This window comes from Melozone crissalis, unplaced genomic scaffold, assembly GCF_028551555.1.
Source record: "Melozone crissalis strain CALT ecotype California unplaced genomic scaffold, PUWL_Pcris_2 ptg000063l_1, whole genome shotgun sequence".
Classification (NCBI taxonomy): Eukaryota; Metazoa; Chordata; class Aves; order Passeriformes; family Passerellidae; genus Melozone; species Melozone crissalis.
This window is the reverse complement of record NW_026535841.1, coordinates 1,656,181-1,725,075: the sequence shown is the minus strand read 5'-3', so window position 1 is coordinate 1,725,075 and position 68,895 is coordinate 1,656,181. Positions and strand designations below refer to the sequence as shown.

Below are 68,895 nucleotides of genomic sequence, written 5' to 3'. Positions count from 1 at the left end.
GACTCTGCCTGGCACCTTGGGAGGAAGCCAGTCTCCAGCTCTCAGAAACAGAATTATCCCCCACATGCAACGCCTGGCACTGCACCTTCTCCTGCAGCACCTGGCAATGTCCCCTTCATCCTGGAGGGGAGGGCATCCAGCAGGACCATGCTCTGAGGGCTGTGGTGACCAGCATCTAACACACTGACCCTTCATGCACAGCCCCTACAGAGTGATGGGGCAGGCGGTTCTGAGTGCCATGGGCACACCCAGCCTGCTGCTGGGGCCAGGCTGACACTGGATATTGGGTCACAGGCTCCATCCAGCTAGAGGTTTGTGCCAGCCTGGCAACTATTTACAGGCACAAATGGAACGGGACAATCCGAATCAGTGTCGTCTGCTCTACTGCTTAGAAAACTTTTCGCTGTATTAGCAATGTTCACAAGTCTGCTGTCTGAGTTCTGCCTTTTTACCACTTTCTCAAAACCCTCTAATTTTTATGAATCCCAACAGTTTGGAGAGCACAGACTTGAAGCAAATGATGACAAAGCCACAAGGGATGAGCCCCTGGCAGATCCTTCTGCATTGCTTCTCACAGCCAAGCCCAGGAGCTGCAGCAGAACAGAGTGTTATGGGTTGGAAGGGGCCTTTGAAGGCCTAGTCTGACCCCCAGCCTTTGCCAGGGACACCTTCCACTATCCCAGGCTGCCCCAAGCCCCGTCCAACCTGGCCTGGGACACCTCCAGGAATGGGGCAGCCACAGCTGCTCTGCACTGCTTGTTCCAAGGCCTCTCCACCCTCACAGCAAACCTACAGCAGGAGGCCCCTGCAGCAGGACCACAGCTCTCACCTTCCAGGAGCATCCCGAGCTCACAGGGGCACCTTCTGCCCTCTGATGGGAGATGTCCATCCCCACAACAGGATTGCTCCTGGCCTGAGAAGGTTCCTAATGCTCCTCACTGCTCCCTCCATCAGTCAGAAAACACTGCTGAGATACAAAAGTGCTTTTAGATATCAGAGCTCTGCCTGCAACTGTCACTTATTAATTAGTCACCACTTGGCTGCCTTCCTCACATGCCTGCAGAGGACATTGTCACCCAGTCCCTCCCAGAGCCACAGCCTGGCAGTGTGGGCGGTGTGAGGGGCAGTCCCAGTCTCCTCACAGCCATCCACGGGCTCTGGGGCTCTGAGGTTTGCTCCAGGCTGGCCAGGAGGAGCAGGAGGAGCAGGTCAGCAGCACCTCCCAAGCTCTGCATCTCCATCACTGCAGTGATTGATCCCAGACTGTGACAAACAAATCAATAAATTCAAATTAAATGACAAAGCCATGACAAACAGCAGGGTCAGGCAGGGCCAGAGACTCCTCCCAGAGGCACGGGGCAGGTTAATGGAGGCTCCCATTCCTGAGCCCTGGGGCAAGGAACTGCCTCCAACTGGCACTCAGGAAAAGAGGGAGAAGCCAGATCCAGTGCACAGGAGCTGGAGGACAGACATGGCATTTGTGGGAGGGGACTGCTCAAAGGACAGGGCTGGGGAGTGATCACCCTCTTTCCCATTCCATCTCATCCACAGGAACCATGCAGATTCTTTAAAAACTTCTTAAATGAGAAAATAACACTTTATTGCTTCACCTGGACTATCTTTAGCTTAAGGATTTGATTTTCTCGTCACTTCTGTCCAAAAATGTTTGTTCTCAGAGCTGACTGAGCACTAAGCCCCCAGCAGCACTGGCCAGACAGATACTGGTGATGTCTAACTTCCCAATCTGCTCTGTGCCCAAGGTTATATCTGCTCCTGCTGATCTCCACTTTGAGGAAATCCCGAGCCTTTCAAGACCACTGGGAGCAGCTGACCTTGTCTGCACAGCTCCACCTCAAGGACAGGTTTTTGCCAGGCAGGACCATGATGATCCAGAAGCCTCTTGCCCTGTGGGTGACCCCTGTGTGGGATAGTCTGGACAATTGTTGTGCCCAATCCCATGAAAGAAAAAGTGACTCTTTGAACAGTCTGCTGCCTGTGGCTATGGGTCCCAGGGCCAGCTTTACTCAACAGGTCAAAAACCTTGGCCCCTCCACCTCCCCTGCACATTCCCCCCAATCCTTCCTTGCCTCCAGCCCAGCTTCACCTCAACACCAGCATCCTTGTCAGTCCCAATGTGTCCCAATGTGTCAGTCCCCATGTGTTCTCCTGCACTGACCCCCTTTCTCACTCCTGCTCCTGGGCTCTCGTGTAGTTTTGGAGCTGCCTTCAGACAATTCCATGCCCACAATTATCCTGGCCAGTCAGGTCACAGATGCAGCACCAGCAGTGCAGGACCTGCTGACACCATGGCACACCCACCTGCTGCACAGCCTGCTCTCCAGGGTGGCTGCTCAGCCACTCCTGGGCTGGGAGCAGGGTTTGTTCCCACTTCAGGAGGACCTAAAGCACATTATCCATTCTCCCACAGGTGTAACCTGCCTGCTGACTGCAGTCATTTGTGCACACACATACAGGCACCTCACAGCCTGAACTTGCCTTTGCCGGCCCAGTATTTCATTTGTTTCTCCCCTTTTCAAGAGAAAGGACAGTAATTTGCTTCCAGACCTGGGGGCAGTTCAGGCTACACCCCACCCGAAGCTGCAGAGCCCAAGCTCTGGATGCATCACCCTGTGCCCCACAGGCCTCCTGCACCCCCTCGGCACTCTGTGAATAATTCATCACATGCCCCAGCCCTCTTCTCTTTCTGTTCTCAAATTAGCCATGAGCAGATTGCGGCTTTCTCAAAAGAATTTGTTACTTGAAGTCGTTCCTGTGAACGTTTCCAAGGCTGTGGCTCATTTGCAAGCGGTAAATAGCTGCAGTGTGTGTGTCCTTCCCCGGCCCCACCGGGCGCCAGCTCCTGGAGGAACTTTTTGCCTTCCCACCCACAGGATGCTGTCACAGGCAGGTGCCCCTGCTCCTGCCCTTGGCTCAGGGCTGTGGGGCACTCACCAACACTGGGCTTTCAACTAAGGATCCCAGGCAGCACAAAACACCTGACGATCCTCTGAGCACCACACCAGCTCCACGAGCCTCCTCAGCCCACTCTGGGCAGGAAAGAGAATTTATAGGCAAGTACCGAGGTGCAGTGCATCCTTGAGGGGGCAGAGCTGGGGGAGGCAGTGTCCAGAGCTGCTGCTGGTGGAGCCTTGCCTGGCGTGTGCCTGAACCCAGCAGGTGTTTGCAGAGATCTCGAGTAGGCTCACGGCTGGTGATGTGGGCTTTGCTTTGCCTTCTCTGTATCAGCTGCACCCTTTGCAGGAGTCTGGGGGAAGGGAATATCCACTCGTTGATGTTGCTCGTGTGTCCAGGGCAGGGAACGGAGCTGGGAAGGGGCTGGAGCCCCAGGAGAGGCTGAGGGAGCTGGGAAGGGGCTCAGCCTGGAGCAAAGGAGGCTCAGGGGGCCCTTGTGGCTCTGCACAGCTCCTGACAGGAGGGGACAGCCGGGGGGGTCGGGCTGTGCTCCAGGGAACAGGGACAGGAGCAGAGGGAACGGCCTCAGGCTGGGCCAGGGATCAGATTGTGTTAGACTGGATATTGGGAAAATTTCTGCTCTACAAGGGTGGTCAGGCATTGCCACAGCTGCCCAGGGCATGGTGGAGGGCCCACCCCAGGAGGGATTTACAAGACATAGAGATGTATCACTTGGGGACATGGGTCAGTGGTGCTAGGTTAGTGGTTGGACTCAGTGGTTGATCTTAGAGAGCTTTTCCAGCTTGTAGGATTGTAAAATTCCATGATTCCACATCTCTTCTCAGGCAGGCTCTGCTGCCCACCGTGGGGCCCTGCAGTGCTGCCCCCCAGGGCTGCAGGGGGGCTCTGGGAGGCTCCCAGCTGGGCCAGGACACCCTGAGTGGCTGCAGCCCCTCTGCCCCACCACTGGGAGATTAAATTCATCTTCTCTTAATGCAACATGTTTTCATGACAACTCACTAAAGGGGCAAAAACTACTGTCATAATAATCCATTAACCTCTACATTTATTTCTGATATCTGACCTATCAGGGAACTGCTGAATTACTTCTCTAATTAGTTTTCCCATTTTTAAGGGATGTGACCTTTCCCTCCAGAGAGAAAAGTATAAGTGAGAAGTCATTTCCTGAAGATAACACCATGAAAGAAGCAGTCATATCAAGGATAAACAAGAATACAAAAATGTGCTATTATAGCACATTTTCCTTCCTGACTTAACAAATCTTCTCCATTTCCAAAATGGGGGAAAAAATAAAAAGAACCATGAATATAGTCTGCTCTTACTCCCAGTCTGGGCCAAGTATCAGTTTCAAGAGGGAGTATCTGACTCCAATTTCCTTCATGAATGTGCTCATTAACTCCAGAGAAATTCCCAAACCAAAGCCCTGCTCCTGCTTTCCTTTGGGCTCAGGAGTGTCACAGAGCCCTGCTGGCAGCAGTGTTTGTTCCCAGCCCTCCAGCTGCTCCTGTGCCACCTGTGCTGCTGCTGTGAGGGACTGCCAGGGATGGCCAGGAAAACCTCCCCAGCCGAGACTCACTGAGGGTGCTCAGCAGTGAGCGTTTTCCCTTTGGGGCCTGCTGAGCATCCCCGCCTCATGTCACCAGGGCTCCCATACAGCAAACAGGCTGAAGCACCTCTTGTGCATGAGGGACACCTGGATGGGATTATTCCTCGGGCCCTGCCCTGGCAGTGGTCACTGCCATTAATCAGAGGTCACTGCAGGTGACATGGGAGCAGTTCTGTCCCTGCTTCCCTTGAGCCATCCTCCTAGGAGGCATCGTTCTGTGCAGGATGGCAAAGCACTGTGATGGGGATGGCCATCCAGGGGCATGGAGACAAGGACACCACTCCTGCACCCTGAGAATGCTCAAGTGTTTGCTGCCTTTGGCACAGCTTTGTCAAGGAGATGCTGAACAGGCTCCATCCCATTCCTTACCCCAGCTGTTCTGTGGCACACAGCACATTGACCCTGGGGCCAGGAAGAATTGCCCAGCTGCTCTCTGGGTCCTGCTCCCACACAGCCCCAGGACTGGATGGTTGCAGATATGCAGGAAGCCTCTGCTCCCACCTGAGCACAGGGGGAGGGCTGAACTGGCACCAGCACAGGCTGCTGGCAGTGAGGAGTGTCCACTCCCTTCTCCACACCGAGGAAATTACTCCTTTTCTGGGAAGAGAGGAGAAAATCTCTCTGGACAGATTGTCCCCTCACTGCTCTCTGCATCACCCAGGGCCATCAGCAGCCAAAGGCAGCCACTGCCAGCCCGAGGCTCAGGCAGCACCAGGGTGGGAGTGGATTTATGTTCCATGGGGAGTTGGACACCACAGAAAAACTGTCTCCAGAGAAGAGGCAGGAAAGTACTCTTGCCAAGCAAGGGGGGGCACAGGGGGGTCAGTCAGTGACTGGGGGCTTTATTCTCCTGCCCCAGACTGAGGGCTTCATCCTTGAATGGCACAGGGAATTCTCAGTGTTGTGCCTCTTCCAGGAAAGTCTCCATGGCACCACAGTGGGTGCTCACACCCTGGTCTGTCCATTTGGCTTTGAACCATTTCTGCCAGCCAGGGAATTTCCTAGGAAGTGAACAGTGTCTTGCTTGACCTTGCAAAGAGCCAAAAAGCAAGTTTTCCCTGATGCTTCTCTGGGTGCAGCTGGAACCAGCAGCTGTGACAGTACAGCCAGCCCCTCTCTGTACTGTCACCTGTGTCCCAGCTGTCCCATCAGCTCCTAGCTGACACCCTCTGACTGCTCCAGCAGATGAGAGTCATCAGCAAAACCACATGGCTTCTGCACAGCCCCAGAGCTGAATGGGCTGAAAGGGCATGGCCACCTGCCTTTGGCTCTCTTGGGTCTGCCCAGTCCCAGCCCATGTGGCATTTTGCTCACAGGGTTTAGATTCCCCTTTCCAAGGGCCTGCAGGGATGAGAAGGGACACTTGGTGGGAGGACATTCCCCAGAGAGAGCTCTATGCTCGGTGTAGCTGCAGAAACTCTGCTCTCATGTCCTGTTCACCTACACACTCACAAGTCTGGTTCATGTCATGCCATGCTCGTGTCTCCCATGCCAGGAGCAAAGGCACTGAGGCACCTGTCCCTGGGGCAGGCTGCAGGTGCATCAGGAGATAAGGGCCGTCTCCCACCTGGGAGCCATCAGAGCAAGGATCCCTCACAGGGCCCCTCACACCTTCTCAGGCTCTCCTGTTCCCCTGGCAGCCCAGGACCACCCAGCTGAGCCCCTTTCTTCACCCCTTCCCAGGGAACCCTGAGCCAGGACAGAGCCCCACACACGAGACCAAGACCCTGAGAGCTGCGGTGTCCCTACTGCTCTCCTGCCCAGAAACCTGAGCACCCCCAGGGCAGGCCAGGAGCAGGAGAATGGAGGGGTTCTCCACCCAGCTCTCCAGAGACCAAAACACTGGGTGTGGGCTGAGTGCAGAGGGCATAGCCCAGGAGCCTGAAGCTGAGCTGGGAGCAGCAGGATGAGCAGATTGGCAGCAGCAGCAGCAAGGTGGGGGTGGCTGGGCAGCAGCAGAGCAGAGGTGCAGAGGAGATGGTCCAGCCCAGCTTGCCCAGATCATGCAGCTCTCATCACTCCTGGAGAGCTTTTTATTAAGATGTAAATAAAACCATCCCTGCAGCCTGGAGACGCAGCCATTTGGATGCCACCTTTGGACCTTTCTCAGTGACATGGCCTGGCAGCCCCTGTTCCTATTGGGAAGGCACCCTGTAGACTGGAACATGTTCCAAGCACTGTAATTGCCCAATAAAACCGTGTTTCTTCACCATCCACTTGAATTAGTGCCTGCAATATGTTTGAAAGCTTTATAGCCCAGTTAATTGTGAGGCAGTAACAGGAAGGGGCATTATGGCTTTAGCAACACAAGTTGCATCTGTATTTAATGATACTAAACCATAAGAAGCCTCCATTCGAATAAAGCAATGGCTGCTGTAGTGCCTATAAAAGTGATGATGGCCGTGTACAGCAGAGATGCTGAGCTTGGTGCAGCAGGAGCAGGGACACAGTGCCTGGGACAAGGACATTGCCCACCTCCCGTGGTCATTCCTGGGCAAGGACACTGCCCACCTCCCGTGGTCATTCCTGGGCAAGGACATTGCCCACCTCCTGTGGTCATTCCTGGGCAAGGACATTGCCCAGCTCTTCTGGCCATTCCGATCCATAGGGCCAAGAGCAACCACCCCTGCACCTCAGGACCTCTCCATGTGCCCACTCTGCACATGGGCTGTTATCCCACAGTCCCCAGCCAACAGTGTCCCATGTTCATTGGAAGGAAAGGCCACCACCCCATTCTAGCCACTAGACAGCTCCCACCTTCCCTGTAGGCTCCACCACCACCCCACCCATCCAGCAAACTGGGACTGGGAACCTGCCCATGCCTCTTCTCATACCTGGTGTGGATGAAGAAGCTTCTGTGGGAGTGTGAACCAGAGCATGAGTGTTCCTAAGTGAGCCATATTCTGTTTTTGTTAGGAGGACATGGATTTGGGCCTGGGGGGGTCCAGGGCAGCAGAGCACCAACAACAGTCCATGGTGATGCTCATGGACTCAGCAATTCCTTGCTGGGTACCTGCAAATGGTTCTTTTTGAGAACGTCTCCTTTCCCCAGTCACAGGAGCTTCTGGAGTAGCCCCTGGATGGATTCAGGATGAAGAAGGTGATGGTGATTGTTCTTCAGTTCATCTTCTGGATCCAGCATCAGGGCACATGAGAGTATTGAGGGGCAGGGACTGCACAGCACCTCCCACACCTCAAAGACCTTTTGGAGAACCATCTTGTGCTGGCAGGAGGGAATTTCAGCTGTGTCACAGATCTTCCCATATCATGGATCTTATCCCAGAGAGTCCAGTTCACCAGGCAGGGCCACACCATCACAGCTCGTGGTGACAAGGACATCCCTAGTCAGGAGCAGGTGGCATAGAAGGACCAAGGGAGGGAGCAGTGGCTGTGGCTGATGGCAGAGGAGCTGTGGTCACTTCACTGGGTCTTCACAGTCCATGCCACCCTTCTGTGCACCCACCTGTACAGGCAGTGTGCACCCCAGTGCTTGGACACCTGGGCAGCCGGGCCTGAAAGGGTTCAAGGCTGGTAGTAGCCATGGACAGAGAGTAACAGCCCCATGGTAAAGCACAGAAGAGAAACCCAGGGACACAAAGAAGGTCCTGGCCAGCAGCACTTCTTGCTTCCTTTGGGGGCTCAGCCATCCCTGGAGCAATCATGGGGCAGTGTACACCATCTCTGAGACACCCACACCTGCTGAGGGAGACTATTTGTGGCCAGCCTGGCATGTCTGGCATGACTCATGAGCCTCCAACAGGATCTCAACAAGCAAAGGACCAAGAGCCAAGAGCCAAGGTCAGGCCAAGAGCCCTGACTGGATGGAAGCCCCCAAGAGCATCCTCCCCTGCAGAGCAAAAGCCTCAGCCCTGCTCTTTGGTTGCAAAGGGTGAGCATTCAGCACCTGCAGGAGTGGGTGACAGGCAGGTGACAAACCTGTGACTCCTTCCATGTTGTGTTTGCAGCTATATCAACAGTTGAGATGAATTCAACATGCAGCCGGGAAGTGAGTTGCCAGTGAGTTCATTTAGAATTAGATATGCAATCAATGGAAAATTAATACAATTAAGTTTCAAATTGTCATTTAATAAAACACCTTTTTGCAAGTGGAATATTAAGTGGGACATAAACGCTGCAGCACCGCTAAAATGTGCTGCTCTCAGCAAGGGAGGAGTTTGTGCCAGGAACTGTGCACACACACCCCCCTCCACCACTATAACTCGTTAGACAGACTCTAATTATATATTTATAGTTTACAGAAGTTTCAGCTAATTGCATGATGCCTCTCAGAAGCTGCTGCAAGGCCCTGCTGCTGTTGTGGGGCGTTGGTTATTACTGACATACCCGTAGCCAAGAGTGCTCTGCAGATCTGCTGGAGGAGCACAAGCCTCAAATCTCCCTGCCTGACACATTAACTGCATGCAGAGACATTTCCATTGATACTTCAGCCAGCAGAGGAAGAGAAAACAGCCCAGCTGTTGGTTTCTCTCATGGATTTGGAGAGAAATTGCCCCAGTTTTCCAAAGTGATGTGCACAGGCCAAGCCAGGAGCCCATCTGTGAGAGGACAGTGATGGGACACCACCGGCTGTTCCCAAAACTTCCACAAGACCATTCCCAGAGAGTTTTCTTGGGCCATGGTGTGAGCACTGGTTTTTGGGGTGAGCAGGCACCACGAAGGATGTGCAGAAGGAACTGGAGGTGCACAGGGACACAAGGCTTCAAGGGGATGAGGACAGGGCAGAGCCAAGGAAAGGAGATGTGGAGGAAGGATCACAGCCCCAGCAGCCCTGACACACCTCAAACCTGCAGGATTCAGCTCCCACCATCTCTCAGCCCCCATCTCCACTGATCTCAAAGCACAGTGGGGCAGAGGTCCAAGGCTCCCTGGCAGCTCCCTGGGAGGAGATCATCAGTGACATGAATAGATCCTTAATTAAGCTGTTCATGCACGTCTTTTATTTCTGGTCTGACTCACGCTAGTGACTGTTTGTACCACGGGCTCTTCTCTGTGTGCTGCTCTCACCCAAATTCCTGTCTCTCACCGATGCAGCTCTCCCAAAGCAAGGGCTCCTGCTCTGCAGGCAGCTCACTGGGGCCCTGCCCCTCACTGCCCAGCCAAGGCAGCTTTCCAGCCACTCTGCCTTCCTGCAGCTCTCTTGTGTTCATCTCCCACTTCACCAACACCCCTGACAAAGTGGAGATGCTGTCCTCAGCCAGAGGGTCCAGTCTCTCACTCAGAGCTGGGAATGGCACGGCAGGGACTTGGCCCAAAATGGACAGCTGCAGTGAGGAGGGGAAGGGAATTAACAACAATTGCTTGCTTGAGAGATGCACTATTGAATCTCACTTGCAGAGCCTGTGCAGGACCGTGAGTTAGCAGGGAACACCTCAGAGGGTGTGAGTGGGAGAATAAACCCACGCAGGTCCTGCTGGACAGAGATGGGCACCATAATGCATCCAGCATTTCTGGGAGCAGGAACTCAGAGTCCTCTCAGAGCCTGTCTGTGATCACACAGCCCAGCCTGGTGAGTGCACAGCAGCAGGACCCCACCCTCAGCATCCTCCAGAACAGCAAGAAAAGTACAGACTGAGACTCAGAGAAGCTTCACCACTGCTGCAGGCTTATTACACAAATCCCAGAAAGACTTGCAGCTAAACATGTTATTAGGCTAAATAAAAATAAAATGCATTCTAGAAACTGTTTTTAAATTTATCATGTAATTAAGCTATTAATTTAGTGGTCTTTATTATTTGGATTGGAAATTCACACAGGTGCTCATCTCACTCCCGTTATTGGAAAGCGCGCTCATCATACGCAGTCATTATGCATTTTCATAAACATTTGATGAACAATAACTGTGAGAAACATAAAATATTGGTTTTGTCCTTCGACTGTAATGGCCATATGGAGACAAGCTGTGCCTTCGAGTCAGCAGTTGCAGCACATCCTCGTTAATAACAGCACTTGCTATTTTTACTGTTTACAGCACAAATGCAGCCCTTTAACAGGGGGAAGAAGGGTTTAATCTGTAAGGCCTTTGCAGTGATTTGTAAAAGAGCTGCTGTGCCCACATTGCTCTGTGATTCAGGGTGAGCTATAATTACTCAGTATTCTGGACAGCTCTCCTACAAGATGTCAATTTATGTGTGAGCAGAGCAAGGCAATAGCTGGGGACAGGGCCTCTCCCCTGCACACACACACACATCATTTCCTTAGGTTTGCAAAGGAAATATTTTCCCAGGCAATGGAGTGAGGTCCTGGCCTGGAAGCAGGGCTGCTGAGCAAGCACATTGCCTTGGTGGTGGCCAAGGCATCCTTGCCACGTGTCTCTGGTTTCCACAGGCACCTTGCTCTGCTTGTGCTCACCAGGCTGGGAATGGAGCATCCCCTTGACTTCCCCTCACCTTCAGCTGCCCCGTGCTCACTCCTGCTCCTGCTCTGTCGCTGGCAGGGAAAGGACCAAGCTGCTGCACCCAAAGAGGGGGCTTGGCCAGGGTGGGTGAGGCTTGTGCACAAGGCTTGTGCACACACAGAGTGCTCTGGGACAGCTGCCAGCAGCAGGGGAGGTGGCTGGCTCTGGTCTCTGCTGCCAACAGACTCAGCTCAGGTTTGCAGCAGGCTGAGCAGATCCACAGACATGTCCACCATCAGGGGCTGGATGAGATTGCTCCAGCTCCTCCCCTCCCTGCTGCAGCACCCAGTGCCCCAGCTGTGCCCAAAGACAGGAGCCAGCACACTTTTGCTGCCCACAACACCCGCTCTTGTGCTGAGTTTTACCACAAGCCTGGAGTGCAGGGCCAGGAGCCTTCCCCAGTGAGTTCCAATGGCAGCAGTGCCTGCACCTGCTGTCCACAGAAATAGTCTGAATAGTCTGAATAGTTTGTAGTCTGAAAAGAGACACTTCAGACCACGGCCATCTCTTGAAGGTGATTTTCCTCATGTCGCAGAGCATCCCAGAACCTGGGCCAGAGCAGTTCTGTCCAGCAATCTAGCAGCTATGCACCAAGGACTCCCCTGGACCACTCAATTCCAAGTCTGAGGAGAGAGGCAGTTTGCACCACTACTGCTCCACAAACCAGAGGAGGCAGGAGAGCAACTAAAATCACAGCAAAATGTGCCACCTCCTGTTCCTCTCCCAAAAAACCACCCAAGTCTCCTGCCCAAAGGAGGCTCAGGGGCATAAAACTTCACCAGGAGTGCCAGGCTGTGGCAGGAGCAGGCAGGAGAGCCTGCAAAAACTGGGGATGAATGTCCCAGGGCTTGGCTGTCTCACGGTGCAAAGCATTAATAAAGTTTCTCCCAGGGCAGGACACAGATTCAGACACAACACTTCCCCTTCAGCACCGAGTCCCGGCCGATGTCGGCCCCGCGTGGATTTATGGCTCCCTGTGCTCGTAAATGTCGGCACGGCCGTGATGGATGCAGGAGCCGGGAAGCGCTCCCCCAACTTCAGGAGATTTCTTTATTTTTTTCTGATCTTTTACAACAGCCATAAACCAGCTGCTGATTAGTGACAGGTCTTAAAACTTTAGGCAAAAGCTGTTGAAATCAGCTTTAAGTGCTAAGCTTCTCCCAAAGCAGAGCAGCTTAGCGTTTCCCTTTTGAGGTCACACATGTGATGGGTGGCTCTGTGAGCCACTGCTGTTCCCAGGGCAGGACTGGGCAGCCCTCACTGGTCAGGGGCCAGTCCTGCCCTCCCTGGTGGCACAAGCAGATGTCCCCAGAGAGGTCCATACTGGTGGCCCTGGGTCCCACGCTGTCCACTCTGTGCCAGACAAAGGGCAGGGCCTGCTCTTCTCTCAGGTCAGAGAGAAGAGATTGTCAGAGATGTGAGGGGCAGGACATGACAGTTCACAATGGTGAGCATTGCCACCTCTGCCAGCAGGGCAGTGTCCCCTCCAGCCCCTCTCTGGGCTGGCACAGTCCCCATGGGGCCTGGCCTTTGCTTCCCAGTCCTGATCCAGTGGTCACAGAGGGTGGGTAGAACCAACAAGGATGTGGAGTGAGAAAGGATGAAGAACCTTCCCATCAGAACAGTCCCCACTGCCCCGAAGGACATGACAGGCCTGGTGATGACTTGGTAGCCAGTGGGCTACTGCAATTATGTTTCCTGAGGTATTCATTAAGTATCAATTGCAGAGGCCACAAACTTGCAGAAAAATTTGCACAAAATAACACAGAACCTGGTTTCACATTTTAGGATGGGAAATTGTCTTCTGGTTCTTCTGACTGCCTGCAGTTTCTGGCTCCCTTCCATCTCCCAGCCCATGGCTGAGTCCTTGTCCTAAACCCAGCCTCCTGCTGACCTTCCCCTGCCTGCTGCACACGGCTGCATCTGCGGCCTCTCTGGACTCCCACAGCCCTGCAGATGGGCAGTGCCTCCTTGCCTCCAAGAATTTTGCAAGATGCTCAGTCCCTTTTCCTACTTCCCACCATTACAGGCAGCAGATTGTGGTGGGTTGCCTCCATCTGGACACCAGGTGCCCACCAAAATCACTGCCCTCCGCAGCTGGATAGAGGACAGGAAATACAACAAAAGGCTTCTGGGTTAAGATAAAGGCAAGGAGAGATCACCCACCCATTACCATCACAGGCAAAACAGACTTGATTGGGGAAAATTTGATTTATTGCCAATCAAATCAGAGTAGGGCAATAAGAAATAAATCCAAATCATAACCTTCTACCCACCCCACCTTTCTTCCTGGGATCAACTTCACACCCAACTTCTACGCCTGTTTTTCCCCAGCAGTGCAGGGGGAGGGGGTTGTGGTCCGCATCACACTGGATCCCCCATTGCCTCTGCCACCACTTCCCCCCCAGGGGCAGGACCCGCCACTCCTCCCCTGCTCCAGTGTGGGTTCCTTCACCAGGTCAGTCCTTCAGGATCAGGCTGCTCTCTGAGGGTCGCCCACAGGGTCACAAGTCCTGCTACCACTGTCACCATGGGGCTCGGCCTTGGCCAGTGGTGGGTCCATCCTGGAGCCAGCTGGAATTGGCTCTGCTGGACTTCAGAGGAGGAGGCTTCCAGCAGCTTCTCAGAGCAGCCACCCCTGGAGCCTCCCTGGTACCAAAACCTGGCCATGTAAACCCAGTTCATGGAGGGAGGGAGGGAGGGAGGGAGGGAGGGAGGGATGGATGGATGGATGGATGGATGGATGGATGGATGGATGGATGAGTGGGCAGACTGACTCTGGCTAGAGAACAAGTGTGGCATTTTGGGTTACATTTCCTGTGGTGATAACCACTCTTTAGCCCATCCCCCCCTGCCCTCCCACTCTCCCTTCCCATAACATGTTCAGGCTCAGACCTGGCAGGTCCCCATTGCTCCCTGCAGAGGGAGGGGCCTTCACTTCCCTGCAGGATCACTGCTTGGACCATCTGTCCCACTTTGGGCTGGGCACATTCCCTCCCTGCTGCTGCTTCTCTCAGGAAGAGAAGTTAGTGAAGATTTATCATGGCACTAAACCTCAAATTGAGCACATTTGAAAGAAGAACAATTTATTCATCAAAAATATAGCTTCATTTTATCTGCAATTATTCTCAAGTTAAGGCTCCATTCAGCGAGTATTTGGCTGAATAAACAGCAATAATTATGTCTACACCACCCCATTTTGACATTCCATCATACAAACAAATGCGGGAGGACACAGCCCACCCAAAGATCATTTGGAAAGTTCTCTGGATCCTTTTTTTATTCCAAAGTGCTGTTCTGGGGAGGTAGGATGGGAGCAGCTCTTCCAGCCTCTGACCAGTATGGAAGGACCAGTTGGGCCCTGTGGGGCAGAGCCACCACCGACGGCGAAATTGAAATTAAAAGAGAATACACAAAAAGACAAGTGGCTGCACAAACATGAACAGAACAAACTCGGGGGGATGCTTTTCCACCAGCAGCATCCTTCAGGAGGACATCTCAAGGAAAAATTCCAAAATACTGGACTGGGGGAAGTTACTAAAAGAGAGTATAGGAGATGCACAGCAGCTAAACTTCCTGCTGCAGAGGAACCACAGGACAACAGTAAAAGGCCAGTATTGCTGCATCAAGAGCACTTTAGTGTCCTGAAAATCAAAAAGGAATCCTATAAAAATGGGAATGAGGGTATAAGGGTGAGTATAAAGGGAAAGCTCAAGTGTATGGGGGCAGAATCTGAGACAGGGTGAGGAGCAGAGAGAGTTACAGCCAGTGAGGGACATAAAAGGAAAGGAAATAAGTTCCAGAAATATACTGGAAGTGCAATGAAAAGAAAAATGAGTCAGCATTTGTGTCTTGTGATGGAAAGAACCAAAGGAATGACACAGAAATACAAACAGTGACTTCTTCACCATGGCTGCACAGTGCAAACCTCTAAGCAGTGCCCAGAGCTATTAACAGTAATGAGAGAAGCTCAGTGCACTGACTGGTCAGGAGACAAGAGAAATCATCCTGGAAAATGTAAGCAACCTCTGAACAATTAGTAGCAGATTGTGACAAATTTTGAAGGCTTAGGGAATCCTGGGGAAGTGCAGGAAAAGCACTTTTTCTGTAAAAAATAAAAATACATAAATAAAGGAAATTAAGAGTTTGGGGAGTTACAGATCAGCCAAGCTGGCTTCAGTTCCTTGAAAAATTTAGGAACAAATTATTGAACAATCCATTTGTAAGTACCAATATGTGATAAAAATAAAGGATAAAAACCAGCCAACACAACTCTACCAGGAAAAAATTATGTCAGGATGATCCAATTTCCCTCCTTGCCAGGGTATTTGGTCTAATGGAGGAAGAAACTATGGATATGATTCATTATGCAAAGACCCTGGTGCATTCCCAGGAACAGGCAGTGAAGTGCAATCAGTGAAAACATGGGAAATGGGTAAAACTGAGAGCAATAGGTGCTCCAAGCAAAGCTGGGGGGGTGAGAGCAGGGGCAGGGGGTGGCAGGGCTGTTCTCGTGGTCTGGATGCCTTTTGTTTTCCTACAGCATGTCCACGTCCAAACACAGGGGTGACACCTCTGTGGGTGCCCAAGACACCAGGGACCTCCAGCCCCAGTCTGACACTCAGTAGTGCCACGTTTCCCATGGAAGGAGGGTAGAGGCTTCTTCAAAACATCTACAAGTGAAAGCAGTTCCTTTTAATTGGACATTTCAGGTGATGGGAGGTGCATGGCTTTGAGTAAAGTGTTGTTAAATATAGATATAGATACATGATATAGATATAGATATAGATATAGATATAGATATAGATATAGATGTAGATGTAGATGTAGATGTAGATATAGATATAGATGTAGATACAGACAGATACATATTCAGATGAAAATGATCTTTTATTGTTATTTAACTCTGGTTCATGCACTGCAGCCCCACTCTGAATTCTCCTGGCCGTTGGGCAATGACCAGCAGCAGTGTCAGCTCTCACTTAGCAGCTCGAGGGGAGCCTTGGGCAGCTGCCCTGCTGCAGGATAGAGCTCCCAGTTAAACCAGTTCAGCACAGACCACCAGCCAACACCACTACCCCAGAGAGCAGAGGGGTGAGCTCCAGCTCCACCTCCTCATCAGAGCAGACAATTCCAGAAGAGCCCCCCAAATGCTCCTCTCTGGGCAGCCCCAAACAGCAAAAAGTGTTTGAACCCACCCCATGACCTTTTATTTCCTCCTTTTTTTCTGCCAAGACCAGAGAAAAGACCCCATTTTGAGAACAAAATACTGCAGAAAACCAGAATGACACAATCTTGGAGTTCAGTGTCATGCACAGCCCCTCAGCCTGAAGAGGTTTGACAGTTTGTACTGGGAAGAAGGTGTGATGTTGCAACATTTCTTCAGAGAGGAAAAAAAGAAAGAAAAAAGGATGGCTTTTATTTTTAGAAGTTTTAGCAGCCAAATTGTTGTCAGGCCGTCTGTGCTCTACTGAGCAACACACAGTGTTGGGCACAGCCAAAAAGAGCTTTCTCACAGAGCAAAATGTCACGCTAAAACCAGGTTCCATCAGAATCCCAACACCCTTCATGGAAAAAATTGCCAAATTTTGGACAAACAAATACTGTTTATCATATTTTTTGTTGCCAGCATCTGCTTATGCGTGGAGATATATGAGACTGCACCTGAATTGCTGCTTTATTTGGGAACAGGCCACATTTCCCTTTGGTGTCCTCTGGTGATGCTGGACAGCTGAAGGAGGTCTGGGACTTTAGCTCTCTTCCATCTACCACCACGACCCAGGTTTTCCCTTCATTGCTGTCCATCCTCTGCAACTAGAGATGCTTCCAAAAGAAAACAAAGCTGGATTCTTATTCCTCTTTGTTCTCAGGCCTTGAACATTTGCCCCATTGTTCCAGGCCTCAACACTCTCATGACTGACTCAGAGCTCTCTGAGGTTGGGGAACCTCTGGGGATGATCCAGTGACATCCCTGCTCAGGCAGGGTCACCTAAAGCTGGATTCTCTGGGCTATAGCCCACAGGTTTTGGGATACCTCCAAGGGTGGAGAGCACTGCTTCCCTCATGAGCGGTTTAAGCACAGCTCTTGCCTGGGCTCAGCCCAGTGACCAGCACCTGTCTGGTACTGGGGAGCACAGCCGGGTGCAGCACTCCAGATGCCACCATGCTGTCTGTAAAAGCAAACTGCTGCCCCACTAACCCCTGGCACCGAGAGCCAGGCTGTGGGAGCTGTGCCTGTCCTGGTGAGACACTCAAACACGATTGCACCCACCCCTGTCCAGCTGTGACATGGGCCAGGCTAGCAGATGGGCACATTGCAGTGTGGCCAAGGGGACTCTGGGGTCCCCTTCTCAGGAAAGGGCAGCCCTTGGGCCAGCCCAAGGGGGCTCCTGTGGGTGCCACAAGGAAGCAGGCACACTGCAGGGGTTACGGGAATTTTGCTGAGCCCATCCTTGACACCGACAACCACATATGTCCCAGGGAGAATTTGTTGCTTCAGGTTCTCCATAAATGCCATGTCAGTGTGTGATGGATGGGCTGGGAGCTCCTCCCAGGATCTCTCCACAGCAGCTCTCGAGAGCAGCAATAAAACTCCATTGCCAGCTGGGCCAGGATGAGGTGTCTGGGGGACAGCCTGGAGAGGAGCCTTTCTGGGGAGCAGCTGGGCACTCCTGGGGCAGAGCAGGGACAGGGCTGATGGACCCACCTTGGTCTTTCTGGCCACTGCTCCACACACACCCCCCTTCCTCCTGCCACCCACTGGGCATGTGTGTACCCCAGTAAACACCCTTCTCTGCCCGAATCCCCCTGGCATGCACCTCCAGGGGCACACACACACTGCACAGCCCTGCATGTGCTCACCCCGCTCCCCAGCACCCCCAGCACCGCCCATGGGCACTGGCTCTGCTGGGACAGCAGCAGAGGAGGAGGGGTCATTCAGAGAGCTGCCATGTCCCACAGCATATGAACAGGGGACAGCCCAGATGTCCCCAGCCCACCTGGCCCTCCCAGCACCCTGCAGGAGTCCTGGTGCTGGCAGGCAGCGAGGGAATTGCTGCAGGCACCCAAAGGCAGCCTCAGTGCCACCCACCTGGGACACCAACCTTGGGGCTCCTTGGGGACCTTGTTCAGCCCCTGACACCTCACAAATTCCACCCGCACTATGGGACAGCTGAACACCCCTGCCCACTGCTCACCCTGCTGCCTGAAGAGCCTGGGCTCAGGCTGGGAGATAGGTGCCAGGACACCTCGGCTAGAGAGCAGCTGGGTAACTGGAGTTTCTTAGAGAGCAGCTGGTTAACTGGACTTTCTTAGAGAGCAGCTGGTAACTGGAGTTTCTTAGAGAGCAGCTGGCTAACTGGAGTTTCTTAGGGAGCAGCTGGGTAACTGGAGTTTTCATGAGAACTGGAGAGCCCCCAGTGCTGCGCTGAGGGGAGGGGAGGGGTGGGGGGAGAGCGGGGCAAAGGCTGGAGGAGCCTGTGGGGCTGAGGCAGGAAAAATTCACTAGAGCAGCCGCTTCCAAAGTGGGCCAAACCCTGGGCTGGGGATGAAGACCCCCAAGGGGAAGGGGCAGGGACAGCAGGACCTGAGGGGCCTGAGGGGCAGGGACAGCAGGAGCTGAGGCCTGAGGGCCGCGGCCGCTCGCGACGTCCCCGGGACGGGCCTGCAGCGCCACCCAGCGGTCGAGAGGCGCCCCCGCGCGCCGCTCCCGCCACGGGACCCGGGAAGGCCTCAGGGCCCGCAGAGCCACCCAGGGACAACGTGCCAGGCAGGGGCATCTCCCACCGTGCCATGGCAGAGACATCTCCCACCGTGCCATGGCAGGGACACCTCCCACTGTGCCAGGCAGGGACACCTCCCACTGTCCCAGGCTGCTCCCAGCCCCAATGTCCAGCCTGGCCTTGGGCACTGCCAGGGATCCAGGGGCAGCCACAGCTGCTCTGGGCACCCTGTGCCAGGGCCTGCCCACCCTGCCAGGGAACAATTCCCAATTCCCAATATCCCATCCATCCCTGCCCTCTGGCACTGGGAGCCATTCCCTGGGTCCTGTCCCTCCATCCCTTGTCCCCAGTCCCTCTCCAGCTCTCCCGGAGCCCCTTCAGGCCCTGCAAGGGGCTCTGAGCTCTCCCTGGAGCCTTCTCCTCTCCAGGTGAGCACCCCCAGCTCTCCCAGCCTGGCTCCAGAGCAGAGGGGCTCCAGACCTTGGAGCAGCTCCGTGGCTTCCTCTGGGCTGTCTCCACCAGCACACCCACCCAGAGCCAGCCCCAGCTCACCCTCCCGGTGTCCCCTCAGCGCAGAACAGGCAGGAGCTGCTGCCACCACCACGTGCCCCACCCAAAGCCACGTCCAAGCTATGCTGCTGTCACGGGTGGGTGATGTGACCCAAGGAGGGGCAGGACCGTCTACTGAGGATCACTTCTGCATCATGGTGCTTTAAGCACCTCTGCCCTGGGACAAAAGCACATCCACCTGCCCAGGGATGAGCAGCCCCTTCCTGACCATGCACAGGCCCTGGTGTGTTTCTGGCCTCTCATCATCCTCTTGAGGAAGGAACACAGTCAGAAAAGCAGGGAACAAGAGACCTGCACAGGCAGGTAATGTTGGAGCTTTATTTCTGTTTCTGGGTAACAAACACAAATCCGTTCTCTCTGGAACAGAGAAAACCAGGGGAAAGGAGATGCCACAGTGCTCCCTGGAGGGAAGGAGAGGACAGCAACCCCACATCAAATTTAGTGACGACTTCTCCAAATTTACAGCAAAGCAGATTAATCTCTCATCTTCAAATTGCCTTTTTTTTACCTTGAATTTGCTGTCTTTCTTAAAAAAAAAAAAAAAAAAAAACCAAAAAAAAAACTAGAGCATAAAGACATCTTTTTAGTAACACAAAAATGGTTTAAACCCTTGGAACGAGTCAGATCTAATCTTCCTGTTTCTCCACAGGTGAATTTTGAGGCCTTTGGCCTCAGCACCTGGAGACTTTCTCAGTGGCTCATGGCCTCCCCAAGGAGTGCTGTGGAGCCCTTCCTGGTGCAAGGGAGCCCAGGACTCAGCACAGCCCTTGAAGGTCCTTCTGCAGAGCTCCTCCAACTTTGCAGGGATGGGTTTGCATGCTCTGGCAAGACCTGAGTGGAAGAATTCACAGGAGGGAGGAGTCACAGCAGTCTCCAGCATGTCCCTTGTTAAAAGCACCCTCACGTGCACCCCAGAGCCAGCACAGATACAGAGTCACTCTTTGCTTTGGGTTTCCAAGAACCAGAGCTTCAACAAGACCCCAGCTCCTCATTTCCATCAGGTGATTTAGCTGGGCTGTGTCAGGGTGTGCTGGTGCCACCACAGATGTGCAGTGTCTGCTGTGGACAGGCAGCCAGAGGATCAAAGCCTCTGGGCTGCCTCTGGGAGTGGGGTGGGCTGACGGGACAGCCATCTCCACAGGATGCATGTCCACTGCAGTGTTTGCTTGGAAATATTCATAGTTCCAGAGACAAAAAATAAATAAATAAACAAATAAATAAATAAATGGGGAAAACCCAGAGTAAGTCACCCGTGGTATGTTAACATCACCTCTTACACGAGCAGAGCCTGACCTGGCCAGAACAGAGCTGCAGGGAGGCTCTCCAAAGCACAGAGCAAAAATGTCAGCACAAGGAACAACCTTTGCTGGGTCTCTCTGCCAAGTCTCACCTGGATTTTGTCCAACTTTACCCTTTAGGTTTGAAATTTTCCATCCCAGAATATTTTTCTTTCCAAGTTCCAGTGCAAAGAGCCACAGCCAGAGGGACAAGAAGCTGGGGCAGCCAAAGCCCCCAAGATTTTCTGGGGGATTGCTGCCCCTCACTGGCAGATGAAGTTTTGGAGAGAGCTCACTTCTTCCAGCTGTATTAGCACCTCTAATTAGAGAAAATTACTTTGGCCTGCATTAAAAAAAAGGAAATTCTGTCATCCCAGTGGAAAGCTGTTGTGTTGCCTGAGGAACAGGGACTTGGGCGTGTTGCCTTCTCCTGTCCCCAGAAAATCTGCCGAAATTTGGCTGGTGATGTTGAAAAGTTATTGGAGTTCTCGCAGAGTCAAGGTGTGAGTTCTGGTGACAGCTGCCAGCACTGCTGTCCCAGTGTCCCCTGGCTGTCCCTGGTGGAACGGGAGGAGCTGTGTCCTGTGCTCTCCCGCTCTGGGGAGGCTGCCACAGCTGTGGGACAGCAGGAATGGGGCTCAGCAAGGTGAGCCTTCCCTGTGGATGCCATGGCTTGAACCCCTCTGAGAGGGATGCTCCCTCTGATACTTCCTTGGGCAAAGAATTAAAAAATTACCCATAAAACTTCAACTGGAACAAACTATGAATGAGCAAAATGAAGCCACACAAGCACCAGAGTGAAAGATTCAGCCTTGAAAAAAAAAATATAAAGGGTGACAGAAACCTGTGAGTAGGTCAGCAAGGATCTGCAGCCCATGCAGCGAGCAAGGACCCGCGGGTTTGGATGTTCTCCAAGCATGCTCTGGTGCCCATCCCAGCCTGGGGCAGGGACTGGCTGGGATCACAGACAGAGCCCAGAGAGGACATGGAGCAGGAGGGAGACTCGGCAGACACGGACCTGGACGAGAGCAGATGGAGATGGAGAGAGGAGTCCAGCTGATCTGTCAAGTGACAGATGGCCTTCACACTGCCCAGGAAGGGAGGCAGGGGCAGTGCTGGCAGCCAGCAACTCCAGCCACTCTTCCCTTTTTCTCCTTAATTTGTCTCAGAGGGCTCCTGTATTCCCCTCACCTCAGCTGCACAGAGGCTGTGGTGCTTGTGGAGGGTGGGGGACCCTAGGGCTCTTGAATATCCCCTCTCCATCTCCAGGACATGGCAGGACACTCCTGACACAAGAATACAAACTCAGAGAGATGAAACAAGCCCAGAAAATAAATCTATTTTCAACTATATTTTCCTCTTTTTTTTATCTTTTCAGCCTTTTTGGGATCTTGCTCACCTTCTCTGGGACAGGAGAATAAGGGAAAATCATGAAAGTTCCCACAAAGTATTTGTCCATGTAAAGGAAGAAGGTGGGAAACAACACCAAAAAAAAAAAAAAAGAAAGAAAGAAATTAAGAAATTAAGAAAGCAGAAAAGCTTTTTCCCTTCTCTACACACAGTTCAGGAGCACCAGGGAAAAATGAACATTTTTCCTCCCATTTTATTCCACTGGAAGAGAAGTCCAAGTGCCTCTCAGTGCCACATGCTTGCAATTACATACACAGAAAGTTAAAAAGCAAAACAAAATGACACTTGGAAAAAACAAATATCCATCAGCTGTGAGCTGGGAACTGACCTGAGCCAACCTAAAACCGTCCCTGGCCAGGAGCTGTCTCTGGCAGGGGCCACCCAGGCTCTGTGGCCACCAGGCCCTCACTGGCCACAGCTGCCCTCAAATCAATCAGGTTTTGCTGTGAGACAGCTCTGTTTCCAGAAGCTCAGTAATTAAGAGCCTATTTTTAGAGAAATGAGCCACCACATTAATCAATAAGGAGCAGCCAGCTCCTCAAGGGTAAACAGGAGGTTGGAGCTGTCCTGCTCCAGCCTCAGGAGCTTGTCCCCAGTCCCACGATGTGTGCTTGCCCCCCGGTGCTGCAGGGAGCTCTGCCCCTTGTCCCCACCTTGCTGGGATCCCACAGGCCACCTGGGACCTCTGGCTCCATTGGCCTTCCCAGGGGATGCTCCTGGCAGGAAAAGGCTGCAAAAATACAGGGGCTCCTCAGGAACATCCCCTGGGAGGGGTTTGGGAGGATGCCTGTGGCCAGCTGGATCAGGAGCAGCTGATTCAGTTCTCAGCAGCAGCTCTTGGGGGACAGGAGGGGCACAGCCGTCCTCACCACGCACTCTTGCTGTCCCTGCCAGGGCTGGCTCCTTCTGCCTCCCACCACCTCCTGCACACCCCTGCTCTGCCCAGGAAGAAGAGCCAAGCATCCCCTTTCCCGGAATGTTTCCCCAGCACGAGGTGTTCAAATCATTTACAAAGGGCTAAAGCAGAGCTGGCTCCCTTCCAGGCACTCTGGCATCCAGGCTCTGTAAACAGCTCACCCGCCAAGGGAGTCAGCTGGGAAAAAAGGCTTTTCATGTCCATTCCCCAGGCCCCACTTCCACAGAAACCTTCCAGCATGATCCTTTCTCAGCTGTAAGAGCAGCAAAATTGTTTCAGGTCTTCACTGGCGTTCCTTTTCCCCCAAGCACACTTGTGGACATCTCACATGATTCCCTTCTGCCAGCGGATGGAAAAAGAGAAGGACTCTGTGCAAAGAAACAATTAACTGATGTGGTAAGTCTGATATGTCTTTCCCTGCCTTGGATATTTCCTAGGGTCCCTTTCAGAGGCAATTGTTTTTTAATAGCATTGACCTTTATGGAGACAAGAATTCACCTGGGTATTTTCTCATGGCTGCTGAGCTGCACCCAGGAGCTCACAGGAAAAATCAAGAAGACATTTATTTCTTAGGCTGCAAGTGATTCACCAAAAATCATTGGGATGCAAGTGGAAAATGCCAGGGATCAGAACACAGCCCAGCTTTCAAAATCCCAACCATGCTGAGAGAGCAAGGTGTGGGCTGGCCAGGAGATCAGTTGCAAGGGGAGCTACCCAGCATCTCTTTCTTCTGCAGAGTCTGTGGCAGCTCTCAGCTGCTCTCTCCAAGGCCCCCAACCCAAAGGAATGCCCCAGGAACTGGAGCTGCCACCCTGTGACTCCCCAGGTGACCAGCAAGTTCCCAAACTCCTACTCTGCTCTCATGGAGGCAGGACACCAAGTGCTGCAGCCTCACCTGCCTGTGCCACACTTGGATAGCGACCACCCCTCATCCTGCTGGAGCAGCTGAACCTCCTGCAGCCTCTGCAGCACCAAGTGCAAGGGGAAGGATGCCGTTCCCTGGTTCCCCAGCTTTGAGAAGGAAGGCTGGATCCTCCATCCTGCTGCCAGAGTGTGGTCCATACTGTGGCACAAGTCAGATTCACGCCCAGGAGGGTGACACTGAGGCTGACAGGGTGCTTGGGCAGAGTCAGAGAGCACCAACTCATGATCCAAACACACCCACAGGAGCTGGGAGCTCCTGTGCACCCCACAGGGGTTCATCCCCTCAGAATGGGCAGTAGCTGATCTGGAGTTCTCCCTGAAGAGTTGCACAGAGGGAGATGAAGCCTCTTGTGAAGAAAAATAACCCCCTACCAGATGAGATCCCACATGTGGCTGCAATTTGGGAAGCACTGTCCTAAAGTCCACCTTCTCCTGGGTTTTGCTAGTGAATCCACATCAGACTCTCACCCACCCAGCTCCTGCCACCCCAGCACCTGCTGCTCCAGAGCCAGATGCCAGGTGAGGACCCACCCTGCTCCCACCGGCTGCAGGTGTCCCTCCTGCATGCTGGCCTGCACTGGGAGTGATTTGGTAACGCAGGTGCTGGGCACAAGTCAGGCATATGGTCAGTGAGAAACACCCGACAGAGGAGGACCTGAGTCAGCACTCTCCAAGGAAACCTCAGAGGAGCAGTGCTGGAAGCACAGAGTGCAGCAGGGCTGGAGGGCTCACAGAGCTGTGGGACAGTGAGGACAGAGCCCCAGCCCCAAGGATGGGGCAGGCTTGCCCCTAGCCTGGCACTGGGCTGGAGGAAGAGGAGGGTGAGGAAGGCTGGTCCCACACCTGGGGAGCAGAGCCAGCAGCTTCCAGGATCTGTGTCCTGGCCCACTTCTACCACAAGGCAGGAGGAGCAATCATCCCACTGTTCTCCTTCCCAGATGCTGGGAGCGGCTGCTGTTACTCCTTGCCATCTGTGATGTTTGTGGTGTCGGAGGAGCCTCTGCTGAGGGCTGGCCCATGAAATATGCATGGCGTGGCCTCTCCTTCTAAATTGCATCTCCTCCTGTGCCAAGTTCCCTCCTCACCTATTTATCTCACATTCAAATGTTTCTTCACATTTTACAGCGCCTCAAGCCATCCATAACAGCTTCTCCTGGATTTATTCCCATTGCTGCTGCAGGCCAGAGTGCCCGAGGAAGGGCTTGGCCCTGTGTCATCCAGCCATGCTCCCCGTGTGGGGCAGAGCAGCATGGCTGTGCCTGTGATGTGTGTTCCAGCCATGGGCTGGACTGAGCTTCCCATGCCAGCTGCAGCCACCATGAGCAGGGACCACTCCTTTGTGCCAGCAGCACCTGCCTGGGCATGGTGAGGACAGGGACAGTGGCCTCGAGGGCATAATGTCACAGCCAAGGGAGGGGTCAGTGCTCTGCAAGGCCACAGTGATCCACGAGGGCTTGGTATGGTCCCCACGGCAGCCTGGAGCATCCCTTGTTGGTCTCCCTCCACTGGCAGGGCTACCAGCTCAGGGATTTTCTCTGCTTCGGGCACCACCATGCTGAGAGAAAGCTCATCAGATTTCACTTCCATCAAAAGTGGCTTTTTAACATTTCATCCCTGAGTTTGGGTCTGAAACTAAAGTTTCTTGAGAAACTCAGACCTGTGTGACTGTGATCACAAGGGTTTGCAGGTGAAGAGAGAGACAAGAATGTTGATTCTATGATCAGAAGGCTTGATTTATTATTTTAAGATATATATATATAACATTATGACTATACTAAAAGAATAGAAAGAAAAGTTCTCAGAAGGCTAGCTAAGAATAGAAAAGAAAAGAATGATAACAAAGATCCGTGTCTCTGCAGAGAGCAAGAGCAGCTCTGCCATGAGCGGTCAGTAAATCTAAACATCTACATGAGACTACTCACGGATCCACCTGTTGCATTCCACAGCAGCAGATAACCATTGTTTAGATTTGTTGCTGAAACTTCTCAGCTCCAGCAGGAAAAATCCTAAGAAAGGATTTTAATGAAAAGATGTCTGTGACAGACCTGGTTTTGCACCCCGCTGGATGCTGCAGCTCTGCTGGCACAGCAGGCAGCACTTGGAAGCTTTCCCTGCTAAGACCAGGCAAGTGTTTCCCAGGGGTGGCTGGTGCCATTAGAGCCTTTGAAGGGAATGTTCTCTGTGGCAATTGGCTGAGAAACAAGGTTTGAACTGCATTCCAAGAGTTCATATGTGCAGTCTCATCACGGCGAGGAACTTTGGGTGAATTGTTATTATCTCTAAATGGCACAAAAGAGTTAGCACAGGGAATGTTTTGAAGGAAGTGGATGCTTTTCCAGAGCTTTTTACCCAGCCCCGTCAGAGGCAATGCCACTGCCTGGCTGGCTCTGTGGAAGAACAAAATGTCCCCAAAGAAAACTTTACAAATGAGCTCAGGGAATCCCCGTGGTTTCACTGCCGGTTACAGCAATGTCAGTGTTGGGGAGGGCAGAAAAAAAACAATTGCAGGAACTAATTTTCCCATCTCCTGCCTGCGCTGAGCATTCCCAGCACAAGATGTCACTGAGGAGCTGGATTTGGACAGCTCTTCATTAGTCCGGACTCATCCTCCGGGAGCCACTGGAAACGGGGCTGGAGAAGAGGGCATGGAGAAGGAACACGGTCACAGGGAGAGGACACGGGCACAGAGAAGGGATGAGAGCACAGAGAAGGGACATGGGCACAGAGAAAGTACGCAGCTGTGCTGCAGCTGTGAAACAATCCTGCTAAAAGGAAGGGAGGTGCCCGATCTCCCGGGCCAAGTCTCGGGAGCGTTCCTGGTCGCGGGCTGTCAGGGATGTGCTCGGTAATCTCCGGAGCTCAGCACTGGGTGTGCCGGGGAGGAACAGCTCAGGCGAACGCCTGCCATGAGCAGGACAGGCACTCGCCCTGCCTGGGCAGGTCCTGCCAGCCCTCCCTGGTGCTCCGCGGAGCACGCGAAGCCCAACATCCCCAGCCCATGACGAGAGAGCCAAGTCTGCTGCCCCAAGCAAACCAAGCACCCATGGACCCGACCAAAATGTTCACACACACACATCAGGAGGAGAGGATCAAGTACAGGGGCTTGAAAGTTCTCTCCCATAAAGGTCCCGCAGATCTGAGATCCCTTCTCCAAGTGTTTCCAGCTCCACAGGCTGGACGTACCACAGCCTGCCCCAGGGATGGCTACAAGGGAGCAAGCGCCCTTTGATGCATCCTTTGGCCCTCCCTGGGGCTCCTGAGCAGTAGCCCCTTGGCCCTGCAGGATTGGCCCCAGTGCTTCCCACAGGTCCCCTTCAGGGCTCCCTAGGGACCTTCATCATTTTCCCAACGGCTCCTCCAAGGGCATGAGGTCCTCTTTGCCCCGCTCCCAGCACTGCTCCAAGAGCAGAGTTCCCTTCAGGCCCACCCAGGGCTCCCCTCGAGCCCCTCCAGGCCCTTCCTGGGGAGGGAGGTGCCCCTGGGACCGGCTGCTTCAAGGGATGGGAACGGGGAAGGCACCGGGCAGGAGGCTGCGGGAGCGGGGTGCGCTGGGCACGGTGGCTCCAGTCTGGTGCTGGCCCCGGTGACCTCGCCAGTGCCAGCTCCTATCCCCGACCCGGTACCTATCGCAGCATTGCTCCTGCTCGCAGTGCCGGTCCCAGCGCCAATCTCGGTGCCGGTGCTGGTCCCGGTTCCTGTCCAGGTCCGAGTCCTGCTGCCGCTTCCGGTTTCGGTTTCAGTGACGGTCTCGGTACTGTTACCGGTCCCGGGACCAGTTCCGCTACCAGTCCCCGTCCTCGTGTCGGTGCCAGTCCCGGGACCGGTTCCGCTACCGGTCCCCGTCCTCGTGTCGGCGCCAGTCCCGGGATCAGTCCCAGCCCCAGCGCCGATCCCGATCCCAGTTCCCATCCCCTTGGCGGTGCTGATGCCCGTCTCGGTGTCAGTGCCGCTCCCATTCCCAGTCCCGCTGCCGGGCCCGGTGCCGGTCCCCGAATCAGTCGCAGTCCCGGTCGCCGCCGCGGGTGCTCGTGCGGGTGCCGGTGCCGGGGCGCGGGGCCGGTTCCGGTGGCAGCAGAGCGCGGCCAACGGCGGGGCGGAGCGGGGCCGCGGTGCCGGGGGCCCGGGGGCGGTCCCGCTCGGGCCGTACTTAAGGCGGCGGCGGGCGGCGGCCCCGCCGTGCCCATGGCTCTCCCCAGCGCCGCGCGGGTGCTCCGCGCCGCCGTTCGCCGGTGCGATCCCCCCAGCCGCCCTCGCTCCGCGCCCGCCGCCGCCGCCCCCCGCGGGTTCTCCCCGGCGGCGGCGGGCGCGGGACCCCGGCCGGGGCCGCCCCCTCCCCCGCGGGGCGCGGAGCGGGGCCCGCCGCCGCCCGCCGTGGATTTCGGGGACTCGCGCGAGGCGTTCCGCAGCAAGAGCAACGCGGAGCTGCTGCGGGGGCTGCTGGTGCTGGGGCTGTGCGCCGTGGAGCCGCTGGTGCAGCACAACCGGCAGGTGGGTGCAGGAAGGGGTCTGCCTTGGGGGGCTGCTCCGGGACGGGGCTTGTCCCCGTTCGGGGGTCACCGGCTCTGCACCGGCGGGGCTCTCGCTCAGGGGCGCCCGCTCCGGGAGGTGTCAGCCTCCTTCTGGAGGGGGTTCTTGCTCGGGAAGCTCCATTTTGGGACTGGGAGTCCCAGGATGGACAGTGCCCCTTCCGGACGTGTCGGTGCGGGATGGGGGTTCTGTTGCTCCAGGGGTGGCTCCCAATGTGGGGGAATCTTTCGCTCCAGGTGAGTGCCTGTTTTGCAGGATGTTGGTTCGTGCCAGGGATACTCTCACTCCGGGGATGCCGGTCCTGGGCTGGGGGGCTCTCACCCCAGGGGTGCCCATTTCGGGACGCGTCATTCCCCTTCCGGGGGACCCTCGGTCTGAATGTGCGGGTGTTGGAGAGCTCTCGGACCCGGGCCAGCGGGTGCCCGTTTTGGGGAATGCCAGTCCTGGGTCGTGGGGACTTTTCCTACGGGAGTGCCCATGCGGGACGGGTGCTGAGGCGCCGCTGTCCCGCAGCTGCTGCAGTTGTGCCAGCGAGTGCTGGGGCAGACGCTGTTCGAGCGGCTGATGAAGATGACGTTCTACGGGCAGTTCGTGGCCGGGGAGGACCAGGAGGCCATCAAGCCGCTGCTCCGGCGGAACCAGGCCTTCGGCGTGGGCGCCGTGCTGGATTACAGCGTGGAGGAGGACCTGGGCGACGGGCGGTGAGTGCGGGGCTGGGGCGCGCCCTGGCCGCGCTGCCATTGGCTGCGTCTGCCCAGCCCCCCGCTCCCATTGGCTGCGGAGCCGTGCGTCACGGCCTCGCCCCCCGTGGCACCGCCCACTCAGTGCGGGGATGGCAGTGCCCAGAACACGGGGGGACAGTGCCCAGAACACAGAGATGGCGGTGCCCAGAACACAGGGATGGCAGTGCCCAGAACACGGGGGGACAGTGCTCAGTACGTGGGGGGACAATGCCCCACACACAGGGATGGCAGTGCCCAGAACACAGAGATGGCAGTGCCCATAACGCGGGGGGACAATGCCCCGCATACAGGGATGGCAGTGCCCAGAACACAGGGATGGCAGTGCCCATAACGCGGGGATGGCGGTGCCCATAACGCGGGGAGGGCATTGCCCCGCACACGGGGATGGCGGTGCCCATAACGTGGGGGGACAATGCCCCGCACACAGGGATGGCAGTGCCCAGAACGCGGGGGGACAATGCCCCACATACAGGGATGGTGGTGCCCAGAACACAGGGATGGCAGTGCCCCACACACAGGGATGGCAGTGCCCATAACGCGGGGATGGCATTGCCCCGCACACGGGGATGGCAGTACCCAGAACGCGGGGGGACAATGCCCCGCACACGGGGATGGCAGTGCCCAGAACACAGAGATGGCAGTGCCCCGTACACGGCAGGGACTGTGTCCTGGGTGGTGTACGGGGGTGCTGAGCCCCCACTGGGCTGTATCGCTTCCCCCGCCCCTCTGCACATACCGGGTGCTGTCCCCCCTGTCTGCTGCACGCCCTCTGTCCCCATCCATTCCCTTTCACACAGCGGGGCGCACCCGTCTCCGGCGGTGCTGTACACCGCGAGCCCTCCTGCACCCCCTGAGGGGGTTCCCACCTCTATTTTCCATCTCCTATGGGATGCTAACAGCCCCTCCCCACCCTCTCCTATTCCATCTTCCCTCTGCCAGCCAGGTCCTATTTTCCCTAAGCCCCTGGGGCGCCCCACACCCCTCTGCACACAGACAAACACACGGCGTGGCTGTCACGCCTGAAGTCCCCCTTCCTCCTCCTCCCCATCGGGATGCTGCCCCCCATTCCTGCCCCCGCCATTCCTCACCATACAAATGTTGCCTCACGCATTTTGGTGGACGCAATGACCTTGGAGCTCTTTTGCAATCTTAACAATTCCATGATTTCATGATTTCCACCCTCCACCACTTCCATCTCTCTCAAGCTGGGGTGGTGCCCCCCTTCCTGCACTGTCCCCCGGTCCCAGGCAGCCTTCGCTGCCTCTCGCCCTTTGGCGAGAGCTGGCAGCAGCCCAAAGCCGCCGGTAACTTTCCATGATTCGGGCTGCAGCTCCGGTCAGCTGCGCTCTCCGGATCGATGGGCCGCTGGCACGGTCACGGGGGGGGCGGTGTCCCCCACCCACAGCAAGGGTGGCCCTTCCGAGGACACCGCTGAGGATGCGCCGTGCCCCGGGCGAGGCTGCCCCGCGGCAGTCGCTGCTGGCAGCTGGGGACGCGCTCCGGCTGTCGTATGCTTGTCGCGTGGTGTCAAAAGCACCGCGGGAACGGCTTTTCAGGATGATTAGCGAGCAGGACGTGAGTCAGGCAAGTGCTGCCGCTGGGCGCCTTATCTCTGCTCCACACCCGGGAGCTGCTTATCGGGGATCCCCGTGTGCGTGCCGGGTGCCGCTGCCCCTCGCTGCCATTCCTCCCCTGGAGCGAAGGGTCTGTGGGTCCCTGGTGGGAGCAGACACTGGTGAGCGCTGTGCCGGGGCAGGCCGGGCTGCAGCCTCCCAGAGTGGGCTGGAAACTTGGGGTTTTTTCTAGAAAAGCTTCAATACACCCTGCTGCTGCCAGGCAGGAGGGTAGCTGTTTTGAAGGCGTGTGACTGTTTTTGAAGGTTAGGTGTTTCTCCCCTGGACACGCAGCCGTGGTGCAGGCAGTGTTCAGCGCTCCTGTGGGGCTGGGCCAGCGGCACTGGTGCTGCCAGGCTGTCCCTGCTGCCCTCCATGCCTGGCTGTGCCTCAGCCAAGGCCTTTCCTGTGGGACACCATGGAAGACTTTCAGGCAGACTGTGCCTGCAGCTGTATCCCTCCTGCTGATGGGTGCCAGTGCTTTGTGGGCTGGCTGGGCTGGGCTGCTCCCCCCCACTGCAGATTTGGGGTTTGCACGTGTGGTACTTCGGGCTAGGTGAGTTGTGTGGGCCGTTCATGTTCAAGAGACTTCCCAAGGCATCCCTGCCCAAGACCCAGTGGGATTTGCCTGGATATCAGGAAAAGGGTCATCACCCAGAGGATGGTCGGGCACTGAACAGGATCTCCAGGGAGTGGTCATGGTCCCAAGGCTGCCACTCGAGGACTGTTTGGACAAGCACGGGGTGAGATTGTTGTCCTCTGCAGAGCTAGGAGTGGAATTTGATGTCCTCATTCATCCCTTCCACCTCAGGATGTTCTATAATTCTCTGAACAGGGACCAAGCCCAGGATGGGTTTGGATGGGTCATGTTGAGTGGTGTCCCTTGCCAACCATCACTCTGGCTCCTCCCTGGCTCTGTTTGGGGTAAAATCCCAAATTCTCAGTGCTTCTGCCAGGGCTGGTGCTGAGTTGGGCTGCGCGTGGCTGGGAGGGGTGGGCAGTCCTGCATTCATGGCTGCTGGACCCTGGAGCTGTGTCCTTCCCCTTGGTGAATGCTTTGGGATTGTGCTGCTGCCAGCCAGGAAGCAGAGTTACCAACGACAGCAATCAGTGGGTGTTTTGGCCTCTTGGTGCCATCTCCTGTTGTTCTTCTGGAGCAAGCCTGACATAATGGCAGGGAAATGCCCTTTCCAGCCCAGGAATGGGCTGTGGCACCTCTTCCCCAGCCCTTCCAGCTGGGAACAGCAATGACACGTGGGCAAGAACTGGCTTATCCTGCCTGCTGCGGGCCCCTGCCTGCCCTGCTCAGGCTAGCATCCAGGGCTCTGCCAGCTTGTCCCAGGAGCCTCAGCCACGTGCTGGAGGCTGCTGCCAGCCTCCAGGCCATGGTGACACAGCTGGAAATCAGTGTTCTGCAGGCAGCACAGGTCTGGGGGCTCCAGCATGGCTGCAGCCCTGGGTGGGGGGTGGAGAGGCAGCACTGGGCAGGGGCTTCTGCTACCTGTGGGGTGAAGCTGCAGATCCTCCCCATAGTGAAGGTGGCTGTAGGCTCCTGGCAGCCCTGGGGCCATTGCTGGCACACGGGCATCCCAGGGCTGCACATGGGTTGGGGTTGTGCTGACACAGGGGAGGGACAGTCCTGCCCCTGGCATTGTCAGGTGCTCTTCAGGCTCTGCCATGCAGAGTGTGGACTCGACTTCCTCTAGAAATTCCTTGTGTGGGTATCTGACACCTGCCCCTGTGTGGGATCACTGTCCCCAGCCTGGGCAATGCTGCTCAAGAGCTGCTGCCTCCCCTTCTCCTCCTGTTCCCAGTGCTCACTCCCAGCTGCCACCCCTGCCCTGTGCTTTGCCAGCATGTTCCCTGGGATCATGGTGCAGCTTCTATTTAGCTTCAAGGTCTCCAAGGCCTGTGGTGGTCCTGGTCTGCTCTGTGCTGACAACTCCTGCATGGAGCAGGTTGAAGGTCTATTCTGCCAAGAGCTTTGCTTTATTCCTACCTGTGGGATTTTTAGCAAGACCCATAGCTCCTAAATGGACTTCATGTAACCATGAGTCTTTTCCTTGGATGTAGTAATTCAAGGACAGCTTCTCCCTGGTCCCTCATCCCCTTTGCCAGACCCATTTGTTGATGAGCAGAGCAAACATGCTGTGCTGCTGGCATCCTCCGGGTAACCTGCGGGGCCAAAGGGATTATTTCCGACAGTGGGACCTTTGTGCTGCTCCTGAGCTGCTTTACTTAACCTGATCCAAAACTTCCTGAAAGCCTCATCTGCTGTGTCAGCTGGATCACCCTTCCCAGCCATCCAGCAAGTCCTCACAACCTGCTTTAGGCAAGTGTGAGCTCCCAGGCCCCGAACTCAGCCTTGAGGCTGTTCCTGTCTGGATACAGCCTGCCAGGAACATCCAGACAGTGCCTGGAGATGGGACCTGCTCTGGGGGACTTGTTGTGGGTTTGTAGAAGGGATGGTCAGGTGTAAGCTGGGTTCAGTGGCACTTGTGGGTGAGGGAATGGCTTTGCTGGCCAAGACTAATATTGCAAAGTGAGCAGCTGATATCCAGGATAAAGTTATTTCTTCAGCTGGAAGCATCTTCCTTTATTTTGCTTGATGCAGAAGAACAAAGCAAGCACCGTGGCCCTGCTTTGAATGCCCCCCCTAGAGGATGAAGGAGCAGCTGGTGCAGTCGTGCAGCAGAAATGCTGCTGGGAAGGGTGTGTTTATCTTCAGGAACACAAAACAATCCAACTCCAAGGGCGCTGTTTGCTATTTGAGCTGTGTGCCTTCACTGCAGCCACTTGTCCCCGGTACCTTGGATGTGGTGCCCAGGGTGTGCTCAGAGCCGTCCCCTGTGCACAGGAGCCCTGTGTGCCCTCATGTCACAGCAGTGTTCAGCTGAAGTTGTCCCCTGTGCCATGCCACCAGCTCCAAAGGGAGCTTCCACCTAGCAAGGGCTTTGCTGACAAATCCCATTGCTGAGTGTGTGATCTCTCCTCCTTCCTTTCCTCCACCCTCTGTACTCAGGGGCAGCAAGCTGCTTTCCCTGCCCCCAGGTGAGTGAAATCAGGGAGCAGAGCCTGCTAGAAATGGTGCCTTGTGCTTCCTATGAGCTCCAGCTGCTCCTGCCCTGGCTCATGCCGGGCTTTGTGGCACTTTGAGTGGTGTGGGGCTGGTGCTGGCTCCAGGGGCCAGAGGGAATGGCTTGTTTCTGGTTGTTATGCTTCCAGCAGCCCCTAATCCCTGTCACAGGGTTTTCATATGGGAGAGAGTGCCCTGGGACCCTGCCATGTGCCTCTGTGCTCTCTTGGCCAGCCTGCTGGCTCCAGATGGGTGGCTTTGCTCCTTCCCTCCTTCCCTCCAACTGTGCTTCTTTGCCATCGGGCACAGCCAGTTTGGGGACAGGGATGCCAAGGCAGAGGCCTCCTGCAGGGGATGGTTCTGCTGCCACCCAGGGCTGCTCTCCAGGAGCTGGCCCTGTTCCAGGTCATACCCTGGCTCTGCACCTGGGTTTAGAGTGTCAGCAAGAAGGCTTAGCTACTCAAGCTCAGGAAGGATGTCGTGACTTGGCCATCATCCCCCAGGCTGTCAGAGCCTTGTTGTCTCCATGGCAGAGAGTTTGGGCTTGAAATGACATCCGAGGTCAGCTGGAGTTGGAAACGAGGTGTTGTTTGTGAGTTGTTGGCTGAAGCAATGGCACAGAGGAGTGTGGGGCAGCAGGCACCCTCGGCTTGGTGTGCTCAGGGTCTGGAGGAGCTCTGTGCTTTGTGGTCTGGCTGCTGGTGCCATCAAGGTGGGAAGGCAGTGGGTTGAGGTTTGGTGTCACCACAGCAAGGACCATGAGCAGGTTGGAGATGGAGCATGCCAGTCCCACCAGACTGACCTTATCCACCATGGTGTGGGCTTTTGGAGAGCAGCTCTGAACCCTGGGACAGGCCATCCTCACTGTGCTGCCTCAGGGCTCCCAGGTCCTCCCTGGATGGATGGTAAAGCCCTGTTCCCTTCCACACGGGGGTTTTGGGCATCTGAAGTGCCAGCTGGATCCCGTCGGTGATGGGATGGCAAGGGAACAGCGGGGCCAGCAGCAGGATGGCAGCACAGGAGCCTCAGAGCTGTCCTGTCCATCAGCATAGGGCTGCAGGGGGTTGCTGAACTGGCCCTCATCTTTCCTGTTTCTCTTCTTAGCTCCCGCACCTCTGCAGCCGACAAGGAGACGGGAGGTGAGTGACGGGAGATGGCCTGGAGGTCCGGGCATGAGAGGCCTGGTGTTGTGGGGGAAGGACCCAGGTACCATGGCCTCAAAAAATGAGCTGGATGAAGAACAACATGATTCCTGGCCCAGTCGTGCCCTTCAGCAAAGACTCGGCCTCTGCTCAGGCACAGAGCAAGCAGGGCCAAGTCAGTGCTGGGGGCCCTTCTGAGGTCCAAGCCAGAGCCTTTCTCTCTTCACCCACACCAGGAGCTCCTGGGGAGGCTGTAGGAGCTTGATGGGGCATGGCCCATCTCCCTCCTCTCCCACCCCAGGAGCAGAAAAAAGGGAGAAGCAATACCGAGTGCATCTGGGATTTGGGGATCACCATGGTGGAATCACTGGGGCCCACTCCTATTTCTACGCAGATGAGGCCAAGTGTGACCAGCACATGGAGACTTTCCTCCGCTGCATTGATGCCTCAAGTGAGTGCTCCACATGTCCTGGACAGCCCCACTGTGCTGGGACTGCAAGGATCTCTCAGTCCCACCCCCACCACATCTCCCTGCCCAAGGGCTGGCGGTCAGGTTGACGCTGTTGTTGTGGTTCCATCCAGGGGGCTGCTCAGAGGACGGATTCTGTGCCATCAAGCTGACGGCGCTGGCCAGACCCCAGTTCCTGGTGAGTGCCAGAGCTGTGGCAGAGTGTGGTGGGGCAGAGCCAGGGTCACAGATGATGCTTCTGCTGGGGCAGGTGCCAGGTGGCATCTCTAGTAAAAGCAGTGAGGAGTGGGCACCAGCAGCCTGTCCCCTGAGAGCCCAAGATCCCTGGAGACCCTGACTCAACTTTTGGGCAGACACAAAGAGCTTCAAAGGTGACATAAAGGTGGATATGTGGGGTCTATGCTGCCCTGCTCTGGGGCTAGCATCTGCCTCGGGCTGGGTATGATCTTGCAAAGTCCTGGCAGGACAGGAGGCTCCAGCCTGGGTGTCTCACCTGGAGCCCTGTCCCCGCAGGTGTGTTTCTCAGAGGTGCTGGTGAAGTGGCGGAGGTTCTTCCACCAAATGGCTGCAGAGGAGGGCCAGGCCGGGCGGGCAGTGCTGGACACAAAGCTGCAGGTGGAGAAGCTGCAGGTGAGGCCTGTGGGAGGAGGCTGTGCTGTAGGGATGCCCTGCTGGAGGTGGCCACGGACACGGAGGTGCCAGAGCAGCCCTGAGCTGTGACACCTCAAGCAGACAGGCCCCTGATGCTTCTTTTGGTGGCAGGAGGCACTGGCCAACCTTGGCATTGCAAGCAAGGCAGAGATCCAGCAGTGGTTCACAGGCGAGAACGTGGGCACCAGTGGGTAAGCTGCCTGGGAGCTGGGGGTGCTGCATCACAGGGACACTGGGGGACTTTGTCCCTGTCCCTGGGCCAGCAGCAAGGGGAGGTCTCCAAAGGCCTGCCGTGGCTCAGCATAGCAATAGAGCATGGGGGAAGTTCGGGTGGAGGTGACAAGACAGGACAGGTGACACATGTGTCCTTCCTGCTGGTGGGGGTTGGGAGCTGATAGAGAGCCCCCTGCCTTTGCAAGACACCAGCAAGGACCTGGCTCTCTGCTCCCAGCACTGTGGACCTGCTGGACTGGAACCGCCTGTTGGACAGCCGCACCAAGCTCTCCAGGCCTCTGCTCATCCCCAACAGGAAGGTGGGTGCCCACCTTTGCCACCCCCAGAGCGATCCCACAGGGGCTTTGTGGGAGCAGGGCAAGGGTCTCATGCTCTTTGCAGTAGGTGCTGGTGGCTGCACAGCTCAGCCGTGCTGTGAGCGCAGTGTGCAGCCACCAGGCTGGCAGGGTGGGCACGCTGTCCCGCCCTGCTGGCTGCGGTGGGGCAGCAGCCAGTCCAAGGGATGGGCTCCTTCCAGGGGTGTTTGTGTCCCCCATGGGCAGAGCTGGGTGCAGGCAGGGTGCCACAAATCTGTTCTTGTTTCAGACTGGGCAGCCGGAGCCTCTGCTGTCGCGCTTTGGCGAGGAGGAGGAGCAGCAGCTGAAGAGGGTGCTGCAACGCATGGACGTCCTCGCAAGGGTGAGGGGGCCTTGGGGCTGGGGGAGTCACAGAGGGGGGCACATGGAGCAGGCAGCCCTATGAACCAGCCTGCATGTCCTTCACCCCAGAGTGCCATGGAGCAGGGCGTGAGGCTGATGGTAGACGCGGAGCAGAGCTACTTCCAGCCGGCCATCAGCCGCCTGGCGGTGGAGACGCAGCGCCGCTGCAACAGGAGCCAGCCCGTCATCTACAACACCCACCAGTGCTACCTGAGGGTGAGGCCCGCGGGTCCCGGCGCTGCTCCATGGCTGGAGACCTCATCTCCCGAAGCCATGGCAGTGCAATGGCACGGCTGCTGAGGGTCAGGGGTGGCACTGCAGTAATGACCTTGTGCCATCTCTTCCACCGGCTCGCAGGAGGCTTACAACAACGTGACAGGGGACGTGGAGCTGTCCCACCGGGAGGGCTGGCACTTCGGCACCAAGCTGGTGCGTGGTGCCTACATGGAGCAGGAGAGGGAGAGGGCGGCTCAGATGGGCTACGAGGATCCCATCAACCCAACCTATGAGAAGACCAATGAGATGTACCACAGGTAGGGGACAGCCCCAGCCACACTGCTGCCTGTTGCCCCAGTGGAAGAGGCCTCACCAGAGGCCCATCTTGCCTTACAGGTGCCTGGACTATGTCCTGGAGAAGATCAAGCAAAGGTGGAAAGCCAGCGTGATGGTGGCGACTCACAATGAGGACACCGTGAAGTTCACCCTGCACAGGTGGGTGCTGGGCAGGCGGCGTGGTGAGGCAGGGACAAGGGGCTCGAGGAATGTGGGAGCCCAGCAGAGATGCAGGGAGATGTGCTGTGGTGTGTCAGGTCCCCCCTGAGCTCACCTGGGGGGATCCTGGCTCCCACGTGGTGCTCAGGGCTTTAGATGGCCTTGGAGCTGAGGTGCAGCACAGTGGCCCCAGTGGCTGCAGAATTGGTCCCATCACCAGTTCAGAGGCTGTCGTAAAAACAAATCCCTCAAGCTCTACATCCCAGCATCCACTGGGACGTGGTCAGTGCCACACAGTCCCACTTGGAGATGATCCCCAGCCTTCTGGTGGGACACACTGCCCTGGTGAGCTCTGCTGGGTCAGCTCTTCCCCTATGCTGAGGCTTGTTTTGCAGGATGAAGGAGCTGGGGATCCATCCCTCGGACAAGAAGGTGTGCTTTGGACAGCTGCTGGGCATGTGTGACCAGATCACCTTCCCCCTGGGTGAGTGATGGCAGTGGGGGCTTGGCAGAGGTGCTCCAGCCCCACTGAGACCCCTAAACAGCTGCTGGGAGGGAGGAAGGGAGGAAGGAAGGAAGGCCAGCCTGTCAGAGAGCACCTGGCTGAGCACAGTGTGTTGCCATGGGGAAGGCTGGGTGGGGGTTTGGGGAAGATGTAGATGAGGATATGAGTGAAGAGTGACATCTCTCTCTGGAGGTTCTATGACCTGTAGTGGCTGGGCAGGGACATTCCCACTTTGGAGTCTGAGCAGAGACTGGGGTCTCAGGGTGGGGCAGAGACTGGTCCTGGCAGACAGAAGCCCTCTCCTGTACCTGCTCGGCCTGGGGGTGTCCCTTGGCTCCATGGGAGGTGCACACCGAGTCCTGGGCTCCCTGCTAACAGGATGGCCCCAGCCTCGTGTGACCCTGTCCTCAGCCCCCAGCCCAGGCAGCAGAGCAGCACTGCCAGGGGCCTGGGCAGCAGGACACACAGGGGTCCAGGTACCCAGCCCAGGTCAGGGACTGATCCCCCTGCCCACACCAATGTCCAGAACAGAGTCCCAAGGCCAGCAGAGCAGCAGGAGGCAAACTGGGCAGTTGTCCAGCACAGATGCTGCTCTGTCCTGGAGTTCTCTTGGAAGCAGGGCTTGGCCGCCCATCTGCAGCCTCGTCCGGTCATGCTGGAAGAATGTGTTAACTTGATGTTTCTGGTTGAACGCTCCTTGAGCTGGCCCAGCCCCGGCTGCCGACATTCCCAGGGCTCCTGGTGACCTCGGCCCGCTCCCTCTGGCGCTTTCCCAAGCTCCCGGTGCTGAGCCGGGAGGGATGCGCGGCTGCTGGGAGCCCCTCCAGTGCCACCACGGCCTCCTGCACGGCCTTCAGGCCAGGGGAGGGCAGGCAGGCAAGGGCAGGTGGCTTTCTTTTCTTCCCCCACCTTTTTTTATTTTCCCCCCTGGTTTTATTTCACCCCTTTTATCCTCACCCTTTTTCTTTGACCTTTTTTCTCCTTCTTCTCCCCCTTTTTTCTCCCCCTTCCTGTCCCTTCTTCCCCTTTCCCCCCTCTTTTCCGCCTTTCCCCCTTTTTCCCCATTTCAAGTATCTTCCTCTTCTTTTCCCTTTTCCCATTTTTTCCCTCTTTTCCTCATTCTTTACCTTTTTTTTCCTTTGTGCACGTATTTTTTTTTCTCTCTCGGCGATTCCCTGAGCCGCAGCCTCTCCCCTCAGGGCAGGCTGGTTTCCCGGTGTACAAGTACGTGCCGTTCGGGCCGGTGAAGGAGGTGCTGCCCTACCTGTCCCGCCGGGCGCAGGAGAACCGGGGCATCATGCAGCGGGCGAACCGCGAGCGGGACCTGCTCTGGAAAGAGGTCAAGCGGCGCCTCCTCTCAGGAAACCCCTTCAGCCCCTGACCCCAGCCCGGGGCTCCTGCACCTTGGCCCTGAACCACTGTCACCATTCCCCAGCCCGGCTCTGCTGCAGCTCCCCCAGCCCCCTTGCCCAGGAGAGAAGTGTCCTTGTTGCTGTTGAACCACTCGCACCTTCGGTGGCCTCCGGGATTGCCCCCGCTGGCACTGCCCCAGGGATGTCCCTGTGCCATCCCACGGCCTCTGGAGCTGTCCCTGGGGACATGCTGGGGCTCTCCTGCCAGCCCACCCTGTGCCTTGATGAACACTGTCCCGGTGTTTTTCCCTGGCAGGATTGCACAGGGTGATTTATCCACTTGCCTTGTGCCCCTGGGCTCAGGTCCAGGTGGGCTGGGTGACTTGGGGACAAGCTGGCCTCAGCCAGAAGCTCCTCCAGCCTTTGCCAGGGTTGGAGCTTAGCCTCCACCAGACCTCTGAAGGGGCAGGACCAGGCGCTGTTGCCTGTCCCAGCTACCTGCCTGCTCACTGGCTTTGCACTGACCAGGGCTGGGCAGGTGCAGGCTCTCCTCCAGCCCACTGGGATAACCTGCCTGGGGTTGTCCATCCTCAGGCACACGTGCGGGGGAGCAGGAGGGGTGAGGGGAGTGGGCTGGCCCCATCCCTGCACCATTCCTGCCCACAGCCCCTGGTTCTAATGATGGACCATGGCAGTGGGAGCACCAGGAGCTGGACCACAGCTCGTCTCTGCTGTACACTGGATTTGTAGAGAATGGAAATTATTAAATCACTACTGTTCCTGCTGCCATCTCTTCCTCTCTGTTCTTGGGCAGCCACATGTGCCCAGGCACTGCTGTGGTCTCAAGGGAGGGTTAGTGCTGCATGCTTTGGCCTGAGCCGGAGCCTGGGGGAAGGAGTGAGACCAAACTTCTTGGGACAGGGACTGGAGAAGCTGTGGAGCTTCCTGTGATGGGTTTGGGGGAGCTGGGAGCCCTGGGCCATCCCCATACCTGCAGAAGAGGGGCTGGCAGCATGGGAGAGACCTGCTTTTGGGGGACATGCACCCTGCAGGATTTCATGCCTCAAATTAGGAGCAGTTTTTCTCGGGCTCTGCAGGACCACAGGCACCTCTGGGATTCCCTGCCTGGAGCTGTGGCAGTGTCTCCTTTTTTGGGGGGTCAGCCTCTATACTTGGTGAGCCATCCACACTAAAGGGGTGATGTTTTGACTTTCCAGAGCTGGTCATTTCCTGCCTTTTCTCTAGTTGAGACTCTTCTGCCTTAAAAAATAAACCTGGAGGGGAGCAGGGAGCTTTGCCTGGAGCAGGAGACCAGAGCAGCCCTGGTGCAGGCAGCAGCTGGGCTCCTGGAATTTAAAGGAAGATGGGAGATGTTCTAGATGTTCTGGGCTGCCTTCCAGCCCATGCAAGCAGGATGCTGTGACAGTGGCACAGAGTGCCCTGGTGCCCCAGGGGCTGAGCTCTGATGCTGCAGCTGCACCCAGGGCTGGCTGATGCAAAGACCCACAGGCATGTGTAGGAGGGCAGGTGAAGTCCCTCTTGGCCCTCTTTTTTGCAGATAATCCCCTCCCCAGCCCTGTTCCCAGGACAGGGCAGCTCTGCAGCCTGGGGCAGTGCTGTTGTGTGTGCCTGCTTGCAGGGGCTGTGTAGGGCTGCAGCTGCTGCCTCCTGAACACCCAAGGCACAGAATGCCCTTGAAACCCCCAAATCCCCAGTTCCCCACAACCTTTCACAGAATGTCCTCAGCTGGAAGGGACCCACAAGGATCCAGCTCCTGGCCCTGCCAGATCCAGGGACCCGGCAAGCCCAGCCCCTGTCCCTGCCCAGACCCCCAGCAGCCCCACCCTGTCCATCCCTGGCAGTGCTGCCCAAAGGCTCCTGGAGCTCTGGCAGCCTCGGGGCCGTGCCCATTCCCTGGGCAGCCTGGGCAGTGCCAGCACCCTCTGGGGGAAGAACCTTGCCCTGATATCCCACCCAGCTGTCCCCTGGCACAGCTGTATCCATGCTCAGCCAGAAAATAGCAACAGCCACTTTTATTTCTGGGTGCACTGACCCAACCAACACTCCCATATCCCAGGCATTCCCCACCCTGCTCAGTTCTGGCTTTTGTTGCTCCTGTTTTCTGCTTGTCCTGGAGGAAGAGGAAGCATGGAAAGGTGGGGTGTGTGTGTCTGTGTGTGTGTGTGTGTGTGTGTGTCTGTGTCTGTGTCTGTGTCTGTGTGTGTCTGTGTGTGTCTCTGTGTCTGTGTGTGTGTGTCTGTGTCTGTGTCTGTGTCTGTGTGTGTGTGTGTCTGTGTGTGTGTGTGTCTGTCTGTCTGTCTGTGTGTCTGTGTGTCTGTGTGTGTGTGTAGGAGCCTGTGCTACTGCAGCAGTGGGGAGGTGGAAGGGAAAAGAGCCAAATCCTTGCAGAAAGGCTGAAATCCTGACAGCCTGGGCACAGTGAGGATGGTGACAATACCCCACATTGTTGGTCCCACCTTGCCCTGCTGTGCAGTCCTGCCCATCCAAGCAGCCATGGGGATTTTTGAACCACTGACAGAACAGCATCTTTTTGCTTAGCTTTGCGTTTGGAAATATTATAGTGCTGGGGTTTCTTTCTTCTGGGATGTTTTCCAAAACACGGAAAGACAGGAGACAGGCACCTGGCAGGGTTAGAAATGGGAACTGCAAATACTGGTGTGATGGAAAGCATGGGCCAAGCTCTGTATGGACAGCAGCCTGGCCAGGAGCAGTGGGAGAGGAGGGAGGGGTGGGTGCTACCTGTGGGACATGCAGTGCCCAGGCCCTGGCAGCACCAGCCAACCCAGAGCACTGTGAAACCTCCCCTTGCCTCTTGCCCACAGCATCCTCAGCTTCTCCAGCCTCTTATGGCAGCTGGCAGCACCTTCTGAGGGAACAGCTTATCTCCCTGGCTGCAGCCCAGCCCCTGCCCTGCCCTGGGTTACACGGGTAGAAACTGAGCAGTCAAGCTGCATTGCCTGCTGGCCAAGAGAAATACAAGTTAAGTTTATGGAAGCCAAAAAAACATACAAAAGCTGACATATCCTCACACAAAGCACCAGCACAGCGAAGGTGAGGCAGTGTGATCTTGCCCTGACTCATTGTGACTGGGACAGCAGAGCACAAGGCCTGCTCAGCACAGTGCAGGGGAATGAGCTGTGGAAACAGCCTGAGTGAGGGTACAGCTCCAGGTGGACACAACTGCCTGGGGGGGCACCACCACCAAACCCAGATTTCTGCCTAACTTTGGAGCTGAACCTCCTCATCCCCCTTTCCTCAGCAGAAAGGGATGCCAAGCTCAGCCTGAGTCATCCTAAGGAAGAAGCAATTTGTGCCCCTATGGTTTACTCACTCCAGCAGCTGTGAGCACGGTGGGGCAGGGGGGACAGGGATGTGGAGGCAGGGGGAGATGGGCAAGGGATGCTACTCCCTGGTGCTACTGCCAAACAGGTGGAATGTGCCAGGGCAAACAGGAGGGGAGAGAGGGGCTGCTACTCTGTGGTCACATTCCCACTGGTAAGACCACCAGAGACTTTCCATTGGGAGTCACCTGTCTGAGCAGGAGAGAAGCCTTCATGTGCATCAATATTGCCAACACTGAAGATGGAGAGAAGCCACCAAGCGCCTTTGCTCTCTGCTTGATGCAAAGATCCCAAGGTGCTCAGAACTCCCTGATCCTCTCCAGAAGGATGCTGCCCAGCTCTCACCTACAGGGATGGAGGCTCCCCATCCACAGGAGGGTGTGTGGTGCTCAGAGGCAGCTCTTCGAGAGATGCACTGTCTGTACACTCCCCCAGCTCTATGCAAGCCATCAGTATTGAGGAGACACATGCAGCTGTCCAGCTGCATTTGCACTACCTTAAGGGAGATGTCCAGAATGTCCCATCCACATTTCTCCCATGCTGTTGTCAGGTGTCCTGGGAGCTCAAAGAACCTTGAGCTCTCTTGCAAGTGACCATTGAGCTGAAAATCCAGCTGGCACAGGTTGGTGGCCAAGGAAGCCCTGGCCCATTCAGTGCCGCTGCACTGTCAGACTGAGGAGGTTCATTGACTGCCCCACCCTGGCAGAAATGTGGGACTCGTGCAGGTGCCCAGGGTGTCCCCCCTGATTCCCAGCTGTGTCCTTACAGCAGGTTAACCAACAGCTGCTCTGCAGCCTTTCTGTCGCTGCGCACGGTCCTTGGCTCCGCTGCTGCAGGCACCATTTCGCTGCCATGGGTCCTGCACGGCTCCCAACAGACTGGTCCGGGCTGCCAGACACATGGAGATGGCAGAGCACTGGCATCTGTGCAGGACTGCTGGACACTGGGGCTGTCACACACCTGGGGCTACCAGACCTTTGGGGAAGCCAGATCCTGCGTCTGTCTCCAGCATCCGGAGCTGCTGGATCCCTGGGCCAGGGGGATGCTGAGGGGCTTTCAGGCTCCTGAAGGCTGCCAAAGTGCCAGGACAGGCTGACCCTGGGGTCTTTGGACCCCTGGAGCTACTGGAACCACAGGTCAGACAGATCTCAGGGCTGTTGCGCATCTCGGGCTGCCGGATTCCAGATACCTGGGACTGCCGGACCCCCGGGACAATCAAAACCCGGAGCTCTGGGACATCCACGGCTGTCGAAGCCCTGGAGCTGCTGGATCCCGGGAGACCCAGACCCCGGAGACCACCAGACTGCCGGAGACTGCCGGGGCCCTGCGGCTTCCAAACCGCCGCGACAGCCGAGCCCCGGTGCTGCCGGTCCGCGGACCGTCCCCACCCGAGCCACGGCGCTGCCAGGGCTCCCGGGAGCTGCAGGACCCCCGGGCTGCGCTGGAAGCCGGGACTCCGCGTCCTCCCGTTCCCCCCGGTTCCAGCGGCGCTGCCCACCCGGCGGAGCCTCTCGGGGCCGTCGGGGCGGCGCTGCCCGGGGCCGGGGCGGCGGCGGCGGCGGCCCCCGGAGCCTGGCCCGCCGTCAGGGGAACCAATGCGGAATTTCCTGGCTGGCGGCGGAGCCCCTCCCGCCGCCGCAGAGAGGGGCGCGGGGGAGGCGGCGGCGGAGCGATCGCAGCGCGGCTTCCGCCCGCCGAGCGGCAGCGGGGACCGGCGGCGAGCGGGGGGCAGCGCCCGGCCCTGGCGGGGCTGTGCCGGCTGCGGCCGGGCCCCGGCGCTCCGCCGCTGATGGCGGCCCGTGGGGCCGGGGCCGCGCTGCTGCCGCTGCTGCTGCTGCTGTCGGTGCTGGGGCGCGGAGCCGCCCAGGAGCTGAGCCCCCGCGGCAGGAACGTCTGCAGGGCCGCCGGGTAGGAGCGGGGCCGGGCAGGTGTGCGGGGCGGGACGGGACCCCCGGCGCCGGGCCGGGGCCGCGGGACGGGACGGGCTCGCCGGTCCATCCCCCATCCCGGGCAGCCGCGGCGCTGGGCGCCTTCCAAGACAAAGTCCGTCCTGTGCGCGGCTGAGGCGGGGGGAGCCGGCGGCGGGGAGAGCGTGAGGAGCCGAGCCCGAGCGGGGCAGGGACCTGAGGGCTGCTCCTGATCCCCGGGGGCTGCGGGGAACCGGTCCGGGATGCCCCCGGAGCCAGTCCTGGATGCCCGGGGCCGGTTCTGTTGTAGGGAGCTGGGTGTGGGTGTCTCTGGGGATGGAGTCGTGAGAGGGACGGAGGACAATCCTGCATCCCTGGGGCAGGATCTGCCCTGGGGAGCCCGTCCCGGGTGTCTCCGGGGATCGGGTTGCACTGCTGACCCTGGGCTGGTGGGATGCAGGATGCTCCGGGTATCATGGTGAAGCTGGCCCAGGCTGCTGGGGATTGTGGAGTTGGCAACCCCAAGACCCTCGTGTTTGGCTTCAGAAAGTGGGTGCTGGCACTGTCTAGCTGTCCCGGGGTCATATTTTGCCTGCCGGGCTGGGGCAGGGTCTCGGCAGATGGCACTGGCTTCTCCCGGCTCCCAGTGTCCCACAGGTCCCTTTGCAGGGCAGCATCACCTCAGCTGGCTGCTCTGCAGCGCTCAGGCTCGGTCTGCCCCGGCTCCCGGGCCAGGCTGGCCCCAGCAGGAGGGGAGAGAGCCCACAGTCCCTGCCTCCCGCCCGGGAGAGCTGGATCCCCCGTGCTTGATGGGGGGCCCAGGCCATAAATGCACCTTTACATCTCGCCTGTGAGGTCAGGCGAGTCCACAAGGAAAACATGTGCTTCAAGCAAGAGGGGCCGCATAATGGCTCCATTCAGCAGGGCCACAGGGCGCTGGTGCCCCCTCCTCAAATTACAGCCGGAGTTTCCTAAGGAGGCATTTCACGAGCCAGAGCAGGCGCAGCTCCCGCCGGTGCTGCTCCTGGGCAGCAGGGAGCCGTCCCTCCTCGGGGAGTGATCTGCACAGCAAAGTGCCGCTGCCTCTGGGGTGGCACAGGGAGCTCGAGTGGTGTCCCCCCCTTGCTCCTTGTATGCTGCCCCACGTGCTGGGGTGAGGGGCCTGGCTTCTCCCCATGCACAAGGACCCCTCATCCCCAGGGATGGAGGCGGGGGAGGTGTGGAACCAGCACCATGGGCTCAGCCTCACTCGCTGTGCCCCCCGTGGGTGCCATGGCTGTGAAAGAGGCACTGGATGTTGAGTGGGACAGGCTGGTTGTGTCCATCCATCCTCTGGCAGGACTGGGGCCTGCAGGCAGCCCAGGGGCTGGGGTGATGGGACAGAGACAGTCCCTAGGAGGCCCAGATGAAGTTTGCATCGTTTTCTATCCCTCACCATTTGCACACCCTTCTTCCCTCTCCACCCACCCCCATCCTTGCTGTGTACAGTAGACATGGAGGACTCTCCACACGTTACCATCCAAACCCACCCCAGTGGCCCCAAGGCCCTGATGCTGCAGATCCTGAGGCCAGGGGCAGAGGGACTGGAGGTGGCTTTGGGAGGAGGTCCCAATGTCCTCCACCCAAGGCTGTTGGAGCTTGTTGGACCCTTAGCTCTGCAAAGCCCCTCCAGACATCCTGGGGAGATGCCACCACGGGTTTTAGAGGGCTCAGGATTGTGTGACTTCTTGGGGCCTGGATCCCAAGTAGAAATTCAAGGAATAATTTAGGGCAGAAGAAAAGGGCATAGTTGGGGCTCTTTTGTGTTCTAAATTCAACTTATCCTTAAATTTGAAGTTCTTTTATAACTGGTTTCCCATTGGTATGACCAAAGGTGCCAGTGGTGACAGCCTGGACACTGCTTTGACCCTGTCCTGCTCTCTTGCTAACATTCTCTTTTCCTTTGGTCTTTAATTTTATTTCTCTGCCCAAAGGGTTTCTATTTATGCTCACGATCCTATTCCTGCCTGCCCCGGGGATCTGTCTGTCTGTCTGCACCCTGAGGCTGGTGTCAGGGAGCTGCAGCTGGCATCAGCTGGGGAGTGCCAGTGCCTGGGACCCAGTTATCCCAGGCACACTGTGTGCCAGCTGGGTGGCACAGAGGAACATGAGCACTGGGGTGATGCTTGGAAGGAGCAGTAGGGCGGGGATGGAGAAGCACTGGGCATGGGGAGGGTGCCAGTGGTTCTCTGAGCACCAGGGTTATGCTGGGTGTCTGCAGGGCTCCTTTGCAGCTCCATCCATGGGTTGAGCTGGGTGGTCTCACATGGGACCACATGCAGCAGCTCCCAGCTGAGCCCCAGAGTCCTGTTCCTGCTTCCAGGGATGTGAGCCTGCTCCTCATTGTTCAGGGCAGGCTGTGCTGCTCTGATTGAGGAGCCACCCCTCCTGCCTCAGAGGCCTCTCTGTAGCCATTGGCAGAGGGATTTCCAGGAGCAGTGTAGGATACTAATCCACAAGAAAAATATTCTATCTTTGTGAAAAGCCTGGGATCATTAGCTGAGATCCCAGTGATGCTCAGCATGAGCAGGACATGGCTGAGGGGCAGGGGCAAGGCTGGCATGGAGGACTTGTCCCTGCAGGTGACAGCTCCAGCTCTGCACGCAGCCCACTCCTTTTCCTCCACATCAGCTGAGGTCTCAAGCCCTGGCCACAGCTCAGAGGCAGCTTTTCATTGTTTTTTTCCCAGCATTTGTAGTGCTTTGAAGGAAAAAAAGTATTTGCAGAGTGGATGTTTGCGGTGCCATGTCCGTGTGGGTCAGGAACGAGCTTTTAAACACAACTCTCAGTTATCCAGTGGTCAGGGGGCATGTGGAACAAGCCCTTTGTCAAGGAGCTGAGGCCATGAAACACCTTTCAGTCCCACACCCTGGTGAGCATTGGTGACCTGCGGCCAGCACTGCCCCTCTGTGGGCTGCCTGTGCTGGGACCAGTCCGTGTGCCCCGCTGGGAGCAATGGCTTCCCAGTGCCACACCTCTCCTTGCCACAGGACCAAGTTTATTTGTTGTCAAAGCTGCTGATAAATGAGATGGGTGCTGAGCAGGGTGTGGGAGGCCATCAGCAGGCGCAGGCAAGGAGAGATAAGCTATCAGGGAACAGATAAGCCCAAATCCTGTGAGGCGGTGGGCTGGCTCCCAGCTGGGGTGGTTGTGGTGCCCCTCACCTCCTCCAGCTCATGGCAGAAGTTTTCCCCTCCTGCCACCATGTCCCAATAACTCCCAGCTCCCCACCATCAACTCATCACAAAGGATGTTTTTTGGCACGTTTCAGGTGATGCCCATTTTGGTGGCCAGGCTCAGCAGTTGGAGGCAGGTTTCCAAGGTGGAAGGGTTTCCTCTGGTAAACCTGTGATGATTTCATTCTAAGGCCACCAAACTGAATTTCTAAAGGGTGGACTGGTGAAAGCAAGCCCAGGTGCAACAGTGAGGCTTTGGCCATGCCATGGGAGGGCAAGAGCACCATGGGCCCTTCTCCACCTCTGCCTGAGTATCCCAGCAGAGCTGGCAAAGATTTTTGGGAAGCCTTTTGCAGAGAAGGACCCTGACTCCGGCCTGCCCAGTCCTCAGGGAAGCGATTTGGTGGTTGCCCCCCTTTGCTATTAACCCCATGCATTAACCCTTTGCGTGCTCGGCGGGAGCAGAGCCCCCCTTGAGCCCGAGGGTCCCTCTGGGGGGGTGCTTGTGCCGCTGCCATTGCAGCATCCTGGGGCTGCTTCCACAGGCTGCAGAGATGGAGCTATTTTGGGCTCCGGCTGCAAGGCATTTTTTCCAGGCCTTGAATCATTTTTGTGGTTCTTTTCTGCCTCCTTTCCAGCTTTTCGCCGCCGGCCCCGCCGCGGGGTCCCGGTGGGTGCTGCGGGCGGGGCCGGGGCGCCGCTGGCAGCCCCGGGACGGGCCGGGCCGGGCCGGGCCGGGCCGGGCCGGGCGGTCTGGCAGCCAGACGGGTCCTGTGACCGCGCTGCGCTCCGGCGAGCGCTTCCTCGCTGTCTCCTCCTCTTCTGCATTTGTTACATATAAAGAGGAAAAGGGGAAAAAAAAAGAAAAAAGAAGAAGAAAAAGCCAGATGCATTCCAGGCTGCAGCGCCAGCCCAGCCCGGGTGAAGTTTCCCTTGACTGCGGCAGCGGCCGGGGCTGTTTGCGACGCCCCGGCATCGCCCCCTCCCTGTGGGTCACCCCAGGGGTGAGTGGGTGGCTGCAGGGATGGACAGAGATTTCTGTGGGGTCATGGGGAGGGAGTGAACTCCCCATCCCCAGCTGCAGCATCATGAGCCCCCAGACATTTGCCATGGGGGGTTCTTTGACGAAGTGTGGGTGGGATGTCCCCACATGTCCCTTCCCAGCAGAGAGCTGAGCATCCCTGGCCGAGCCTCTGGGTGGGTCTGAGCCCCCATGCTGGTCAAGCTTGTGCCAAAAATGCCCTGCCTGATGATGCTGTGCCTGGTAGTCCCTGGAGGTGATGGCACTCCAGGACTCTCAAGAGCTCAGGGACACATTCCAGCTGCCTGCAATTGGCCTCCCCTGCTTCTACACAGGGACACTCCCTGGGAGCTGGCTGCGTTCCAGCTATTCCAGCCAGGTGCTTCCAACCTGCCTTTGGGATTCCATCCCCAGGCCACAAAGCACTAGCCTGCAATTCAAGTCATGTTTTCCCCTGGGACAATTAGAACCTTCCCTTTTTTCTTTTTTTTTTCTTTTTCTTTTTTCTTTTTTTTTCTTTTTTTTTTTCTTTTTTTTCTTTTTTTTTCTTTTTTTCTTTTTTTTTCTTTTTTTTTCCTTTTTTTTCTTTTTTTTCTTTTTTCTTTTTTTTTTCTTTTTTTTTCTTTTTTTTCTTTTTTTTTCTTTTTTTTTCTTTTTTTGGGAGGGGGGCAGGGGAAGGCCTTTGGATTTTTTTTTATTGTGGAGGTTGCACACATGACTTTTGGTTTTCATCACTCATTAATGGGAAAAACTGGTCCTATTCTTACTACTAGCATCACCTTAGTGGCTGCTGGGGCATCCGTGGGATCCCCCAGCAGATCCATTAACTCTCTGTGTGCTGGAGGAGGAGCCAAGAGCTCTTCTTCCTCTTTGGAGGTGCAGAAACTCCCAGCAGGATCTCTTACCATCATGGCTTCAGTGCTCCTGGTGGGTTTTTGGGAAGGGCCAGGACTTTCTGAGGGTTGTAACTACTTGTGATGCTTTCTTTTATCCCTGCAGTTCCTCAGTTCTCGTGTGCTGCCAGGGATGGAGGCAACAAGGGAGCGAGTGTTTAATAGGTAAACACCAGCATTTTGCTTCATTGGGCTCTGCCCATCCTTCACTGAGCCCTCCTGGCCTCACCACCACCGTCAGGGGCCACTTTGATGTGTCCTGTGGCTGGGACTGCCTGTCCTGTCTCCCTGCAGTGCCCCAGGCCAGCACCGTGTGGATGGAATGGGAGCTCAGCTCCCCAGGGCTCAGAGCTGGGGGGTTTCTTTCCTCGCCAGCCAGCTCTGGGTCTGAGGACTTGGGGGTGCTGCTCGAGGTCCTGAGGGACAGTGAAGTGTCCCCCAGGGTGAAGGTGCAGCTGCAGGGATGGGGCTGAGATTCCTCACTGATGCTGCAGCAGCGTGGGGACTGAGCCAGAGCCAGCGTGAAGCTGAAGCTGCCCACACCAGGCTCGTGGTCTCTTGTGGCCTCACTGGGAAGAGGCTGCTGGGGCTGCCAAAGACCCCTGAGCTTGGGCTGGGGCCCTAAAAGGCGTCAGAGCTCTTTACGGGGGGCCACAGCGAGCCCAGCATGGATGCTCAGCATGGAACCCTGGGAGCATCATTCTCTGCATTGCCAGCACAGTGGAGGCAGCTGCTCTGGGGCTCCCGCACAGGCTCAGCCGGCCACAGGGCTCACCACACCCCAGGGGAACTGGAGGTGGCACTTTGCAGCTGGGACCAAAGCACACATAACCAACTAACCCACTGTGCATGAGCCCTGTAACCACTCGCTGCATGCGTGGGGAGCAGGACGTGCCTGCTTGGAGGGGAGAAGGACAGGATCTGGCAGGACAGTGGGGGGAGGATTGTGCCACAGTGAGCTGTTCTCATCTCCTGCCCCCAAACCTGCTCTAACCTTTAGACTCACTGCTCCTAACCTGTGTAATCTGTCTATTTTAGGGATTTCTATAATATCCATCACCGTAGGTCTAACAGCTCCCAGGTAAGGTGGCTGGGATGGGTGGTTGTCTCTCCCTGTCCCAGTGCCTAAGGAAGCTTGTCCAGGGCGGTGTGGGGTCTGCCTGCACCACATCCTGTGCTTGGCTGGCTCCAGGCATCGGTCTCAGCATGAGATCCTCTGGGCAGGAGAGCGGCTGGTGGCCTTTGGGGGCAAGTGGCCACATGGGAGAGGCAGTGTGGGATGACAGTGCCCACAACCCCTCTACTCTGTGTCCCCTTCTCCCCTCCAGCAATGCGGAGCTGAGCTGGGACAGCACCATTGGGTGCAGCCTCTGGCAGGGACATGGCTTGGCTGGGTGGCAGGAGGCCGGTGGCTATGAAGGGTGGCATCCTCTCTTGGTGGCAGAGGTGGAGCTGAGCTGGGTGACGGGAGGCTGGTGGCATTTTTCTGCAAAGGGGCCCATGCAACCCAGGCAGCTGCTTGCCGGGATGGCACAGTGCCGAGCTCAGCTGCACTCAGAGGGTCACTGCACAGCCCCTTTTCTGCTCTGGGGGGGCCTGGGGGCCTTTAGGGCACAAGCACTGGTACTCATGGCTGCTGTCTGTCCATCTGTCCAGCCGTGTGCGAGGGGAACTTCACCTGCAAGGAGAACGAGGTGTGCGTCAGGCCCGGCGAGTGCCGCTGCCGCCACGGCTACTTTGGTGCCAACTGCGACACCAGTGAGTACTGGCGGGCGCCTCTGTGTCCTCAGGGGGTTCACTGGGGTGGACCTGGCTCATCCTGGGGTGACTTTCCAGAGCAGATGGTCAGGGATGGAACTGTGAATGCTCCAGCTCTGCCCTTGCCTGTCCCCTGGCTGTGTTTCCCAGGGCATTGTCCTCTTGTCGGGGTCTCCTCGTAGATCGGGTGCACTGCGGGGAGGAGAGGGAGGACTGTGGTCAAGAGGTGCTGGGGGGACTGGAGGTCTCCACTGGTGCCTGGCATGGGTTTGTCCCTGTGGGCAGTGCTGAGGCTGACGGCTCTCCCCACAGAGTGCCCCCGGCAGTTCTGGGGTCCCGACTGCAAGGAGATGTGCACCTGCCATCCCAATGGGCAGTGCGAGGACGTGACGGGCCAGTGCACCTGCAACCTCAACCGCTGGGGCCCCAAGTGCGAGAACATCTGCCTCTGCAAGCACGGCAAGTGCGACCAGAAGACGGGCAAATGCACCTGCGAGCCCAACTGGTGGGGCCCGCAGTGCTCCAGCTCCTGCTACTGCAGCCACAACTCCCAGTGTGACCAGCAGACAGGAAACTGCCTGTGCCAGCCGGGCTGGTGGGGCCGTGGCTGCAACAACCAGTGCTCCTGCAACAACTCGCCCTGCGAGCAGTTCACGGGGCGCTGCCAGTGCCGGGACAGGACCTTCGGGCCCCGCTGCGACCGCTACTGCCAGTGCTACAAGGGCAAGTGCAACCAGGTGGACGGGACCTGCACCTGCGAGCCGGGCTACCGGGGCAAGTACTGCCGCGAGCCGTGTCCGGCCGGCTTCTACGGCCAGGGCTGCAGGAGGCGGTGAGTGGCCATCGCTGCTGGCTCTGATCCGGCACCGGCGGGAGGTGGCAGCAGGAGGATTTGGGAGTGCTGGGTGATGGGTTCCCCTCGTTGCAGGTGTGGGCAGTGCAAGAGCCTGCAGCCGTGCACCGTGGCCGACGGGCGCTGCCTGACGTGTGAGGCCGGCTGGAACGGCACCAAGTGCGACCAGCCCTGCTCGCCTGGCTTCTACGGAGAGGGCTGCGAGAAGCTCTGTCCCCCCTGCAAGGATGGCCACACCTGCAATCACATCAATGGCAAATGCTCCCACTGCAATCCGGGCTGGATCGGAGACCGGTGAGTGCAGCTGGGTGCAGCACTGGGCTCTGGGAGAGCGGTGCCTGACTTCCCTGATTCTCCCAGGGAACAGGGTCACTGAAGGGTTTTGCAGCCCTGGAACTGATCGTGGGCACAGTAGTTTGCAGAAGAGCATCCCAGCTTGAGAGCTGAGCCCCACTGACCCATCCAGGGTCCGAGGGGCATAGGCAGGGGTCTCGCAGACTCCCTCCAGTTCCATGGCCGTGTCAGTGGGCTCAGTCCATCTCTGTACCCCTCTCCTGGCTTCAGAAACCACAAGCCACCACAGTGATATACAGCCCCGTCTCCATGCATGTGGAGGGATGCTGGAGGTCCCCAAGTGCTCCAGCCTCTTGCCCTCATCCCTCCCAGGTGTGAAACCAAGTGCCGGAACGGGACTTATGGGGAGAACTGCGCCTTCGTCTGCAGCGACTGCGTCAATGGCCAGTGCCACTTCGAGACTGGGCAGTGCCTCTGCCACCCCGGCTCCCATGGCACATAGTAAGTGAGGCACTGGTGAGCTTGCCCGGGGGCACCTCATGGCACAGGTGATGCTCGGGCACCTCCTGCCCCCTTGTGCCCTGTGCTGTTGCCAGCTGAGAGGTTTCCTGCAGCAGAAGCGCTCTTGGGCGATGATTGGTGAGCAGAGGGGGAAGGACAAGCTCACAGAGCAGCAAGGGGTGTTGTGCTTTAGAAAAGGCCTGTTTGGCAAAAACAAATCAACAAAAAGTGGTGGTTTGTTGGGGTTTTTCAAGTCAAGGGTGGGATTTCTATCCAAAAACAGAGAGAAAACCACATCACAGAATTACAAACAGCCTGACAAGGGATGGCATTCCTGGGGGGCTCCCACTCAAAGCTCTGCCCCTGGGTTCCCCAGGCCTTCTCCTTCCCCAACTCCAGGGGCACAGGGGCCATCGAGGGTCTACTCATCCTCAGGTAGTTTTTCCCAGCGTGGGACTGAAATGTTATGTGAAAAGATGAGGAAAGCATTTTCCACCCAGCTGGGACATGCAGACAGCTCCCCCGGGTCCCGCTGCGTGGTGCTCAGGTTTTCCCAGCAATTAACAGAGGGTGACAGCGAGGATGGGGATTTAGAGCTGGCATCTTGCCCATGCTGGCATTTCACTCAAGGCATAAAAATAGAGAGCATTTGCATTTTGGGGGGGTGGTGTGGTGGGGCTTTGCCAGCTACCTGTGGTGCTGGAACAGTTGCTGGACACTGGCACCAGTTTAGGATGCCCAGCCTGGGCTTCATGGCCACCTTTGGTAGCAAAGGCAGAGGTGAGAGGGTCTCAGAGGTATTAGAATATTACTGGGGGGGTGTGGTGATGCTTTCAGCACAGTGCCAGAGGGCAGAGTGTGGATTAACCTGTTCTGAGACCCTGGCACAGCACTGGGAAGGTGGGGATGGGGGATGCTCAGGATGCAGCCTTGGTGCTGGAACCTTGAGCTGAGCTGTGCCAAGTGGTGCAGTCAGGCAGGCTCAGGAATGTTCTGGGTGCTCAGGCAAATCCCTGCGACTATATCCAAACCAGTGTTTTTGTCAGCAGGGTACAATTTTGCTAAAAAGGGCATTTCTGCAATGAAGGCACAAGCAACATCCTTGCCATACATGTCCTCTCAGCTCTGTGTCAGGAGCACGCTAAAGGAGCAGCTGCTAAAATATTTTTGTGTTTACAAAGTGCTTTACCTTCTCTGTCTTTCCCAGAAGTATCAGGACTCTCCTGGAAAAAAATCACCCTCCTCTTCTCTCCCAAAATCCCAGCCTGGGGCAGAACTGTGGGGCCAAGTGGTGGGGTGAGAGGTTTGGCCTTGCTGGGGGCTATCCCTGCTCCTGTTCTGCTGCTTTATCTGCCCCGTGCAGCACAGCAGACACAGGAGCTCAGTACCCATCCTGGCAGGCACATGACAGGCACACAGCAGGCACCAGGCTTGGCACTTTGCAAGTCGTTGGAGTGTGAAATGGGCTGAGCAGCCTCGGGGCACGGTGCCCAGGGCTGGGGGCAGCTGTGTCCCCAGGGGAGTGTGTTTGGGCTGGGGCCCACTGGCTCCGTCCAGCTGCAGCCCCTCCAGCTGGGATGCAGCTGGCAGAGGATTTGGTGCCCAGCAACACTGCCAACACGTCCCAGCCCCAGCTGGGTCCTGCTCTGCGGTGCTTGGCCCATGGCTGGAGAGACAGGTTGGGATGGATCTGCTGACACCCTGTTTTCCATGCTCAAGCCCTTGAGACCTGTGGATTGGTGCCCATTTGTGCTTGTCCCCCTCATCTCCATGACACCATCAGGAAGTCATTTTACCAGCAGCGGAGATTTGGCACCAGGCATAACCAAACTGGAAGGGTCTTAGGGCTGCTCTGTTGTTTTTCCTTCTTGGAGGCAAAACAATGTCAATCTGGGCACTTTCCCAGCTTGTGGCCGCTGTGGCTTTGCCTGGCTCGGTGGAGGGTGGGGCTTGGAGTGGCCACATCACCACTGAGCTGAGCTGGAATGCCTGTGAGTGACATCAGGGTGTCTTTAGATGTGACTGCTGGGTTGATGACCTTACTGTGTCTAATGGTGAAGTGACGTGCAGAGGGCAGTAAGAGTGTCTGAGATAGCTGGGCCAAATCCCTTGAGTGATGCAAAGCCATTGCATGGGTGATGGGCTCCTGGTCCCTGTGGGTTAAGGGTTCCCCAGGGTGTGGAGGAGCTGTGTCGGAGCAGGCTGCAGGCTGCTCCCTGGGACAGGGAGGGTTTGGGAGAAGCTGGCAGCCAAGGGCTCCCGCTGGGGATGCACTGCTCTCATCCAGCCCTTCCCTCCAGCTGTAACCTGACGTGCCCTCCTGGACGCTACGGAGCCAACTGTGCCGAGGTCTGCAGCTGCCACGACGGCGCCTGCGACCCCCTGACGGGCGCCTGCCACATGGGTGAGTGCCAGCACCGGGGCTGGGCTGTGCCACATGGGCTGGGCTGTGCCACATGGGTGAGTGCCAGCACCGGGGCTGGGCTGTGCCACGGGCTGGGCTGTGCCACATGGGTGAGTGCCAGCACCGGGGCTGGGCTGTGCCACGGGCTGGGCTGTGCCACATGGGTGAGTGCCAGCACCGGGGCTGGGCTGTGCCACATGGGTGAGTGCCAGCACCGGGGCTGGGCTGTGCCACGGGCTGGGCTGTGCCACATGGGTGAGTGCCAGCACCAGGGCTGGGCTGTGCCACATGGGTGAGTGCCAGCACCGGGGCTGGGCTGTGCCACATGGGCTGGGCTGTGCCATGGGCTGGGCTGTGCCATGGGCTGGGCTGTGCCACACGGGTGAGTGCCAGCACTGGGGCTGGGCTGTGCCACGGGCTGGGCTGTGCCATGGGCTGGGCTCTGCCACAGCCACAGGCTGGGCTGTGCCACGGTCTGGGCTGTGCCACATGGGTGAATGCCAGCACTGGGGCTGGGCTGTGCCATGGGCTGGGCTCTGCCATGGGCTGGGCTGTGCCACATGGGTCAGTGCCAGCACTGGGGCTGGGCTGTGCCATGGGCTGGGCTGTGCCATGGCCACAGGCTGGGCTGTGCCACGGGCTGGGCTGTGCCATGGGCTGGGCTGTGCCACATGCTGGCCCCAGGCTGAGCCACGGGTCTGCCTTGCAGAGGCCAACCAGAGGATGGGGGTGATCGGGGCTGGGGCCCTCCTGGCGCTGCTGCTCATCCTGCTGCTCTCCCTGCTCTGCTGCTGCTGCGTGTGCCGCAAGAAGGACGAGGCCAGCGGGTGAGTGCTGGGGACAGGAGGGGTCTCAGCAGGCTGGGAATGTCGAACATCAGTAGGTTCTGGGATTGACAGGGGGATGCAGAGACCATGCTGGGACAGTGCTAGTGCAGGGAAACTGAGGCAGAACTGTGCTGCTCACATGACACCATGTGGGTACAGGGTCTGAGCAGTCCTGCTGCATCGTCAGGGTGATGGAGGGACTCAGGGTGAGCCCTTCCAGGGGAACACCTTCCCGCTCTGACTTTGTTTCTCTCTCGTGGGCTGTCATTTCACGGACACCTGCCCAGTCCCCTCCAGTCACTAGGGTCTGGAGCTGATCTGCAAAGGGCAACCTGAAACACAGCAAGGGCTACACAACATGACCAAAATCTTCAGAACAAATCCCTGGGCAAAGGGATGAGGCCTAGGGGACAGGGGGTTGCTGACTGTCCCACATGGGGATGGATGATCAGAGCTGGGAGGATGGGTTCCTGCAGCAGGGTCGGGATGGTGATGGCATTTTAGAAGCACCAGGTTAACATCCTACCATGATAATAGGAGTGGGGACACACTCAAGGCAGGGGGAAAGGTTTGTGCTGCTTAGCAAGAGATGAGAGGACTGTTGGAGTTCCTCCAGATGCAGAGAAAACCCCCTCGTGCCACCAGCCACTGCACAGGAATCTTCCAGAAGCTTCCCCTTGCAGCCCTGCAAGCTCAATGCCAGCCAGGCACAGCTGGTTTGGAGAGCCTGCAGGCTGCAGGTAATGATCCTGCAGATAAAGCACAAACCCATCAGGTGAGGAACGGCCCAGGGAGAGGGGAAATGGCACCAGAGTGCCCAGACCACAGTGTCCCCAGATACTGGGTGACCCATGGAGCTGTCCCAGCATGGTCCCTTGCAGGTTCCCTTGAGTCAACTCACAAAGTCACTCCCATGGCTGTGGAAAATTGCTTGAAAACGTGGCCCCAAGAGGCTTCAAAACCATAGAGCAAATAAAGAGAAGCCACATGTTTGGCTTTGGGTTGGGATGATTTTTTTTTAAGGTTTGGGGTCTTGACCAGACATTGCAGGTAGCTTGGGGCTGCACTGCCAATGGCCGTGGTTGGATCCCACCTTCCCACCATTCCCTGGCACTGCTCGACATCCTGGTGTGATGCAAGCTGGTTCCTGGGGCTGGCAGCAGCCTCTGTGGGTCCTCAACTCCTTCAGCCTGGGCACACCGCTGCTTTTCATCCACCCCATTATCACTCCAAAACCCCTGTGCACTTGCAGCATCCCTGAGCTGCTGCCTGTCTCTGTTGCCCATGAAGGCTGTCCCCACCCCAGGAGGGGAGCTGTGGGAACTCAGCACATCACCCCGGATGTCCAGAGTTACCAAGACAACCCTTGGGGGGCTCGGAAATCCTGGAATGTTGCCAGGAGTGCTTGGTGGTTGGATTTTGACCCCATATGGGATGTGCCATCTGTTTGAGGACAAGAGAATCACTTGGGGATGAATGGTGTAAGAATTCAGTATTCACAGGGTGGAAATACAGATTTTAGGATTTTGGTACAGGGGGGTTATGGAGACAAGATGGAGGGATCAGAGTGTGTCTTGTCCTTCTTCTTTCTTCTTCTTGTCATCCATTTTCTGTGGTGATGTTGGCACTTTGGGATTGGTCCTTGGTGAAGGTGCACTTGCTAATATGGGTGAAAGGTATTGGGAAATAAAGGTAAATATGATGTACATAGTTTTTAGTATAAAAAGAGACGACCGCCCAGTGGGAGGTCAGAGTGCCCTTGGCTGCCTTGCTGGTCACAAATAATAATAAGAAATAATAAACAATCTGAAGACTGAAAATCTGAAGAGTCCAGACTCCTTTGGAGCGTGGGCTGTCCCAGGGCCATCCTGCCCGTGTCTGGGCAGAGACAAAAGCTGGAGCGGTCAGGGAGCAGCGCCTCTGACAGTGCCATTGCCTTTTCTGCAGCTCCAGCCAGGACCCAGCAGCAGCCAAGAAGCCTCCAAGGCGTTTGTGTGGGCGGTTCAGCCGGATCGGGATGAAGCTCCCACGCATCCCCCTGCGCCGCCAGAAGCTGCCCAAGGTCATGGGTAAGGCCCTGGGTTTGGGGAAGGTGCAGAGAGCCAGGTTGTACTCTGTCAGGGCAGCATGTGTGACTCAGAGCAGGGTGGTGAGCATGGCAGGGCAGTGGCAGGGACACACAGATCCCTGGGAGCATTTCAGTGCTTGGTGTGAGCTCGCAGGAGCTCAGCCCTTTCTGTCTGCAGCTTCTGGATGTCCAAGCACGTTTTGCTTTGTGAGGACGCAAAGGCTGTACCTGGTTCTAGAGCTCTGCTGAGTAGTTTTGGGTTTATTCTCCCAAGGTTCTCCTGCAGAGGAATGGTCCCTGTCACGCAGCAGGATGCCTTGTTGGTGCTTTTGATCCTGAAGTAAGCCCAGGAGCCAGAGCATCTGGGCAGATGCCCTCCCTCCTGCCATGTGCAGCGGAGTTGAGGATGGAGGGGCAGAGATTTGGGTTGAGCTTCGCACTCTGCCCAGGCACAGAGCTGGCTTGTAGGGAGCTGCTCGTACCTGGCAAAGCCCCTGGCCTGGCCCTGTCAGGGCTGTTGGGGACCCCCTGCATCCCAGCAGCTGGGGAATGCTGTCCCTTGCACTCTGAACTCTCCTTGCAACTCTTCCTACCATGGGGAGCCGGGGATCTGCTGCAACCCCATTAACTAAACAGTGTGTGAAGGCAGCAATCCCTGCCCTGTGCTGGGACGTGTTTCAACCCCAGCCCCTTCCTGAGCCCAGCCCCTCCCTGGGGCCACGTCCTGGCACCAGTGGCTCAGCCTGAGGCTAAATCCCTCATTCCAGGCAGGACACAGAGGTGACCCCCATCCCAGCACACCAGGCACGACTCAGCACCCAGGCTGGGGGGACAACCCACAGCAAAGCCCTACCTGGAGCAGGGTGTGCCAGGGCCCAAGAAACATTCCTGCTGCAAGGATAACAGAGGGTCACAGAGGCTGTGTTTGTGCAAGGGGCCAGGGAAGGGCCTGGGGAGGACAGAGGGTGCCTGTGTGCAGTGAGGGTGAGGGGGGCTGCCTGCAGGCGGCTGGCAGCAGTCCAGCTGCTCTGTGTACACGGGGCAGCAGCAGCCCAAGGAAAGGCTGAGGGTGCTCAGGATGGTCTCAGGTCCCAGCAGGGCTGGGGCTGTTCCTGGGGTCTGTCATGGAGCTGAGAGTTGGCATCTCCCTGGAGGGAAAGGCTTTGCTCAGGGCTTGCCTTGTGTTATGTGGCACAGTGCAGTCCATGAGGGCTCCAGCAGCTCCCACAGGCTCTGGGGAGCCCAGGGTGACAGTGCTCTGTTGGGTTGCCTGTAGCAGCTGCCCCCCTGATGCCCAGTGACCTCCCTGATGCCCAGCGGCCAGGCTGCCACATCATGACCACACCTGGTGCTGTGGAAGCCACAACAGCCAGTGGCCACCTGCAGAGGACATTGGTTCCCCTTGCTGGTCCTGCCCCAGCAGGGGGGTCCCAGCGTTACTGAAGGACCCCATCCCAAGGGTCAGTGCTGGAGGAGCTCAGGACCTTGTGGGGATGTCACAGTGAAACTGGTGCTGGCACTGGTCACTCTGGATCTGCCCACAGTGTTGGTCATGTGTTTGCTGACACCAGGTGGGTTTTCTCTTCTGGGCTCAAACACCAGTGAGCACAAGCCTACTCATGGTAGAACATTCCCAGGTGGGACTGCAGGTCTTGAAGCCCCACTAGAGCTCATTGGGTGCCTGGAATCTCAGGGTCCTCCCTCAAAACTGCTCCCCAGCCTTGGCACCAGTTTTGGATCCACAGCATCTCCCCAGGGACTGCACCTGAGCTGGCAGCCTGCAGAGCCACCCTGGGCTGGCACCAGCAGCCATAGGGCTAGCTTTTGGGTACCCCTGTGTGTGGGATTTGCTCAGGTCACCCTGAAGATGCCAGGGCTAACCTGAGCCCAGCACCCCACCACGTGTCCTCCCCAAGCAGCAAAGCTCAGCCAGCCCCAAGGGTGATGCTGATCGTGGGGAGCTTGGGAGGAGTGGGAGGGGATGGCCAGGAGGACTCTGGGATCCCTCTCTCATGGTTTTGCTGCTGCTGTTCCCTGCCTCATCCCAGTCTTGAGACCAGCTGGCCACTGTGCAGGCAGGGCTGGGGTTGTTATCCTGATGCTGTGGCTCCGGGAGATTTTGGGGAGCAGTGACAGGTAGAGATCTGTGGGAAGCATCCACATTTCCCTCAGCCCCAACAGCCAGGGGAGAAAAATCCCTGGCAACCATGCTGGAGACCCCAAGCCTCCCAAAGCTTCCAGGTGCACTACATATCCTTATTTCACAATCTGGCTGTGTCGTGGGTCTCCCTGCAGTCCTGGAGTCGCCTCGTGGCTGTGAGTCCCAGCCCCGGCACGCCCCCTCTCAGGAAGCATCTCCCTTCATCCGCTTCCAGACGGCTGCTTTTAATTTTCTCTTTTTGGTTTTTATTACAAGGAAAGCCATGCTGGAGCTGCTGCCTCCCCCTCTCTGGACCATTTGCTCTTTAAATATCTCTGCTTGGGTTTTTGTTTCTCCTTGCTCTAAGAAGCCCAGCTATGCACGGGTGAGCGTGTAGCGCTGCTGTCATTTACACAACCCTACATGTCTGAAGCCACATTCCCTAGTAAAGGATAAACATTCCAGTGGGCATCCCAACTACACTAAAAGTTATTTTATTGTAAATCAGGGATGTGCTGCAGGGTTCAAACAGTCCAGGCAGGCCGTTGCAGCATGACTGGGATGCAATTGGAATGTTCAAAGGTTAAAAATACCTGGCAATACCCATGTACGGCTGGGAGCCTCTCTGTGCATGGAGTTTTCATGGAATCACAGACTATCCTGGGCTGGGAGGGACCCACGGGGATCATCAGTGCAGCTCCTGGCCCCGCACAGACACGCCAGCAGTCCCACCCTGTGCCTGAGAGCATTGTCCAAACACTGCTGGAGCTCTGGCAGCCTCAGGGCTGTGCCCATTCCCTGGGGAGCCTGGGCAGTGCCAGCACCTTCTGGGACCACCCTTTTGCAACCCTTCATCCAAAGCAAGCCTCTGCTTTGCTTGGGAGGCAGCTTGTCACTGCCCCAGGGCACAAAAGCCAGTGGAAGGCGATGGGGACAAGTGCATCTCCTGCTGCATGGCTCTCTGGGAGGATCGGTCCCTCCTGCCAGCTGGGTGCTGCCTCAGTCCTGTGGGTACCCAGGGAGGCTGCTGAAGCTGTGGGCACCTGGGGAAGCACCTCAGGATGTGTTGGGACATGAGCTTATGCAGAAAAAAACCTTAAAAAAATATCAAGCTGAAAAAAAGTCACTCCAGCCCAGACAACTCCTAACTGCTCAACTTCTCTGTTTTGTTTTATTAACACAGTTTTTCCTCTGGTGGTTTCTCTCTTCCACTTTGCTTCTCTATGGGTGGCCCCTTGGCAGAGGGGCAGTGCGAGGGCGTGAAGGGAGGGATGCTCCTACTCAGCTTCAGGAGGGAAGAAGCTGGCAAAGGGATTGAAAAATGGCAGAATAGGGAAAATGCACATCCCTCTGCTGCAGGCCTCCTTTGATCATCCTGAATCCATGCGCAAAAAGCACATGAAAAAGGAAAATGCAGACAGTGATGCTGAAGTGGGAGTTAGTGGAATTAAAGCCAGCAGCTAATTTTCTCCCTGGGAAGGGGACAGTCACAGTGCCAGGACCCTCTTTGCAGGGTGTCTGTGCTGGGTTGCACAGCTCATGGGTGACCACCAAGACACTCACCAAGTCCTCATGGGACCCAGGGTTTGGGTGGCTTGTCCCTCACCATGTGAATCCTCAATTTGGGCAGCTGGAGACCAAGACAGATGGAAGTGTGAGGCTTGAACAGACTCTGCTGCCCACAGCACGAGCACGGGGGATAGTGGGCACCACCACTGCTGATTGATGGCTTTTGTGGACACTTGGCTGAGGGACCTGGTGGGACTGTGCAGCAAGAAGTGTCCCCATGCCTTGGAGGCTGTCCCTGTCCCTGTCCCTGCAGGAAGCTGGGCAGTGGGGAGGCTGTGCAGCTTCCACCCTCCTGGCTGGCAGCGGGGACTGGGGGGTTTGGCAGAACTGACACTGACAGCAGTTCCTTGCCCTCACAGTGGCCCACCATGACCTGGAAAACACCCTGAACTGCAGCTTCCTCGAGCCACCCTCTGTGGTGGAGCAGCCTTCCCCATCCTGGTCATCCCGCGGCTCCTTCTCCTCCTTTGACACCACGGACGAGGGGCCTGTGTACTGTGTGCCCCATGAAGGTGAGCAGGGTGCATGCCCAGGGGACTTCGGGGACAGCACCAGGGCCTGCTCTATGGAGAGCTGTCCCTCTTGCATGGTGGGGCCGTGTCACCCTGGCTCCTGGTGCCCCAGGAAGGAGTGCAGGTTCCAGTCATGCCTCCCATATCGTTTCAGAGCTCCCTCCTCCGGCATTTGCTGCTCCGGGGTTAAGAGCCGGGAGATCTCTGACTGGGAGCCTGACTGGTGGGACATGTCCTGCGGGAGCATCCCAGTCCTTCCCCCCGCAGGCACATCCCACCTGACACTGCTGTGCTGTCTTCCCGCAGAGAGCATGGGCGACAGCAGGGACAGAGGGACACCTGCCGGCCCCGGGGACAAGCTGGTAGCCCCAATCAGCGGGGAGGAAGGAGGAGAATACACGTTCCTGAAGGAGACGGGCTCTGTCAGAGCCTTCCCGACCGACAGCAGCGAGACCCCCCTGCTCAAGTCCTCGGACAGCGAGCGCTCCTCCTGCGGCTCGGGCTCGGCCGGCGCCGCGCTCTACGCCAGGGTCGCCCGCCTCTCCAAGCAGTCCAGGGAGGAAGAGGATGCCAGCGCGGAGCCCCGCAGCCCCGGGAAGCCGCCGTCCCCGGAAAGGACCAAGCCCCGTCCTCCAGACCCGGCCACAAAGCCCAAAATCTCCTGGATCCACGGCAGGTACAGCTCTGGCCAGTCCAATTCGCTGCCGGCACCCAGCCAGTCCCCAGAGCAAGTGGCCGCCCGCTCCGGCAGCCCCGAGCAAGGCCAGGGCTTGGCCAAGAGGAAGAGGAGTCCGAGCGAGACGTCGGCCCATGTGCAGGGCAGAGCGGAGGAGAAGGGCGGTGCCCGGAGCAAGGAGAAAGCGCAGAAGCAACCGAAGGAGCCCGGCGTCCCCGAGGGCAAACCCAGCCTCTACGGGGAGCCGCAGTCACCCTCCAAACCCAGGCAGAGGAGCAAAGCCGGCTCCGAGCCCATGGAGACCATCAACGGGGCGGTGCAGAACGCCTTCCGAAAGATGGGCGCCTTCCAGCCGGAGCGGCGCGCCGGGGACGCCAGGGATGCTCCTTGCAGCCCCGGCACCAGCAAACCCCGCTCCGAGCCGCTGCATCCCCAGCTGGCCTCCGAGCTGGCCGCCCAGCTGAAGGAAAAGACTCAGAGCCTCAACAAGGGGGACGGAGGCGTCCGGGCGAACGGGGTCGGTGCCCAGCGGGAGAAGCCCACCCCTCCGCAGAAAGCCAAGCGCTCGGCGGCCGCCGGCGGCCAGAAGACCAGCAAACCCTTGCTGCCCACCTCTCCCCATCTGCAAAAACTGATCCCTGCGGCCGCCGAGACGGCAGCCGGGGAGCCCAAGTGGATGGAGAAGCCAAGTGCCGGCAGCGGCCAGGATCAGACTCTCCCCACTGAGCAGACAGCCAAGAAAACCCCCATTAAGAAGCCTCCCAGGAAGAAGAGCCGGGAAGCGAGCCTGGAGCCGCCCAGGGCAGCTGCTGTGCCTGCTCAGGCAGTGCAGTGACCGGGAGCCGCACGCCGGGCAGAAGGACATTAGCCAGCACAACCAGCGAACGCGGGAGCCTGGACTGGGCTGGGGGCACTGGAAGAGCCTTGATCCTCCCTTTATCCCCCTCCACCTCACTCATCTCCCTTTCTGCCTTAGTGCCCCCTGCCCCAGGACCCGGTCCCTCACTCTGTGCCCTGCTCCTGCTCTCTGCCCAGGAGCCGGCCCGGCCGCCAGCCCGGGGGGGCTCCGTGTCTGCCGTATCCCCCCCCTCCCCTTTTTTTGTAGCAGTATTATCGACCGCATAAGCAGCGCTTGTTGTACTAGACGTGCCCACGGTATATCCTGCAGTAACCGAGCCGCTCGCTTCCCGCGCTCCGCCCCGGTCTCTCGGGGTGGCGGAGCACGGGAGAGGGAGGGAGCTGCTGCTTAGCGCCCCGGGCAGTGCCAGAGATGTGCCCCACGCCATCGCTGGCAGCAGCTCCCCTGCCCCGGCGCCCTCCAGGCACAGCTCTCCACTGCCGGTGCCCGCCGCAGTGGGGTCGAGCTGGTTTCGACCGATGCCACCCTCCCTCCCTCCCCTCCGCCGCGGCGCTGCTCCTGGCCAGGAGGAAGCACTATTTATGGATGGAGGTGGACGCCCTTGGGGTTCCTGCATCCCATCCAATGGAGTTGGAAGGATTAGTTTGGTATGAGAGAGCCTGGCACCTCTGCAGAGCGCTTTCCTAATAAAAATGTATTTCTTCCGTAGCTGGGTGCCATCTGTCCCTGCCCCAGCCTTCCCGTGGGCAGGCAACATGCCTAGCCTTGCTTGGGTGCTCCCTGGTCCTGAGTGGGATGCAGGGGGAGATGGAGACCTTGCAGCAGCACAGGCAGGCGGTAACAAGCAGCAGACAAATGGGAGGCAGGTCCCCGCTGGGGCTGCTGCTACACATTCTCACCTGCCATCAGAGATGAGCCCTGAGGACAAGATGAGGAGCTTCCCTTCCCCCAGTATCCAGTGTTATCCCAGTGGCTCGCTGGTCCCGTGGTCAGACACTGCTCAGTGCAGCCTGGGTCAGGCCCTGAGGTTCAAGAGAGCAGAGAGCCCACCCCTGGGTGCTCAGGGTGCTGGGACACAAATGTGGGGGCCATGGGAGTAACCCCCTGCCCAGGGGATGCTAGCTCTGTCAGCATTTGGGGTCTTCACACAGCCCCAGGCAGGATGGTGCCAGAGGACAAGGCTGGGACAAGGGGCAGCCCAGAAGCTGAGGCTTCTCCCACAGAGCTTCTGTCCAAGATTCCTAAGCAGGACTCTCCCTGACACTAGAATTGGGGCTGTCTCTTTCCAGGGCAGCTGGGGGCATTGGTGCCCACCACGGAGCCATCCTGTTCCCACAGTGGGGGTCGATGTCCCAGAAAACCACCAGACCAAAAGGTCAACCACAGCAATCTCAGAGGTGATGGAGGCAGCTGGTGAGCACCAGAATGGGATGAGACCCCATGGAACCAGGACTGCAACCAGCCCAGTAGGGCCCTCAGGAGGGGATGGGGCTCTGGCCCACACCTGGGCATGGCTCAGCATTGTGCTGCTGCAGCCAGCACAGTACCTGACGTGTCTGGAGAAGCATCATCACCTAACACAAGGCTGAAGAATGACATCACAGCGTTGTTTCACAGGCTTCTGGTCACCTTTCAAAGTTCCTTCACTCTCTTTCCCCTTTCCTTCAGGTTTTATTTGGGAAGGTGAAGGACAGTGGCTGAAACTAGTCCTGGGACATCACACAGTGCAGAAAAAGGATGGATGAATGAGCTCAATGTCGCCAGATACAAAACAGAGAAAATCAATAGAAAAATTGAGACACTGAATCCGTGAGACATGGGATGGCACCCAAGCCCCTCCTTCTATCACGGAGGCTGTGGCTGGACAAAGTGAAGAGGCTTCCAAGACACTCAGATTGATAACTGCTCATAGGTCAGTAAAAGAAAAGTAAAGGAGTTGAATGCAGGCAATAAAGGTGCACTCTCCTGGAGAGGAATTTTAGTCCAAGATTGAACCTGAATCTGCCAAGCTTCAGCTGGTGACTGTTTACCCCATTGAATCATTCAGCATCACCAAGAAGGGTTCAACTTTATCATGAAGCTATGTTAGAGGAAATTTAGGCTGATTAACAGGGACTAACACCCCCCAGAGGGTGCTGGCACTGCCCAGGCTGCCCAGGGAATGGGCACGGCCCCGAGGCTGCCAGAGCTCCAGGAGCCTTTGGGCAGCACTGCCAGGGATGGGCAGGGTGGGGCTGTTGGGGGTCTGGGCAGGGACAGGGGCTGCACTGGATGGTCCTGGGGGTCCCTTCAGCTCAGGATATTCTGTGATTCTCTGACCTTAGCCACTGACTGTTCTCAGAATCCTTCCCCCAGCCCAGCCCTGCCCCCTCCTCCTGGTGCAATGTGTGCCAGCCCCAGGAGCATGTTGATATTCCTTTTCCAGGCCTCTCCAATTTCTTCACATCCCTCTTGAACAAGGAGACCACATCTGGACACTTCCTTCAGACATCTGCCTGTGCCCTCCCCAGCAGCTCCCACTATGGGCTTTGCCTTGCTCTGAGGAAAAACAATAAGCTGATGTCTACACTGAGGTTCTCTGTTGTTTCCAGGGTTTTTTCAACAGGGTCCTTCCAGCTCAGACAGTTCAGAATCTTCCCATAATATCCTGTGATGCCGTCCATGGGAAGGACATGGATGAGGCATTGCCACAGCTCAGTATCAGGAAGGGCTAATGAATCTCTTTTCCAGGTTCCAGGCATCCTGCAGGCTTTCTTCCCACCACTGCACGCTGGATACCTCTGACTGACAGCTCCTCATGATAGACACCAGTGAGGAGGTTTAGGGGTTTACAGATCAGCAGAGGCTGAAAACCATCAAACAATTTTCCTGCAGCTGTGAGTTCCACCAGGAAATGATCCATACTTGCTGTTCTGAGCGGCTTTTCGGGGCTATTTTGGGCAGGCAGAAAACTTTGACCTCAAGGAAAAACCAGCTGAACCTAGTCATAATGTGGAGAAATCAGGTGTTCTGCTTCCCCAGAGACAGAGCAGGATCCACCTTCCCTGACAGACAGGTAGGGCTGTTGGTGACAATGTGGTGGCCGTGGCTGAGGAGAAGTTGTGGCAGTGGCTGTGATGGAGCCACCAGCGCCCCGTTCCACCAGCATATCATCCATGGGATCAGAGGAGCACAGTGACACTTTTGGCTTATCCTCTCCTCCACCAACACTGCAACACTGATCTTCCTCCCATTTCCTCCTGACTTCCCAAAGCAGAGAAGGAGCTGTTGGGTTGGACAACAGCACGTGTTTTTTGGCTTGGCCAGCGAGCAGCAATAAAAGCCAGCCTGCTGCCAACAATTCATTTCCTGTTTCAGGCCCTACCAAAAATAAACCCAGAAGGGAAACTCCAATGAGAACGAAGCACACAGGAGACAACCCAGAGCTCTCAAAACTATATAGGAAATTTCTCTCTCAGTGTTCACTAGGAAGGGGGATGGCAGTGTCAGAGGGAATTTCATGCTGGATGGGGGGACGTGAAGGGGTTTGGGCAGCTCTATCAGAATTATAGGAATATCAATATATATGCAGCTGACACTGCCTGTGGCTATGCTATAGGTGGGGAAATGGCCATTTCCTTCTTTGCCTCACAAAGTGGATGCAGGGCTGTGACTGCCTTCCCCAGGACACTTGGCTCAGGGATGGCCACACTGGGGACGCTGCAATGTCCCCAGGCCGTGTGGGTGATGTCCTCATGCAGCCACCACCCAGCTGGCACTGGGCTCTCCGCTGCCAGGCTGCATGGGTCACCCCAGGGGACCTCAAAGAGTCACAGTCACTGCAGCACTGCCAGAACCACTTCCCACTCCTCAGCACAGCCATCGGCAGCCTCATCAACATCTCTTGGGGATAGTTAGTGTTTGAGGAGGGCTCTGGTAGTATTTCAGTGGCAAGAAATAGAAGCCTTTTGCGGGCCATCAGCTGCTGCTGTTGTGCTGTCCTGGTACCCACCAGCTCCTGACCCAAGTAGCACCAAACCTGCAGAGCCAAGGACGGGCCCTGTGCTCCTGCAGGATGGCAGCACCAGCATCAGCACCCAGGAGGAAGGAGAAACCTGTGCCCCAGGGGTCCCTGTGAGCATGGCTGGTGGCTCTGGGACCCTGCAGCACCAGCCCTGGCATGGCACAGACACCTTGATCCAGCTCCTGCAGCTTTGCCTTGGGATGGTGGAGCCTCTGGGTGGGTATGTGCAGCCTTTTCCCTCATGGCAAAATGGGGCAGGGGGTGGGGAGTGCTTTGTCTCTGCACCCCGTGCCCAAGATGCCACAAAACACAGGACATGGATAGAAATACATACTTCAGGAGTATATGCACTCACATAAAAATATGTGTATATATTATAAACATAATTTTTAAGTTAATATACTTCCTATATTTTTTTATTCCTGGAATGTATAGGAGTGTATATTATATATAATTTTAAAATATATATAAATATAACATAATATAAAAAGGTATTTGTATGCACTCCTATACACTCCAGGAGTAAATGTCTTTCTATT

General features: G+C 57.1%; 2 protein-coding genes across 3 annotated transcripts; both read left to right on the top strand.

Annotated features, from left to right (window-relative positions):
- Positions 1 to 28,094: 28,094 nt before the first annotated feature.
- Positions 28,095 to 40,278, top strand: PRODH (proline dehydrogenase 1). 2 transcript variants are annotated; one of them, XM_054288830.1, is made up of 14 exons: positions 28,095 to 28,261; positions 28,814 to 29,001; positions 34,837 to 34,871; positions 35,176 to 35,325; positions 35,457 to 35,521; positions 35,857 to 35,973; positions 36,106 to 36,185; positions 36,446 to 36,527; positions 36,814 to 36,906; positions 36,996 to 37,142; positions 37,284 to 37,459; positions 37,539 to 37,637; positions 38,033 to 38,121; positions 39,342 to 40,278. In XM_054288830.1, the coding sequence occupies exons 2-14, from the start codon at positions 28,865 to 28,867 to the stop codon at positions 39,521 to 39,523; spliced, it is 1,452 nt and encodes a 483-aa protein (XP_054144805.1). In that variant the 5' UTR covers positions 28,095 to 28,261; positions 28,814 to 28,864; the 3' UTR covers positions 39,524 to 40,278. The 2 variants fall into 2 exon arrangements, with proteins under 2 accessions (XP_054144805.1, XP_054144804.1); XM_054288829.1 differs by having other exon boundaries at positions 28,179 to 28,261; positions 35,269 to 35,325.
- Positions 40,279 to 43,266: 2,988 nt separating this feature from the next.
- On the top strand, positions 43,267 to 64,529 carry SCARF2 (scavenger receptor class F member 2). Its single transcript, XM_054289042.1, is given in 13 exon segments — positions 43,267 to 43,308; positions 43,927 to 44,596; positions 44,599 to 44,764; positions 49,999 to 50,057; positions 51,549 to 51,650; positions 51,963 to 52,482; positions 52,579 to 52,797; positions 53,170 to 53,298; positions 55,599 to 55,702; positions 56,412 to 56,529; positions 58,477 to 58,598; positions 62,666 to 62,818; positions 63,125 to 64,529. Coding segments are annotated over 13 exon segments (3,609 nt in total). The 3' UTR covers positions 64,330 to 64,529.
- Positions 64,530 to 68,895: the final 4,366 nt, after the last annotated feature.

Bases quoted from the DNA above. Each gene is read 5' to 3' on its own strand.
- PRODH (XM_054288830.1), top strand. From the start codon at position 28,865: ATGAAGATGACGTTCTACGGGCAGTTCGTGGCCGGGGAGGACCAGGAG. The intron at 36,186-36,445 runs GTAAGCTGCCTG...CTCTGCTCCCAG, and splicing joins GAGAACGTGGGCACCAGTGG to CACTGTGGACCTGCTGGACT. The intron at 36,907-36,995 runs GTGAGGGGGCCT...CCTTCACCCCAG, and splicing joins GCATGGACGTCCTCGCAAGG to AGTGCCATGGAGCAGGGCGT.